General features: G+C 36.2%; 7 protein-coding genes and 2 long non-coding RNA genes across 21 annotated transcripts; 3 read left to right on the top strand and 6 right to left on the bottom strand.

Annotated features, from left to right (window-relative positions):
• Positions 1–425: 425 nt before the first annotated feature.
• On the bottom strand, positions 426–974 carry LOC121252369. Its single transcript, XR_005938210.1, has 2 exons — positions 923–974; positions 426–820 (listed from the first exon to the last, which is right to left on the bottom strand). It is a non-coding gene; the product is annotated as an uncharacterized LOC121252369 (long non-coding RNA).
• A 3976-nt stretch (positions 975–4950) lies between these two features.
• On the top strand, positions 4951–8230 carry LOC121252194 (protein MAINTENANCE OF MERISTEMS-like). 3 transcript variants are annotated; one of them, XM_041151717.1, is made up of 10 exons: positions 4951–5155; positions 5663–5795; positions 5908–5965; positions 6073–6207; positions 6283–6478; positions 6581–6885; positions 7007–7150; positions 7219–7347; positions 7419–7460; positions 7584–8230. In XM_041151717.1, the coding sequence occupies exons 4-10, from the start codon at positions 6106–6108 to the stop codon at positions 8205–8207; spliced, it is 1542 nt and encodes a 513-aa protein (XP_041007651.1). In that variant the 5' UTR covers positions 4951–5155; positions 5663–5795; positions 5908–5965; positions 6073–6105; the 3' UTR covers positions 8208–8230. The 3 variants fall into 3 exon arrangements, with proteins under 3 accessions (XP_041007651.1, XP_041007650.1, XP_041007653.1); XM_041151716.1 differs by having other exon boundaries at positions 4952–5155; positions 6283–6885; XM_041151719.1 differs by having other exon boundaries at positions 4952–5155; positions 6283–6885; positions 7670–7723.
• Positions 8231–11699: 3469 nt separating this feature from the next.
• On the top strand, positions 11700–13005 carry LOC121252343 (heavy metal-associated isoprenylated plant protein 21). The gene is made up of 3 exons (XM_041151953.1): positions 11700–11819; positions 11964–12039; positions 12707–13005. The coding sequence occupies exons 1-3, from the start codon at positions 11748–11750 to the stop codon at positions 13003–13005; spliced, it is 447 nt and encodes a 148-aa protein (XP_041007887.1). The 5' UTR covers positions 11700–11747.
• Positions 13006–24792: 11787 nt separating this feature from the next.
• Positions 24793–26914, top strand: LOC121252286 (heavy metal-associated isoprenylated plant protein 37-like). The gene is made up of 3 exons (XM_041151854.1): positions 24793–25073; positions 25209–25284; positions 25980–26914. Exons 1-3 carry the CDS (start codon positions 25038–25040, stop codon positions 26678–26680), a joined length of 813 nt encoding a protein of 270 aa, XP_041007788.1. The 5' UTR covers positions 24793–25037; the 3' UTR covers positions 26681–26914.
• A 218-nt stretch (positions 26915–27132) lies between these two features.
• Positions 27133–29596, bottom strand: LOC121252270. Of its 2 annotated transcripts, XM_041151830.1 has the most exons (4): positions 29373–29558; positions 29135–29211; positions 28287–28359; positions 27133–28080 (listed from the first exon to the last, which is right to left on the bottom strand). In XM_041151830.1, the coding sequence occupies exons 2-4, from the start codon at positions 29195–29197 to the stop codon at positions 27290–27292; spliced, it is 927 nt and encodes a 308-aa protein (XP_041007764.1). In that variant the 5' UTR covers positions 29198–29211; positions 29373–29558; the 3' UTR covers positions 27133–27289. The 2 variants fall into 2 exon arrangements, with proteins under 2 accessions (XP_041007764.1, XP_041007763.1); XM_041151829.1 differs by lacking the exon at positions 28287–28359 and having other exon boundaries at positions 29373–29596.
• Positions 29597–30636: 1040 nt separating this feature from the next.
• Positions 30637–44330, bottom strand: LOC121252244 (protein AAR2 homolog). 3 transcript variants are annotated; one of them, XM_041151791.1, is made up of 13 exons: positions 44066–44330; positions 43528–43610; positions 42948–43005; positions 41646–41705; positions 40268–40397; positions 39695–39921; positions 39501–39593; positions 33814–33885; positions 33422–33454; positions 32630–32770; positions 32377–32433; positions 31000–31095; positions 30637–30924 (listed from the first exon to the last, which is right to left on the bottom strand). In XM_041151791.1, exons 1-13 carry the CDS (start codon positions 44159–44161, stop codon positions 30880–30882), a joined length of 1191 nt encoding a protein of 396 aa, XP_041007725.1. In that variant the 5' UTR covers positions 44162–44330; the 3' UTR covers positions 30637–30879. The 3 variants fall into 3 exon arrangements, with proteins under 3 accessions (XP_041007725.1, XP_041007722.1, XP_041007723.1); XM_041151788.1 differs by having other exon boundaries at positions 33814–33897; positions 44066–44318; XM_041151789.1 differs by having other exon boundaries at positions 30637–30949; positions 33814–33897; positions 44066–44318.
• LOC121252358 lies at positions 34095–34746 on the bottom strand. The gene is made up of 2 exons (XR_005938198.1): positions 34273–34746; positions 34095–34214 (listed from the first exon to the last, which is right to left on the bottom strand). It is a non-coding gene; the product is annotated as an uncharacterized LOC121252358 (long non-coding RNA).
• A 2599-nt stretch (positions 44331–46929) lies between the features above and the next one.
• Positions 46930–48012, bottom strand: LOC121252137 (ubiquitin fusion degradation protein 1 homolog). The gene has a single exon (XM_041151619.1). It carries the CDS (start codon positions 47878–47880, stop codon positions 46930–46932), a length of 951 nt encoding a protein of 316 aa, XP_041007553.1. The 5' UTR covers positions 47881–48012.
• Positions 48013–48402: 390 nt separating this feature from the next.
• Positions 48403–60246, bottom strand: LOC121252272 (pyridoxal kinase-like). 8 transcript variants are annotated; one of them, XR_005938193.1, is made up of 14 exons: positions 60130–60246; positions 59945–60038; positions 59766–59859; positions 59515–59619; positions 59220–59303; positions 58566–58639; positions 57888–57952; positions 57246–57309; positions 53165–53230; positions 52481–52537; positions 50512–50556; positions 50366–50419; positions 49819–49910; positions 48512–48649 (listed from the first exon to the last, which is right to left on the bottom strand). XR_005938193.1 is itself a non-coding variant. In XM_041151832.1 (13 exons), the coding sequence occupies exons 2-13, from the start codon at positions 60020–60022 to the stop codon at positions 48509–48511; spliced, it is 927 nt and encodes a 308-aa protein (XP_041007766.1). In that variant the 5' UTR covers positions 60023–60038; positions 60130–60246; the 3' UTR covers positions 48403–48508. The 8 variants fall into 8 exon arrangements, 6 of the variants coding, with proteins under 6 accessions (XP_041007766.1, XP_041007769.1, XP_041007767.1 ...); XR_005938192.1 differs by having other exon boundaries at positions 49819–49915; XM_041151832.1 differs by lacking the exon at positions 49819–49910 and having other exon boundaries at positions 48403–48649.
• Between the last annotated feature and the right edge of the window lie 702 nt (positions 60247–60948).

The following is a 60948-nucleotide window of genomic DNA, read 5'->3' on the forward strand; positions in this document are numbered from 1 at the left end:
ATGTTTACTAAGCTTGAGTGTTGATGGAATTTGGGTTGTTTGTAGGTTTGTTGGAATTTGTGTGTGTTAGGGGTGATTTTGTAGGAATTTGCGTGTTGGTGTTGGTATATTGGAGTATGTGATGTATTAGTGGTGAAAGTGTACGTTTTGTATATGTGGCATAGTATTTGAGGCCACGCTTTGCACATTTTGTATCCAAGTACGCTATATATGTAAATTTGAGTTTCTATCCAAGTACTCAATTTATGTGGTTTTGATTGAATGTGAATGTTTGATTGGTTATGGGTTGAGCTTATACTGTGTTTGATATTGCCTCTTATGTCCACATGGAAAAAAGTAACTCAATAAACCTGTAGTTTAGTCCTGTCAAATATTTTATATATATTCATTATAAAATAAAGTCTTAGGAATGAAGATTTTATACAAATCAGAATAACGTCTCAAATACATAATTTGAAAGTCTCGACTTACAAACGCTAAGTTTCTATAAAATACAAATACAAACTCGTCAACGCAGTGACAGTATCAAATATAAGTAAATAACTATGGCTATTAGCCAAAGTACAAGAAATAGTTTGCGTGCATGTAGCATGTCGGCTTCTTGACTGCGAAACTGGGCGTGATCATTATGGAGTGCCAACTCCCTCTTCTCGAACTCTGCTTCTCTTTTTTTAAGTTCTTCATCTTGCCTTAATACTTCTACTTCTCTCTTTTTAAGTTCTTCCTCTTTCTTTAATACTTCTGCTTCTCTCTTTACAAGGGCTTCCTCTTTGTATTCACTACTATCAGACCACTTGAAAAAGTTGCACTGTGGTAACCCCTGATTATAAATAAATAATCAAGGCAACTTGAGGTCAAAATTTTTGTCATTATTACAGTAATATGAAAACATAAACTTGCAACTACTATTAATTGCGAGTACCTCTTTGTTGTAGAGTGGACACCCAAAGAAAGGTCGCCCCGGATTTTTTTGAGTATTTGATATTCTAAGTACAGCTTCATTCCCACAGCTGCACATTGGGACGTTTCTCGATGTACGATTAAGCAACGATGTTGAAGCAACTGATGACGACATTCTAAATCTGAAAGAGATGTGAGACATAACGTCAGTTATCAGCATATTCACTCTGCACTAAATTTCTATAAACCTTGACCATTTTCTAGAGGTTACCCACTTTTGAGACTTCATATGTGTTTTACATGAAAATATACTATTATGTAGCATTATACTGATATGAATCAGTTATTGGATTTTGAACATGTTCTCTTAACTCATATGATAACATGAACACCACATCAACTTAACTAGGCCTTGGAGACTTAGCCCCATGTTTAACTAAGAGGTGTTTCTAGTGCTATCTTTTTAAAAAAAAAAATCAGAGAGACAAGAATCTTTCACACCTCAACTGCCAAAATGAATTGCCAAGCCTTCATACCTCAAGATCAACAAATGACGTTTTCCAGGAAAGCAAGAAGAGAAAAGTACTGGAGCTGTCAACAAGCAGTGAGGATGAAGAGGAAAAACAAGAGGAAGGCATTCATATTGTGTCTTTAAGGCTTTTTCTCTATTTTTGCTAATAATCTGCAAAAAAAAAAAAAAAAAAAAAATGGTTATACATGAAAGTAAGGTTTATATTCAAGATGGTAAATTGCTCAAACATAAAAAAAAAAAAGCTAAAAGAACTGAATGACCCAAGATTTTGCTCCCAAGCTAAAGGTATTAATTAAATGAAATTTGTCAGAAACCTAATTCCATTACTGAATGATAATTAAAATACAACCCAAAGGTACATTTCAAAGAAAAATTAAATTTGAGGACCCAAGATTTTGTTCTCGTTCCTATACATTTCTCTTCCTAAAAATTGGATATTGTACAGTATCCAATTCTCTTAACTCCCCATGGCAAATGAATCACTCACTACTAAACAACCCAATGAGTTATAAGTGAACAAGAGTCCAACAAACATCCCAAGAATTAATTTACAAGTTGCAGAAACAGCCCATAAGAACAGGTTATACCATAAGCCAACCACAAGAGAATAGAGACAACGTAGAAAAATGCAAATTAACTGTAAATAATCAAAACACATGTAAATTAAGAACAACCCATTATTCGAAAGCCAGCAAAATTCACAGAGCAGCGTAAGAAGCAACAAAAACTAATACATATTGAAGATTCAAGAGCCAGAAACTCAGAATTGCAGCACTTGAAAGTTAGAAAATACCTAAGAAGAGAAAAAATCGAAACCAATAGGGGTGGATTAATTTAGAGATTTTTGCACAAGTGGAGTTAGGGCACATCAAGAGTATGAATGAGGGGGAGAGAGGCGTGACTGTGCTTGCCTTGAGGAGTTTCTCAGGCGGCGATATGTGGTAGAAGTTGGAGTCTAGACGGCAGCAAAGGTGACTGTAACATGAGAGAGGTAAAGATGGCGTCAGAAAAATTTAATTTTACAAAGAGAGAGAGTTGAGGTGGGAGGCACATGAGAGACTCACCTGAGACAATGCCACCGAACGGTGGTGGTGGGCAGAGATGGTGGGGGGTCGAGATGGAGGAGGGGGAGAACGTGGGTTGGGGGTCGAAATGGGGAAGGGGGTTTCTGATTTTTGAATGGGAGGGGACGTGACTTTTGAATGGAAGGGGACTGCTTTTGGTTTGGTTTTATTAAAAATATCTGCTGCTTGGATTGGTGTTGACTTGATCTTAACTCTCAATGAATGTTGGGAAACTATATATGCAAGAAATGAGCTGTGTTATTTATAAGATCATGTCAATCCAATCAAGTAAAGGCCAGGAATGCATGCATGCTAATAATTCCTTTATATATTCATCATCGATCATGGCATGATGATCATGATCAAGGAATGCGTTTCGTATAAAATAATCTCCTTACATCAAAAGCATGATCAATTCTTATCCTAAATCAATTCTTCATGTGGAAGGGTAGATTGTGGAAGAAGCAACCCATATTTTTAATAATTCATGCAAAGTGAAGATGTGCATACCGAGTATGTGTGATTCCAGGGCATTTATTAAATAAAAAAGGAAGATATATCTCATATTAGGGCTTTGGAGACACTCAATTCAATTCTTTGTATTTGGTCTTTCTATTATTATTTCCATTATATATGAAAAAGAAGAATGAAATGGATAGTCAAGGAAAATACAGGGTGATGGTTGATGGAATGCCCATCCTACTTTTGTTACTACATGATGTACATATACATTGACAAGTAATTTTTCTTTCTGTTTCCTATAATATGATGTTCATGCCTGTATGTAAGACGTGGAATGCAAACTAATTAATGGAACCAACCATTTAGGAAACCCAATCTCCCTTGAATCAAACTAATCAGGAACCCACTTCAATCCAAAATAAATAGCTATTCATACCAATCTACGCCTGCCTTGTTGCTAGCAGAAGTACAGGCTCAATAATCTCCTTATATCCAAAATAAATAGCTAACAGCAAAACAACAATTACAACTTCTACTATAAAAAACACATACAATCTACTATAAAATACATACAATGATTCAGGGCTAACAGCGAAACAACAATTAGAACTTATAAAGCACCACGAAATCATAAGGAGAAACGAAAGTAACCTCGGATGGAGCCGTTTGGTGGATCGCTAGAGCGCGAATCTTCCTCGGCGTCGCACAGGTGCGTTAGGGTTAGGTTTATCTTTGGGAGTGAGATCGGGTAGGGACTCGTTAGGGGAAGAAAGGGGAAACGAAGAGGAGATTCGATGAGTATGGGAAACGAAAGGAAGAGGGATTCGAAATCGCCCTGGGAGAGCAAAGAGTTCGTAAGAGGGAGGGAGGGAGACGGATCGTAGAAGAAATCCAAAACGCCGCGTTTTGGTTCACGCAGGCAGCCATAAGAGTGGAAACAAAACACACCGTTTTGTTTCCACGTAGGATGTCGTCCGCGGGGAGGCCTAACTCGTGCCTGCGTTTAGACATTTTCTTAATTATGGCCCTTTTGGGGACGACGAGCTGAAATGAAGTGGATAAAGACGTGGGTTGGGCTTCTGACTTTAACATGGGCCCGGAGTTATGAATCAGTATATTTGAGTCAATGTTGGGCCCAGAGCGTACCATTCTTAACTCCGACCATTGCACTTGATTTACGAGCGGCCAATTTTAATTAGGAAAAATCTTCCGGGAAGTGAGTTCGCATATTAAATCGTGTATCGATACTGACATATAAGATATCTATCTAATAAAATGTACGAATTGAAGACAGAAATAATTTTCATGAGACAGAAAACTTTTTCTTCTTTTGAAATTTTTTTTTCAATAAAAATAGTCATGTCAACTTTGATATACAGTTTGGTGAGCCAAATCGCTTGTATCTAACAAAGCTCGATCGATTAATGCTAAAGGATCAGACCAACTTACTTCTCGATGTTGAGTATATTTGTAAATAATAGTAAAATAATTAAAATTAAATTTTTTTATTAAATTATAGAAAATGAAAGAGAAAAAATTAGAATAAAAAGATTACGAAGTTAAAAAATTAATATTATTGTTATATTAAAATTTGAAAAAATGTGTTTTGTTTGGTAGTTTGAAAAATTTTTAATAATTAAATGAGAAAGTTAAAAATTTAAAATTGAAAAGTTATAGTATTTGAGTAATGTTTATAAATAAAATATATAATAATATTTGAGAATAATTAAGATACGTTGTGTTGCGAAACAAGGTCTAAGTCTCCACTTAGTTGCTGGTATAAAAGGGTTATGCTATTGGTAAAATTTAAAGTGTAACGTTTGGATAATATTATTAAGGAGATGATTTTTATCGTACAAAAATCATAAAAAAAGCATAATCTTATGGCTCCGGAGTCCGCTCTCACACTCTCTATAATCGTTAAAGCTCTTAAAAAAATGATTGTTATAAGGTATTTTATTTTTATTATAATAACATTTGATTTATTATCGTTATTATTATTTTCTAGAAAATTATCACTCAACGCAGCGCGAGCGATTGTGCAGAAGACCAGGCTCAATAGCAAAAGCCATTTTCTTACTTCTGCTCGACTTCAATTTGCAATCGATTCCCATTGAGATCCACCGAGTCCTTTGCCCTTTCAGAAACCCTCACCCTAATTCTGCTTTAGCTGCAAGTTCTCGTTCTCGGCGAAATGGTTTTGCTTCTCAAACCCTATGCAATTTTTATTTCTTCTGCTTTCTCGATAGTTTGCTTAAATTCAGCATCTTATAACTCTAACAGTGAAAGCTCAATGTGTTACATCTGTCTGAATTGATTTGGTCGTACATCTGTCTGATTTGTTCAATGCTTGAAACTGAGTGGGCTTTTTTGTACTAATCTAAATACCTAAAAGGCATGATATTTCTACTGAAAGCTCTCTAAATTCTTGAATTATCTTTGTAAACATCATTAACCACTTGAAGCTGCTTGATGTGTGTCGTATGACCAACGTCGGCATAGTCTTTATTGAGGAATTAATTGTATAATGTTTTTCACCTAAGGGAAATATGAAATTCTAGGTACCTACGGAGTTTTGTTCTGAAGATATTTATTTTTTATTAATTGTTTGTGTTTTATTTACTCTGCTTTTTGGAAGAGAAAACGTTCTTGTTGCATATTCCTTTTGTTAACCTACGACATTTCTTTTGTTACAAACTTCTAGGTACCCAATGAAGGGATGTTGCAACAGAAAAGAGAAAGGCTGAAGACTATATTGTCACAAAAGAAAAGAGGACGAAGAAGAAAAAGAAGCCAGTTGCTACTCCTCGTCCTACATGCTCATGGGTGTACTTTAGGTAATGCTTAGTTTCCTTACAGTAGGATCTGCTATGTCTAAGCATATTCCTTTTTGGGTTATTTTTTACAAGCATTTTTACCAGAAAAATGATGTCTAAATCGATGTTGCAGCCGGGAGTTTATCAAGGAGTATAGTGCTTCCCATCCCGAGTCCTCTGGTCTTAAAGCTGTGAGCCTTTTGATTGAATTTCAAAATTGATTTGCAAATAGCAATGTGATGTTTTTTATTTGTATCCATCAGAAAATCATTGATTGTAACCACTTTTTTTCTTTTAGGCCACAAAGGCTGCATCGGATGCTTGGAAGTGTATGAGCTTTGAAGAGAAAGCAAAATACACTAATCATGCTCGTGAAGTGTGGGATAACTACTTGAGTACAACTCCTGCTCGCACCCCCAAGCCAAGGAAACAGGTAATGTATATTTATTGGTGACAGTTTTTCATCTATGAGTTTGCATCTGTTGAATTTTATGGCTTTATAATGCAGACTAAACTAGTCACAAGATGTTCTCCGGGACGTTTATTCAATGTATTACAGCGCCTCACACCTGAGCAGAAGACTGCAGTGAAGAGCATGGGATTTGGCAGCCTCCTCGACCTAAGATGTAGGACACTCCGCCGTAGTTTGTGCCTATGGTTATTGGAGAGGTTCAATACTACAAGACGAAGCTTGGAGATTTGTGGTGAGTGGATTCCTTTATCTCCAAAAGATGTAGAGGTTGTGATGGGATTAGTAGCTAGTGGAAAAGATGTAGTGAACTCAGGGCCAGATGATTTAATCGCAGACTTACGTTGTAGTTACAATGCTACAAATCGTGGGATTTCAGTACGACTTCTAGAGGAGCGACTGGCAGCTCCAGAAGCAGGAGAGGATTTTAAGAGGTCATTTGTCCTCTATGCCTTGGGCACTCTTTTGTCCCCAACAGCGAGGTTGGATGTTAGCCCATCATTCCTCCATTTTTTGACAAATATGGATGCTGTCCATCAGTACAACTGGGGAAAATTCTTGCTTGACCGGCTAGTTCGAGAAGTATCTCGCTTTCGTCAAGGGAAGCAACGGGCAGTTGGTGGTTGTCTTTTGTTTCTCCAGGTAAACTAGATTTTTATCAGCAATTGCTTTATTTTGTACTTTATAATGTACTCGTAAAAAAAATTACTTTATAATGTATTGCCGTATTGGTAATTCTTTCTAAAATTATATTTGTTTTCAGCTCTTTTACTATGAGAGCATCTCTGTTGATGGACCAGGTCCTTTTGCCACTGCAGTTGTTCCATGCTTGTCTTCATGGGGTGAGGAGGAGATTACTGAGAGAGAAAAACGAGAAAGAGAGCTAGGTGGTTATGGTTTAGGAGAGGTACATTTAAGTTTGCAACGTTTGACAGTATAGCATGTAGCATTTGTCATGATAACTGCCTTTTGCAGGTGATCTGCAAGGAACGTTGTCTTGGTATGGAGCCGTCAGAGTGCAGGGATCAATTGGATGGCCCACCAGTACACAGCATAACCACCACGGTTGTGCGTGGCCCTACTTTTGGCCAGGAGGGGAATCAGGTAGTAGTCATGGAATTGAGATTCTTGAGACATTGTTTTTTATTGTTTATTTGTGTTTTGTCTATTTGTAGGCTGACAAAGCAAAAATGAACGGGCAGATTACTATGCGTGAGGTAGCCTTTTTCTTTGTTGGTCTTTCTTGAATTTACTTCCAATGCATTCTTTCATGTTCTTTTTTTTTTTTTTTTCCCTAAAAAAATAATTTAAGAATGAGCTTGATCGGTAGAATTCTACAGGAAGATATGCCAATTCTTATCAGGAGTAAAGATGTAGTCTGTGGGGACATTGAGGTGGTTGTTGATTCAGTCAGAATGGCTTGCAGGAACAGTGAGTATGGGTGCAATGAAACAGTGGATTACATTAACAACTTCCATGAAGAAACATGCACTTACGCTCCATGTTCATGCCCGCTGCCAGATTGCGACTTTATTGGTTCATCTGATCAGTTGTCACTACACTTCAGCAGTAAACATTGGGATTCTGGAAGGCGCTTCAGGTATAATGTGCCGTTGGCCGTCTCCTTAAGGATGAAGGAGCAATTCCTTGTTCTCCAAGCAGAAGAGGATGGTGTTCTTTTTCTCCTCAACAGGAGTGTTGAAAGTATTGGGAACGCGGTCATGTTAACCTGTGTTGGGCCAAGCTCTTCAAAGGCAAGGTTCTTGTATGATCTTGTATCGGTAAGAGGAAGCAGCAGCACTTTGAGATTAAAGTCAGTGACGGAGAATTTTCCTGGACGGTTAGAAGGTTTTCCGCCATTGGATTTTCTTCTAATTCCATTTCGTTATGTTAGTTTTTCTGGGCATATCAACTTGGACGTCTGTATATGGAATTCTACAGATATTGATGCTGACTGTCCTTAATTATTATATTACTTGCAATAAAATACGATACCTCTCTCTCTCTCTCTCTCTCTCCAGTTTTTTCATTCAATTTTCTTTTTTACAATTTTAAAAGAGAGATACAATATGTAGACTGTTCGTGAGAAAGATTTAGGGCTAGTTTGGGTAACCACTAATATTTATTATTTTATTATTATTTTTTACTTACTTTTATTCATATTTTTTATTATTTAATATTCTATCATATTACTATTTATAGAACATTTGAGATCACCGTACTATCAAAACGCATGCTTAATGTTGTAAATTCTACAATTTGTCAGAGAGAATTTGTAGAAAGTATTTGCAACGCAAATATGAGAGGATATTAGTTGGTCTTTTTTAATTTTTATGACAGCTTGGCTACACGGATTAAACAAATAGAAATACAAAGAAAAGAAAAATCTCACCCAAATAGAAGAAAGCAGAGCGGAAAACTAGACAAACAGTGAACAAAACAGAATGTAGTCCCAGGCTAGGTTTACCGGCGGTAGAGTTGGGCTTATCTCACATGCTCAAACTGTTAGCCAGGCTTTAAGGTGATATGAACCCAATTAAGCCAACCTGCATCGTAGCCCTTTTCGGTCTTGCTCTCTTCTGGAACAGAACATTCACATGAAACTATGCAAGTAGCAGAAAACCCCCTTACCGTACACACACACACACACACACACACACACACACATATATCATGTAGAACTCCAGTAAATGCTGTAGAATTAAGTTGGACGCTCAACCACAAATCCCCAGAAAGAAACATAGCAACTTGCTTTCTGATCACTGATGAATGCCTCTTTAAGATGCAGATTGTTTCTTGAAGATGAATATCTATCAGAAGTACTACTTCATATATAGTTAATTCTTGTTAATGTCACATGCTGCATGCGTTCATTAATCGATGAAAGCAAGCTGTCAGTTATGGTCTAGATCATCATAAGTAGACATGATTTCCGCGTTTATCGCAGATCAGAAGATTTAGTCATGATGTGATATTTGCAGCTAGCTCATGCATGCAGATGGTGATCATGGTGATGATTGTGCTTTGGAATGGCTTCCAAGTAATTGAGCCTTTTATACGCGGGTACTAAAGTTTTCATCAGTCCGTGACTTGTCTTCGGTTGGAAATCATGCAGTATGCATGAAGGTTAGCTTTCTCCAAGGTGATGATCATGTTCTTCATTACGGGCTTATGATCTTCACACATGCATGCAGTTTATGATCAATGTCGGCTTATGGAGACTACTTGAAAATATCAGACTGACAAATCTTGAAGATAACATGCATTACGGCCTTGGGATTAGAAATTATGAGAAAAGTGAAACTCAGTCTCGAGAAAATAGTTGATATTCTTGCTGAAGTCCAGATAACATTACCTGTAAAGTTGGGCATAAAACCCTTTCATTGTGGAGAAATAACATAGATATATTGAGACAAAAAAGAAAAGAAAAGAAAAGAAAAACCCTACAAAGGGGCTGAAATCGATCGGTACTCGGCGAGAATATCACACATCATCTTCGTTTTTTTTTCCTTGTTATATATCTAGTTCTTTGGAGATTAATGGAGAAAAATCATGTGAAGCAAAACATATAGTACTACTACTGCATAATCTCAGCTCCCTTTGAGCATGATCTACATATCTTCTCTGCTTCGAGTTTTCTATCACAATTTTATCTTTGATGTTTAATGTTTTATCTAATTGATGGTATAGATTTTAAAGGGATTGTGACGGCCATAAACCAAGTTCTATTGACAGCAACAAGGGGAAAAAAAAAAGGTTTTGCAGCATATAGCAACAAAGAAGTCTGAAAACTTGAGTCATAGCTCGTGATTTTAGGAGATTCTCTTTTGGGAATTTAAAGGGAACATCGCTGAAAAAGTATTAATTAGTTCCAACTTTCTAGAGATAGGGACTGATCACAGTCATATAATCTTGTTAGACGATTCAATTAATAACAGTACTAGCAACTGTAATGTAAACCCGTGGCATGCATGCCAGAAGAAAGTAGAAAAAAGAATTATAAATTAAAGATAAATAATAAAGTTTTACAGATCGACTAAATCGTAATGATGATATTGTATATTCCCCCTCTTCGCGATTTAGAAAAGAGTAATAGAAAAAAATCTGAATTGATTGAGAATCTGATCATCAAGTATTATATTAACAAAGGTCTTTAAAATGTTAAGAATATAATATAAATAATTAAATATATATATATTTTTTATAGTTTAAACTAATTTTGAAATAAGTAGTTATTTCAAATTGTATCAAAGTAGAAGTCATGAATTCGAATTCTGATTTTACACTTTATCCCATTTAATTAGATATTACTTATGTTGGGCTTATTCATTGAGAGGAAATCTAGTCCACATATGAGGAAATATGTTAATAATATAATACAAATAGTATTTAAATCTACCTCAATCTACACTTTATCCTATCTAATTAAATATTCCGTGTGCTGTGTGGTGTGCTCATTCATTAAAGGAGAATCCAATTTATACGTGAATGAGAGTGTTAAGAATATAATATAAATAATTAAATCTATATTTTTTTATTAATTTAAACTGTTAGGATAAATGATGATTTCACAAGAGATACACGATCGATGATGGTGAAGTATGAGTAGTTCCAACAAACACTCTATTAATAGAGTTAGCAACGGCACAAGATTAAAAGAAGTAAAAACTATATTTGGGACCAATAAATTGACTCTCTCCCAGTCACATATACCATCCCATAATTTCTTGTCAAACTGAGTACTAGTCTTTTGAATTGAGTTTTGATTCATACAACTCGATCAGCAGCGGATTGTACTGTCATTATCGGAGATCGTGACGAGTTGAGAAGCGCTGCACTTTACTGTTCTAGACTAGTCGATGAAGCTGCATGGGACTCATTTGATCTTCCTGATCATCGATCTGAATCTGTTGCTCGAGAAACAATAAAGCATAAAGGTTAATTAATTTCTAGCATGTAGTGAAGTATTTTGTAAATGTGAATGAAATAATAATGAATAGTAATGAAATATTATGAAAATATGCGAGAACAAGTGATTTGAGTCGCGGTTCTTGACTCGCTACTGTAATATACTAATATCCAAAGTCCCGCACCAATATATCGCATAATCACAGGCTAGCAGTAGTATTATAGGTTGAAATGGGTAAATACGTACTGCATATATGCTTTCTGTTTGAATTAGTATCATGAGTTAGAACAACTGTTGAGGGCCTGATTATTTGACAGTAGTTATGAGTACAAAAACGCAATGAACTCAAATTAAAGTGGTGTTGCCTTTCATTATTTCTAGCCACATTGTTTATAGAACAATACCGGACCCATGCATTTTGTAGACACGCTGTTCTGCACGATATCGTCTTTTTTAAATACAACAAGGCACTACTTCTTATCTTATATATACTATATAGTCTTCCCAGGGCATCACATATTTGCATACCGTCTCTCTCTCTCTCTCTCTCTCTCTCTCTCTCATTTGCTTTCTTCTCAAGCAAAAGAGAAAGAAAATGGGTGCTCTTGATTACCTCTCCAACTTTTGCACTGTCACCAGCACAAGGAGCAAGCGCAAACCAATGCAGGTACTGATCACTAGCACCATCCGATTAACCTTTTCATATTTGGATACTTGACTCTGGTTACAGTCTGTCAAATGAAGATGAGTCCATTTTCTTCTGTGGTCTTTTTTTAATTAAGTTGAAGGTGATATATGTCTTCTTTTGCAGACCGTTGAAATTAAAGTCAAAATGGATTGTGATGGCTGTGAGAGGAGAGTTAAAAATGCAGTTACTTCCATGAAAGGTTTCTCTTGTTTCCTTCAATTCAGTTGCATATCAGATAAGCAGCCCTGAAACAAGAGTTATAGTATCATATATATAAGAAAAGATCATAAACGCATGTTTTAGGCTGAGATCCACATACATATATACATAAAAGACGGAAACATGAATATCTGTCGTGACCCTTGAGCTAGAAATGCAATCATGATCATCGTCTTTCAACTTTTGAAACTTTTTGTTGATGTTCTTCTTTTGATCCGCTCGGACAGCTGACAGTTAAGTCTTTAAAAACCAAGGGCTTGGCTTCCATCCGTTATAAAATATTAAAAACTGCACTAAACATCCGTTTATGTATACCCGGCCCTAAGATCATCATGCGTACGTTGCAAGTGAAAGTCCAAGATTAGTAGATAAACAGTCACTGCATTATTCGACACGTTTTTATTTATTCACAACAAATTAAAAATGCAGTTCTTACAATCAAAATTACCACGTATATCTTGATCTTGGACTAAAGTTTTTGGATGTTTAAAGAATAGGTTGATTCGTGCTGTTCTCTGCCTTTCTGATCTTTCTTATATATACATGATCATAGACCTGCAGGTTAATTTTCATAGGGACTAACCACTACTCATATATATATATAGCTACTTAATTATAAATTCCTCTCCATTAATTTGCATTTTCAGGTGTAAAATCTGTGGAGGTGAACCGAAAGCAACACCGGGTAACAGTCAGTGGCTATGTGGAACCAAATAAGGTGTTGAAGAGAGTAAAGAGTACTGGCAAGAGAGCTGAATTTTGGCCTTACATTCCCCAACATCTAGTATACTATCCTTATGCATCTGGAGCCTATGACAAAAGGGCACCATCCGGCTACGTCAGAAACGTTGTGCAAGCTGCTTTACCGGCTTCGAATGGCGCGCCTGAGGAGAACATTGTCTCATTATTCAGTGATGATAATGTGAATGCATGTTCCATCATGTAATTAGGATCAACTTCACAAGTCATGACTCGAGACAATTAAATTATAAATTAAGTGGTTCTAGCTTGATCTTGATCTAGGCATGCAAGATCCAGCTTTAATTTTAATTTCTATTCTCTCGAGCTTAAGCGCGCAGCTAGCAGTACTGATTGATCAGACAAACGATCGATCTAAGTATGCATGTATGTAACTATATATATATATAGTCATAATTTATGACTACATTAATTATGTGTTACTTAATCATGTGTTACTTCATTAGTTTGTCGAAGTAGAATATATTTTAAAGTGGAAAATAATATATAGTAAGAACATGATGATCATTTATTAATTAGAAAGATCTTCATCATCAAAGGAAAACTCCTACCTTTAATTAGATTCATTAATGGCGCCGCTCCCATTATGCGTGACAAATCCATTCTTTTACAACGAAGTGGGGCTAGAATACAGGCCATGCGCATGGCTAGATCAGCCTATCCCAAGCATGTTATTATAAGGTTATTATATGTCCGCTTTGATCATCTTAACCGGCCTCCAAACGCAGTCGATCTGTCTAAGATTCTCGTTGCCTACCACACTAGATCAGATAAAATATATACTTATATATATAATTATATTACTGTACGCGTTATTTCCAACTGGATGGCATTCAGATAATGTGATATTAATTGATATGATCATACATATAGTGGAATATATTTTAAAAGCTACATTCATTCTTAAATCAGTTTAATATTAATTAGCTGGGGGACTAGTACTACTGATATATCCAGCTTTAATTTAATTGGAATCTTAATTAACATATGCGGAGAGCTGAAGTTGCTTGATTATTAATTAAGCAGATCATCAAAATTTAGAGATCAATACGATCCTGAGATCATATATACCTTCAGATGCAAGAAGGGACAGATCAAAATAATGTTCGGATCGAGTTATGATATTAATCCTGTATGGAAACGGGAATTATTATCTACTCTATATATATATATATATATATATATATATATATATAATTAATGGTTAATTCCCTAGCTCTAGCTCAATGTTTGAACCATTTGTAGCTGACAATCTAGTACCGGATGTTAATTACGCTAATTATTCATATGTATTATAAAATATCCATCCAATAAATTGTTGATCACCCGCAAGTTCAGGCCCTGCTGATCATCATCTAATATAACATATATATATATATATATATATATACACAGAACCTCTGATCGATCATGATATTTCAACAGCATATCCCTAAGTTTTGGCTTTAATGTTAATGGAATGACGTACGTAATACTCAATTTCAAACTGAATGTGGCTATGATCGATCATATGCCTACTTTAATATTGATCTTATCCCAAGATCGATGTTATATATATATATATATATGTATATGTATGTATGTATAGCTTATCAACTGCGCGCGTAAAACGACAATTATAAGAAACATTAACTTTTTATAATGTGTCTAATTAAAGTTTTTATACTATCGATGATCTTTGGCTGTACTCTTAATTTATTACCCATCATACCAATTAAACGCCGCCAAGATGAAATATTTAAACAATAAAGTGAATCATCAATATCTTCGGCCAATCTTTGCCCCCATGTCTCCGCTATATAAGCATGACTGCAAACTAATGGAGTAGACAGATTCATTAATTTATCCACTTAAGGCCAAAAGAAGGAGAATGATTACCGGGAGCACCAACCTTTGGCTAATTATACTAATTATAAAAAAGCAATCTTCTACTAAATGAGTGGCCTTCTCTTTGGTGCTTTGGATTTCATTAGATCAAAAGATGAATCCACTACTAAAACATTCAATGTTTTTGTTGGACTTAGCTACGTTGGAATATTGAAATGAGTTGAGTTATGAATAGTAATATTTTATGGATCCGGCCATTGAGATGGGTTTAACATTTTTAAGTTGAGATGATCAGTTTAACTTTTTTTTTTATGAGAAATTGAAAAAGTAACGAAGCCAATCAATGATTAGTTTGAGATGTGTTATATATTTTATACCCTTGGGATTCTAAAGTGATCATCTAATCCAGAAAGTTATATATTTTGATTTGTTTAATGTCACCGATTTAATGTTAGGGAATAATTGCTAGCTGAAAGCATTTTTGACAGATCTTTTATATGCTTGGCTCGCGAGCATGATAACATCTGTCAAATGCTCGGCATTAGTCCGCACTCGATCCGCTGCAGGAACAGCTAGCTGCAGGGAGACCTGTTGATCATGTGCTTCTCCGAGGCATACTCATGTATAGACGACGTAAAACATCTGCACGCCTCTGTGCACGAAAGAAAGTTGCATGAAAGGGGTATGATATATGCTATGACATGCAATAAAGTATTGTTTCACGAAGAAAGAAGTTCTGCTCGTGAAACACTAACAAGTTTTTCCAGTACTAGAGGAAGACTTACAAGATAAAGATGTTTTGCTGAATTCTCTTCTGGTGTACGTACTCAAGAATCATGAAAATGTTCAAACGGCTGACATTGGGTTTGCATCTTGATCGTTTTTTCCTCACACTAGACGGCTTTTGCTGTTTCTAATATTGGAGGAATATTTGACTCAAGTAGTGAATTATAACAAAAATTCATACTTTCTTTAAAATGTTAGACTTTCTAATGATAAGCGTATTAATGGATATTACTATATAACCATTGATGTTTTTTGCAAGCTTAAGGGGCTCTTTAATTCATATATATATATATATATATATATTATATTCGTGTGTGTTTGGAGGTCATGTCGAAGTCTCTCCTATAAAGATGATGCTTTAGATATAATTTTCGAATCTCTAAAGCCTAACCTCCCCATGCTTTGGGCAAACGCACTTTTCCCCATTTTCCCAAGGTGTCTCTTCCATATTTATCCGTCTTTCGGGCCACCAGGTGGACAATGTCATAAAAAGTAAGCAGCGCTACCCCAAAAACTAATTCGAAAGAAGGCCTTTATTTCGAAGAAATCATTGCCCTTCCCTTTTATTTCCACTATTTTTTTTTTTTTTTTGTAAAGCAAAGAACTTTGGTAGATCATCCAGCTGATATGTACTCATTTGTATAACTATGAAGAAGAAATGAAATTTGACAATATGGTGACATTTTTGTGAGGGTATTTATCCTACAAGTTGGTGATGGACAAAGAGAATTGAGTGAGTTGATTTGTGCACTAATAACCCATATTTATGGATCATCATGCACTGGTTGGCAAATGACACAACTATTGGTAACTCAATAGTTGGCAAATGACACAACTTTTTGACTAAATCAAAAGGTTGTGTCCTTTAACACTTTACAAGTCACAACCTTTTGACTAAATCAAAAGGTTGTGTCTCTTGACACTTTCTTAACCATCACCTCCATGGGAATCATCACCATGAAGAGGGTGTCATTCCAAGGGGTACACCGTTTGATGATCACACTTCTTGGAATTACATCTCCCACTTGATCACACAAAACAATGATGATCCAATTGAGTATTTTAACTTAGTACCAATATGAGCTTTCTATTACTCAACTCTCATCTGCATACTCTTGCAGATCGGCGTTAGAGTATAACAAGTCTCTACGTGCACACGTTTTTGTCATTATCTTATATGACTGCACCATTTATCATATGTGGTCTCACTGATCACATATTAGGGGTGACTTCATTTCACTAAAACATAAAAAACATAAAAATATAGTGAACGACATCAATTCTCTCTGATTGGATCAATAATCCATATCCCTGTCACAATTGATGACTTCAACCGAATACATAACACATGTATCGACTTGCATTGAATTTTCGTTAAATACTTCCTCTAAAGGCTATTCCTGAAGTTTTTCCTAATCACCTTATTAACGATTTTGTAAATGATTAACTGTTTACTTGGGTTATGAAATCACATTTCACTAAAACTTTAGTGAATGACACCGAATTTTCGTTAAGTACTTCCTCTCCTAAGTCTCTCCTTAATCATCTTATCAGCGACTTTACCATGATCAACCTTTTATTTGGTTAATCAACCTGCACTGAAATTTTATCAAGTACTCACCCTAAGGTCATTACTGAGGTTTTTCTTAATCACCTTATCAGTGACTTTATAAATGATCAAAATTTTCATTTGGATATCATCATAACTCCAATTTTCTAAGCACCCCTAGAATTTCCTACGTTATGCATGTCAACCATGAGATTGCTTCACGAGATTGTTTCACCTAGGTTTCTCTCAATCTCATTCTAGTTACATGTTCTCTGAATTTCTTCAAAGATAAACTGTTGGTCATCGGATCTGCTATCATCTCGGTCGAGAAAATAAAATTAACATTGACCTCACCTCTTTCTACTATATCTAAAATAATGCACATCAATGTATTTTTCCTTGGAACTCTGTGTTTCACTTTTAATCAATGAGATGACAGACTGATTATCACAAAATACATTGATTGGTTCTATGGACGTACTCAAATTCAAGCTTTCAACAAAGCGTTTTATCCGCACCGCATTACTCATTGTAGTACTACAAGTAATATACTTTGCTTTCATAGTAGACTTAGCAACATAACCTTATTTCTTACTTAACCAAGAAACTGTTGTTCCACCAAATAGAAATATATATCCAGTTATAGATTTTTTATCATCTACAATACTTCCAAAATCAGCATCACTATAGCCGATTAATTCTAGATCACTGTTCTAAAAACACAATTTCAAATTTTTGATACCTTGTAAATATCTTAATATACACTTCACTGCTTGTCAATGTTCTTTACCTGGATTGGATTGAAATATGCTTACCAATCCTACTGCATGACAAATATCTGGTCTGGAGGCTTCCCACAGTTTGAGCATAGGGAACTTTATGCATTTCACTTATTTCCTTCTCATCTTTTGAGCATATACTTCTATTTAAAGTATGACCTTTGCAAACATGCATACTTAAAAATTTACAATTTTCCATACCAAATCATCTAAACACTTTTTCTAGATATTTTTTTGATTTAAATACAATAGATTTGAATTTCTATCTCTAGAAATTTATATACTAAGAACATGAGCGGCTTCATCTATGTCTTTCATTTCAAATTTAAATTTCAAGAATTATTTTGTTTCATGCATCATATTTAGACAATTACCTGCCAGTAATATATCATTAACATATAATGATAATAATGTTAATTTATTATCATTTTTCCATATGTATACAAAATAATCTAGTGGACTCATTTTCTATCTCATTTCCAAAATGGCTAAGTAAAATTTTAAGTATCACTGTCTTGAAGATTGCTTAAGTTTATACAGTGACTTCCTCAACCTGTAAACTTTCTCTTCATGTCCTTTAATCTGAAATCCTTCTGGTTGAATCATAAATATATTCTCTTTTAATTCACCATTGAGAAAAACTGTTTTTATATCTAACTGATATAATTCCAAATTCATTTTGGTAACAATAGACATGATGATCCTTACAGATGTGAACTTTGTCATAGGCAAATACGTATCCACAAAGTTTACACCCGATTGTTGAGTATATCCTTTGGTCACTAACCTTACTTCGTATATTTCCAAACTACCATCAACCTTAAATTTTCTTATGAGAACCAAATTACAACCAATAGTTTTTCTATCTTTTGGAAGATCTATTAACTCCCAAACGTTGTTTTTGTTTATTGATTCTATTTCATCTTTCATGACTTTTAACCATTTATCTGAATCAATACTATTGATTGCCTTAGAAAAATTTTTAGGATAATTTTCTAAATTTTTCAAACTGATATGTAGTGCATAATGATTTTGAAATAATATTGATGGCCATTTGGTTCTTTTACTCCCACTGTCTCCAATATCAATACCTGAAGATTGATTTTCATCTGACTTTCTTTTATTTTTTATTATTCTGTATTTGAATAATATCATAATTTTCATTGTCAAACTTTATGGAGATGTGTTGATTCTCTAAATCATTTAATAAATCTATCTAATCAACAGAAGTAATAAGGTTCATGTTTTCCAAGAAAACGACATCCTTACTTTCTACCAATCCTCTTTCAGAATAATAAAATCTGTAACCACTTCTGTTTTCTACATATCCAATAAACCTGCATTATCAGGTTTTACTTTTTAATTTACCCTTAGTGACCTTGGGATAAACACTTGTGCCTTACAACTCCATACTTTGAGTTTGCTTAAGTCTGGTTTATGTCCTGTCCATAACTCGTAAGGTGTAAGAAGTTTCGCTTTAGTTTCAACTTTATTTAATATATATATAACAGTCGATAATGCCTCACCCCAAAAATATGTTGGTAGATTAGTATATGTCATCATTGATCGCACCATATCCAATAGAGTTTTATTTCTCCTTTCTGCAATGTCATTCTGTTGAGATTTATATGGTATAGTATAAATGTGTCTTATACCATTCAATTTGTAGAAATTATTCAAAACTTCAAATTCTCATTCTTTATCACTATTCAAACTTTTAATGGGTATACCCAACTGGGTTTCTACTTCTAATTTAAATTCTTTAAATTTCTCAATTATCTCAGATTTATGCTTGACTAAGTAGATGTGCCCATATATTGAATAATCATCAAAAGTAATAAAGTACTAAATTTCTTTATGAGTTTTAGTTTTAAAAGGTCTACAAATATCAGAATGTATAATTTCTAGTAAATCTGTGGATTTCTAACTTTTTGAAAAAGTTTACTACTCATTTTTCATTTGATATATGGTTCACATATATCAAAATTATTTGATTTTATTTGTGGTATTAATCCACTTTTACACATTTTGATTATTTTATTTTTATTTATATGACCTAATCTTAAATGCCATAAATATGTACAATCTGTAGACACATTCAAATAATCAGAAATAGGTACTTTATTACTATCAACATTCAGTATATATATATATATATATATCGTGATCTTTCACGCCTTTCACTGACACATTACTCTTACTTATTATATGATTCCAGACTTAAACTCAACTGTGTAGCCTTTCTGATCTAGTACAGACACTGATACTAAATTCTTACAAATACTGGGTACATATAATATATCACTAAGTAAAATAACGGAACCATTTACTTTAAATTTACATGTATTTTGCCCCAAGACATCACAATATGTATTGTTGCCCATATACACTTTGTGCTCTCATGTTTGTTTATCTTCAAGTTTGACAAACATATCTTTGTTCCTACATACATGTCTTGTTACTGCAGAGTCAACCTATCATGAATCTAGCGCTGGTTCCATTAGCATTACTTCTGAGATTGTCATCATAGTTTTTTTTTTTTTTTTTTTGTGCTTTTCCCTTATTAGGATATTGTGATTTGTAATGCCCATTATTTCCACACTTAAAACAGTTTCCAGTAAATAGTTTATTCTGTTTATTTTTCAACCATTTATTTTTCTTAAATTATTTTGGCTTCATCTTGTTCTGTGTAAAACACATGTCCTAAGCCATCAATAAATTGGATGATTCACTATCTTTATTCATCATGTTCATCATTTCTTCTTCAAGTACTAAAAGTATTGGAAGCGATATCATTGTTATTTTATTTTTACTGTGTGTTAAAGAAGTAACAATGTGATTCCAAGATGAAGGACGAATATTTAGTATGGTTGTAATTTCTATTTTATCAGTGAGAGGATGACCAACATCATCTAATTCTTTTGTAATTAACTCTATTTGAAGTATATGATCGCCAATATCATCATTCTCTTTCATACAAGTCTGGTTATATTTATCAAATAATAACTGTATATAAATATCCGACCTTAAACCATACTTTACTTCAACTGTATCCATAATTTCTTTAGCAGTTTCATAGTCTTCAAATAGAATAATAACGTGATCATTCATACAATGCAAAATTAAAACTTTTGTCCATGCATTGTGTTCTATCCATTTATCTTCACTGGAAACGCTACTCCCACTTTCATCTACGCCTTTTTCTACAACTTTTGATGGTTTTGGTGTTGTTAATGTATATAAGATTTTTTCATGGGTTAGAAAAAAAGTTATATGACTTTTTCAAGCCCGAAAATTCCTTCCATTCAGTTTTTCTATCCCCGAGGGATCAATACTTTTCTTCGGTGGCATGAATAATAAACCTTAAAAAATTAACAACAAGAAAAATGTAGAAATAATAAATGCATACTATTTAATAAAATAGTTCAACTATGAAAAATTACAATTATTATAAATTTAATAATAATAATAACTCTTAGATTTAATCCAAGGTGATAGTCTCGAAATTCTTTTTTTTTTTATATATTTTAAATAAGGAGAATAATGAAAGTGATGCCGCATTCGAGAATACCTACGACCTTTCCTTAATGTCTCACATCTTTCAAATAATTTCTAAGGATAATTTTGACTAACATGTGTTTTGTAATATTTTGGCACAAAATTTGGAGCATAACGGCTTTTGAACGGATCAAATCGAGTTTGAAATGATTTCAAATGGCCCCAAAAAGCAAATTTATCACGAACCGGTTTAGAAAACCGAGTAAACTGATTCAGACGGTTCAAACCGAGTTCAGGAGAAAACCGGCAGTTGGCAGCTCGATCAACGGCTCCGTTCATGACTTGACTCAGAGAACGGCTTGCAGCACGGCTTGATGGCTCGGCTTCAAATTTTCTTCTTCAGAAGTGGCCAAAACGATGTTTTGCCAAGATGAATTTGAAAGTTTTTTACTGTTAGACGAAACATTTTGTCCACTTTCTTCTTCCTCGCACCTAGTCTCTGTAAATGACTGGTTTTCACTTCTATTTAGTGATTTTGAAGACAGTGACCAAGGATTCGACGTGTCCCTGACACTTTCAAATCCCAACGGCAGTGAGGGGTTCCAACAACCGGCCGAAATAGTGACAGTATGTGAAAATGGACTACATAATTCACTGTTTTTTTGTGTAAAATAATGTCAATAATTTTCTTCAAAATAACAACTTACAAGATTTTAAAGATTTTCAATGTACTCTAGACCCCATCGTAATTTGAAGAAGTTTCTCTCTTGGATTTTCAAACAAACAAAGATGATTATAATATGCAAATGTACCACCTGCCTATTTATCGTCTTCACAATGCGCGATAAAATTCTCTCTGATATGACCTGGCTTTTGATACCATTGTAAAATTATGAAGAAAAAATAAAATTTGACAATATGGTACACTCCTATGAATATATTTATCCCACAAGTTGGTGATGGACAAAGAGAATTGAGTGAGTTGATTTGTGCACCAATGACCCCTATTTATAGGTCATCATGCACTGGTTGGCAAATGACACAACCTTAAGAAGTGACATAATCTTTTGACTAAATCAAAAGGTTATGTCTCTTGACACTTCTTTAACCATCACCCTCATGGGAACTATCACCATGAAGAATGCATCATTCCAAGGGGTACACCGTTTAATGATCACACTCCTTAGAATTACAAATTTAAGAGTCGATAATATATAAAAGATATCTTTCACTTGTGGGTGGACCATGCATGCCATACCAATCTATGATCACTACAAGAAAATTGTTTATTTTTGTCAGCTATTTCCTGCGAAAATAATTATTTTCTGTCAAAATAAGTCTATTTTCATTGCAACTTGTCATTATATTACAAATAATCTGTCACAATTACTCATTTTTCTTGCAGTGGATTCTGATTTGCTTCCTCCTTGTTTTGCATTTATAATTCACGTAGTACTTATAGTTGGTTATAAAGATAATAACTATTTGAAGCCAGCTCGTTTGTAACGGATCCCTAAGGATATGAAGTACTACTTCAAATATATTTTTTACAGTATTAATGCAGGAGAAGTACTCCTTCGGTGATTCAGTTCCTGCATTATTTTGGTCTCTATGTTTTCACCATGCCTAACTTGGGATTAAACGAAAACGAAAATGATTTATACACAATATTTTTCACAACACATATCACAATAATGTGTTAAATAAGGGGTAATTTTATAAAATACTTTATAAAAATAATATTACTTTACAAAAAGAAAAATGCTTAAGACAATCGCCTGCCTCAAGCGCCGTGCAAACGGCTGCTGAGTGGGCAAAAAACAAAACGCATCGTTTTGTTTTTTTGTCATTTGTCCCGTTGCAAGACCCTTCATTCTCCTCAAGACATCCTAAGACCTCTCTCTCCTCCATCACAAATCACGCTGCAAGACCTCTCTCTCCTCAGACCCACGCTGCAAGACGGCAAGACCCTTCCCTCTCCTCCATCCCAAGACCATCACGCTGCAAGACCTTCCCTCTCTCTGCACAAACCGTACAGACTCGGGAGCTCGCATAGGTCTGACATCGCCTGGTAGTTTAAGGCCCACGCGGATCCGTCCCAGTAATATCCTTTGAGGTTCCCGTCCAGTTCTAACCGAAGTTGAAGGAATCCATTGATGGGTCTGTGGAAGCTGTTGAAGAGTTGTATGTCCACTGGTTTGCTTCCATTTTGATACATGCCCAGATATTCGCCTGTGTTTACTTGGGCGTAAATCGGTCCTTGCCCTTCTACTACCTCTGCTTTGGCTTCCATCATTGTGTGTTTGCAGTATATCTAATCAGAGTTCGATCCAAAGTTCGCATATAAGCACCAAAAGTCGTAACCTAAGCGCATCGAGTAAAACCCATTCGATGAAATCAAACACAAATAATCTGTAATGGGAGTTTCTCCTCCATCACAGAAACATGAATTTCATTTACACAAGAATTTACATTTTTACGGCATAAACACAAGAATATATTTTTCGTTTCTGTGTTTTAGTTTTTTTTTAAATAATAAATAAAAACTAACGTGGCATTATTATATTTGCCATTTACATCCCGTTTGCACGAGGTGACTGTACGTAAAAGTTCTGTTACAAAAATATCCTTATCTTATAATATTATTGTGAAAATGTATTGTGTGTATCAATATGGATCAGGTGCAAGGTGTTATCAATTTTGGTAATTTGAAAGCAGAATATAGCAGGTTTGGTAGTTTGGGGGTGCAGGTGCAAATTAAACTCCTAATATTTTGAGGATGCAAAATACGTATATTTATATTCTTAATCTAAAAGCTGTGTCAACTTAAAAGCTAGCGATGATATTGATTTAAAAATAAGTACATGAGCTTCTTGTGAAATAAGTTAAGCTAAACGCTGGTGAAATGCAGGCATATTTATTTAAGAGTAATACTATATATAATTGTAAAGTATGTAAGTGTTGTGCAATCGTTTTAAAAAAGAGCAGGATTTATTATTAAAAAAATATTTTTTTTTTGTGAATTTTATATTTATTTATTTTTTTAAAGTAATTATGTAACGTTTGTTCACTCACGACTGTAACTGTCATTTATCTTTATCTAAAGATATCTAATTTTGAACAAGAGATCTAGCAATTTAATATCCCTCGAAACTATATATTTGGTCAATGGAAACTAATTTACATACAATATTTTTATAATATTTTACACAATTATATTTTAAATGTATAAAAATAATATTATTTTATAATATTACTGTATAATATATTATATAATATGTTGTGTATACACACAAGTGCAGCATATTAAAGACCAAAAAGTGCAGCACATTGGACAAGTGCAGATGAATGTCTGTCTTTAGTGGTGACAACTGACAAGAAAAGGAAGCAATCAAATGGGAATGAATTTCGCAAATGGACAGTAGGACTTGGTTCCTGAACCTAAACCATGCGACCATCACGAGAAAATGGTGTACGGTATTTGGTTGGCAGAATGAAATCTTCAGTGCATGACTAAATCCAGCAGACACATGGACTATGCCTGTCAAAAGAGTTAAGCCTCTGAGACTTTGAGCCTTGTCAAATCACAATTCACACCTTCCAAACTCTCTCTCTTTCTAGCAGAAATCTTGTGTGGGGGCCCTTCTCTGACTTAGCCTGCAGTGTTGGACTTCCCAACTATTTTGATCTACCCGATTGTCTTTCACAAGTAGATAAAGAAGAAAATAGGCAAGATACAGTTTCAGATATCTCCATTTCAAGCAACAAGCACAGTTGAAAATGTCAACAAATGAGTTTGAGTTCTTAAAGATTGAGGTCCTACCACTAGCCATTTTCTGTCATTTTTTCTCTCGAGCATCTTTTTATTTCCTCTTTTTAGCTTTACTATTATTTCTCATTAACTTTTATTTCCCTTTTGTGTTGAGTTTGATTCGTTCTTTCCTTTCACAGAAATACATTCTGAAAGTGCATATGAATTGCCAAGGGTGCATGCAGAAAGTGAGGAAACTCCTCCGGAAAATTGAAGGTACTAAAACTTGAATATTCACAAAGTTTCTTTACGTTATTAATAATCTCCTTTTCTATTGGAGATTGCTTCATTTTTGTGGCATTATCACGCGTTTCTTACTGATTGAACTACATGAGAATGAGCAAAGAGTATTTATGGGACATTCAGGAAAAGTATAAAATGGTTAGACATACACTCAAACAAGCATATAATATATATATATATATATATATGTTCATGCGAGCATTCAGTAATCCTTACAAGCTGTAGACCAAATCAAAATATTAATTTTCACTGTTGCATCTGTGGTGCTGATAATGATGATATTGATCTATCTTGGGCTGTGTCCTTTGGAGAGTCGATAATCTCTCCTTTCATTTGATGTTTGGACTATCTCCAAGTGAACAGGTGATGATGCTTTCACTCGGCTATTTATTCCTTTAATTCTTTAGATCTCTTTCTTCCTGGTTTTCAGTTTTTATTGTGTAAAAGTAATAATTGTGTTAGTCATCCTTTCTGAACACAAATAAATAAATAAACAAGCAACGAAAGGAAAATAAATAAGTATATCTAGTTTGAATTTTTTGGGATTCTCTTAACTTTTCTCTTTGTTTTCCCTCCTATCCTCTTTCTTGGTCTCCCTCTTCTGATTATTTTCTTTTATTTTTTCTTGTTTTACTTGCTTATTTATTTACATTTGGCACTGGATTCAGGTGTTTATCAAGTAAGCATAGATGCAGAAGAGCAGAAAGTCACTGTAACAGGTAGTGCGGATTCTGCTACATTGATCAATGAGCTGGTCAGATCTGGTAAACATGCAGAGCTTTGGTTTCCAAGTTCCCAAAAGATGCAAGCCAAATTAACCGATGATGACAATAACCAGAGCCAAACCCAATATCTGACTAATGACCTAAATGCCTACAAAGATCATTACCTCCTCCCCAACTTCTTAGGCAGAGAAGATGTTGAGTGGGCATCTGATTGGAATTTTAATCACAGTAGGGGGACCGAGGCAGTGATAGATGGTGAATTCGATCAAAATTTGATAGCAGCAATGCAAAATGTAGGTATGGGTGAGGATGGAGTCACAATTGGCAATCATGACAAAGTGGAAAACAGCATGTCACCAGTAAGCAGCCTCGCAGCTTTTCATCGCAATGGTGCTGGTTTTGTTGGCTTAGGAGGTCATGAATTTGGCCATGGGTATCAAGATATTTCTACAGGGATTAAGACTTATGTGTACGACCATCCATCGTCGATGATGATGACCAATGGACAGGGGTACCCCGACATCTATCCACCAACAGCGATGATGAACATCAACCTACAAGACAGAAACACCATCGACAATAAGATGATAAATGACAATGTGTACATGAATCAACCCTGGATGGCAAATCATAATCTTCAATAGTTCCCATTTGTCGCAACTCTTTCCACCACTTTTGTTCCAGTAGTCTCTAGAAGTAACCTGAATTTATGATTGAGTACTTTACGAGCTCTATAACTCGTAGTACTTGATGTCACCAGTGATACTGTTATCAGAATGTTTTCTACCTGATCTTTTACATTTCTTGAGCGAAAACTATGGACTGTTATCTTTGGCATTAGATAGAATGAACCAACTTTAGTCACTGTTCAAATCCATTACATTAGATGGAATGAATAAACTTTTGGCATAGTTAAAATCCATAGGATTTTTTTGCAGACGGTAGAATATGGTGTATAATCCAAATTCTTTTGAGATCAATGCCTTTTTTGCTCAACTTAGAAGGAAATTTGTTGAGTTCCATTTGAATGGTCTTCCGTAATGCAAGTTGTTACCGTATAACAATCACAAAACAGATATAACAAAATAACAAATCGTTTAGCCATTAACGCATGGAGTGAACAATTATCCTTTTGAAGGCCAATCTTCTGAACTATAGTAATTCAATGAGTATTGATTTAAACGTTAGAAACACAATTCTAAGAGCATGCAACAGTGCAACACACGTACTTACAGAAAGGAAACAATTACAGCTTAACGCTTCTGTGCTTTCCTCCGTCTAGATTGTGTCTTCTGCCACTTCTTTCTTGAAACTAATTTATTCTTTGGCTTCAGCTTTAACTCGGGCGAGAACTTATAATTTGGATCCCTCATTCGTGCTTGAATGTCCTTGAAAAACTGCATATTCAATTTCTTCGGCCCTCCCTGTCTAAGTTCCGCATACTCTGGTCCCGAAACAATATTTTCAAATGCTCCAATAAGAATGTCTAAATCACTCATGACCTCCCACACATTGGTGTAACGCCCATCTGGCCCTTTCTTCAATTTTTTCAAGGCATTCTCAACTGCAATTTTCCTAGCTTGCTTTCCTGGAGACAACTCTTCCAGTCCATCTTCAGCTTTCAATACTTCGGAAAGTGTTCGATATTTAGGCATTTCTTCAAACTCAAACAATTTATCTATATACTTGTCACTACTTTCATTTGGGTGGGCTTCTGTGGGAATATCATTATCATCATCGCCCTCACTACCAGTCCAAAGTGTCTTCTCCTCATCACTTCCAGACCACACACTTCTTAATTCATCACTGTCATCAGCATCAATTAGGTCAGAGTGTTCTTTTGCCTGTTGTCTCACTCTCCGAATTTCGTCTTCAAGACGACTTTTGGGATCTTTTTCATCATCGTTTTCATCTTCACTTCCTGTCCATAGGCTAGTATCTTCTTCCATCTCTTTCTTCCAAGATTTTCTGAATTCCTCATCGCCTGGTTTTCCATTGCCAAAAAGAGCATAATGTTTGCGCCCGCGAGCATATGATCGCGATCCTGCAAAAGAACAATGGCAGAAAATACTAAACTAAATCTTTGTTTGAACAGTGAATCAGAATCAAAGAAAATGACAGAAATCCCTTCATGTAATTTGTTGCCAAGAACACTATACTGCATCTGTATTATTGGGCATGGTGCATCTACTTTATAGATAAGAATCATATCTTTAATCTCTGCTTCTCTCTCTACCAATCTTCAAATACCTGACCAGGACTGGCAATATATACTTTTCTGGATTAGAATCAAAGAATTAGTTGAGTTGTTCATAATAGCAACCTGGATATATGTTTACGAATTAGGTCCAACCATCAAAAAGATAAAATGAAGTTCCACCATTTGTAAGCAATTAACATTTAACGGTGCATTACCTTTCAAAGACATATCTTATCTACTGGCACTTAAAGAAGTTAAACTATTAGGCTCTTAACAAACTACGAACTCAGAGGTCCAAAAGACAAAACTGGAGACCACTTGTCACAACCACTCAAGCCAAGTTAGTTCATGATGTATATTTATTCCAAGACCTACTCTACTAGGCAACTTAATCAGCCATTGGGCATGGTTTTTCACGAAACCTTAAAACCTTAACAATGATAGACACTTAAATGATAACAGAAGCCAAAACCCACAGGGTTGCACACAATGAGAGGTTGGTCCTAAAGCCTCGTGTATTTACATGTTAAAGTTACATTACAATTGTTGAACGGGCAACTTTAAAAACAACCAACAAAATGTTATCATATCAGGACTTTGTACAAATAGACGAACTACGTGACATAGCATCACAAGCTTTCAGTAATGAATTCACCAACGACCATAACCTCTTAACGAATCTTTCGCAAAAAATTGTAACCCCAAGGTGTTGGCCTATAACAACGGTATTACTCCGCCAGGTTTATTAATAAATTGGAGTCTTCTTTATATATATATATATATATATATATATATATATATATATTGCACAACGACAACTATGAGAATCATAAAAAACCGTGACACCATAAAAGCAAGAAGCCACGAAATGAGAAAACTTTTAAATGCAAAAGCGAACCTTGAAAATTTGGGCAAAACCCAAAATTAATGTGATATGTTGAACCACTTCCAGCTGAATCATAGATAGTCTTTAATCTGAAACAGAGAACGAAATGGGTTTTCTCAGATTTCATCCAGAAACCATGCTAACAAAGATAATAACCAGTATATACAATGGAGCTGAAAGAGGAAAAAAATTCTACTTTAGCGCACACGCGGGCAGACATATACAGGACAAAAGAGAAGAAAAATCCAACCTTGGAGAAGATGAAGGTTGAAAATGGGGTTTTGAGACTTTGCAAAGAGATGGAAGAAGGGAAAGGCGGGAACAGAGTCTGCGGGCCATCACTTGCAGAGCAGAGGATTGTTATACGTTTTTTAAGTGTTGACTTGTGATAATGGACTATTGGACCGTTCGGCATAGAGGACTCGGAGTCGGAGCAAGGTTGTGCCGATTTCTTGAAGATTCGAGTCCGACCCACAAATATGTAATACGGCACGATGAGCTTCCCAAAAAATTTCTAATCATATTTTTATAATGAAATAATTTATGTTGATACCTTTTCGGTCGGGTGGGCATTGAAGGGGTCCCGTGGATGTATGACTTGATAAATGAATAAAAGTTATTTTTTTTTAAGTTAGTGTGTAAAACACAATATCTATATTGTTTAAATGATAAAATTTGAATTATAATATTTAAATTTTAAATATATCTTTCCAAATCAAATTATATTATGTAAACGCTTATTATATGTGTTATTCACACCTACTTATAAATAGAATATTTTAATGAATAAATTATTAAAAAAAAAAATTAGAGATAAAGATATAATATGATTTGGCATGTTAGAGAAAGAAAATTCACTGTAAATACGTAAAGGATTAGCTCTCAAATCTAATTTTGACTTTATTTTAAGGAAAATGGGTGAAGAGAGAGGAAGAAGACCACGACTCTATAGAAGGAGAAGAAGCAATCCGAACAATATGCCATTACCTACTTTTATCTTCACTTTTCTCATATTGAGTTTATCTTGTTTCATCAATACCTTTAAAAGGCTTTTTATTATTATTATTATTATTATTTTTTTAGATACATGGAAGGTGGGGATTCGATCCTTAGTTCTCTTAGTAAGAAACCAAGATATTGTCAATTGATTCAAAAGATCTTGACTGAGGCTTTCATTGTTATGTAACCCAAGATTAGGTTTTGTCTTTTAACAATATGTATCTACATCATACACTTCTTTACTCTTACAATAGATCAAGACTTACAAATTATGCTTGATTGATTGTTTTTTTAAATACCTTTAGCTGGATCAAGAAAGGCGGTTTCAATTTGCTTTCTTCGGTGGAAAGTTGAGATAAAAATTCATCTATTAAATTGGTGACATAAGCAGTCCCAAATTCTGCCACTATTCTGGGGGGTGCATACTGAAATACCTCATAGTATTTGTTAAATCTGCCTTTTGATTTCTGGGCAACCATTTCAACCTTTGAGATACTCCATATCACCCAATAAAGGGTCCTGAAATTCGATACCAATTCATAATAAAGCCTGAAATTTGTTGCAAAGTATTCACAACACAATCACAGGAAAACGGTTTTCCATCAGTGTACTGTATAATTGATTTACATGCATAAGTTTGCCTTCTTCTGCGCAGTGATGAACTTGTCAAGGAAGCAAAACGATATTAAATTGACCGAGATGGCCACGACTACATGTATTTACATGATCCTCGTCTCAGATGTCCACGTTGCTGAAGTCTAGTTATAACTAGGGTCATCGCACATCTCAACCACGGGAGCAAACTGCATGATGTTGAACAATAAACAACTAATGAGAATGAGGATTGTTATAGTTCAGCATTTGATAAATGGACTCACCTCATCATCTTCTTCGAAGTACATTCCATCAACTGCACCGTTTGGCTTGAACTCCCACCCGAGATTGTTCTCAAGCAGCTCCTGTAGTTTCCTCGTCTGCAAGAGTAGAAAGATTTTATGGAAACTATAGAATTTTGACCTCAGAATGATCAGTCAGTATAACTCAACTACATGGAAACCTAAGAGACACTCAAGACCAAAAAACAAAACGGATTGAACTGGAAACTCAACATCCTGTGTGAGTGGAGTTGTGTTTACCAATCAGAAAAGGAATCTAAACAACATCCTTATTTTTATATCAGAAAATCCGTACTTATTGTCAACCTGTATGACACAACCACCTAAGATTTTCTCGAGTATGAAAGATCTCCGACCAACAATAAATTCCAACAAGTACTTCTCATACCAACAAATTTAGAAACCGCTTATGCATATAACTAACACATACTTCAGTTTATCATAGTTCCAAAAATGTATCAAGATATATATTCCTACGTATAGCATTCACTGAAAAAAAAAACATCTTGAAAGGGGCAAAAATCAAGATTCCAAAACCAATTACACAAGTTCATGACTTGTGTTGGAACAAGATAGATTTTTGGGTAATAGTGAATAAGCACTGCTCAAAAGAAAAAAAAAAGGCCACAAGAACTTTCACTACCAACCAGCCAATATCCTACCAGAATATATCACAAAAAAGCAATGAGATGCTAACATGACAAAAATGCCGGAAACTCCATGAAATACTGTTTTTAGAAGTTAAATTCCAGCAGCTGAAACCCTAACACCAGATTTCCAAAAGTAGAATTGTAATTTTTTGCAGGGACTATACGGTATTATTCAGTAGACTTCACGAAATGCTGCAAAGCAAACTTATTGTTCATGTAAAAGAAGCCAGCAATATTAACCTTACTCGTCAAGGACAAATCTTGTTCAAGAACCTAACATAACATAGTAATGGCTTTAAGGTATAACAATTTATTGCTGCAGCTTATGACAATTGTGACCCATCTCCTGAAAAATATTTTCATAATGCTTGTGAATAATGTAGACGTGATGCACATAATTCTGATTAGATATAGAATGGTTTATTTTGTTTATCATAAGTAGAAATGGCATAGGGTTTTAAGTATAAAGCAAATGGCTTCAAATATGTCTATATCCACATGGAAAAAGTTCAAGTAACAAAATGGCTAAAAGGAAAGCATCTGAAGAGAAATGAAAGCATGGCAAGTTCCCCACCCCACCCCCCCCCCCCCCCCCCCCCCCCCCCCCCCCCCCCCCCCCCCCCCCCCAAAAAAAAAAAAAAAACCTCCTAAAAGACAGAAAGGGTAAAAGACAGCATTCAACATGAAAGGGCAGGGTTAGCGCTCATACCCATGACAGAAGATGTCCATCAACGGACGAGGCATCGTGCATCAATGAAAAGAAGTCCTGCAATCCCCATTAGAAGATAAATTGTAGTGAACTTAACTTTGTATATAATTTTCAATAGAGAAGCCTTGAAATGTGGCATGCCAATAAACAGGATTATCAAATTCATGGCAATACAATTTTGCAAAAAACGCCTATTCAGAATGACCTTGCAGTCGTGCATCCAAATAATGACTTAATATTGTCAGAGACCTACCTTGCAAAGGCGGTACAAAAAACTGTCAGCAGAAAGCCATGAATCATCCAACAGTGCTGATGTCCCTGACACTGCACCACTGGTATCTCTGTTATCTTTCTGAAGGCCATATTTCAGTTGATAGTAGATGACCCTAATGAACTGCGAGAATTCTAGCAGATGTCAGAGTTCATCATGAAAAAGAATAGCACAGAAACCAAGATTGAAAATTGAGTGTTGATTTGTAATTAGATAGAAAAGGCACATGAAACCTAGATTTAGTAAATCATATAAATTTATAACTTTTTGTACAAGTTGACTACATACATTTCACATTGAGTACTAAACCAATGAATCTGATTTCAATCCTTATTGCATGCAATAATGAAGCCGAAAAAGGACCAAATAATTGTTAAGAGTTTTTTTACTACAACAACACTTCATAAAAGTAACTAAAATAAATTGACAAGTAGAAAAGTAACTAAAAAATATTTCATATACGATAAAAGATACATCAAAATGCAAACTACTTAGGTTTTTCCACATATCACCAAGACCAGACTGTAAAAACAATGTTATCCTTTTGCATTTAGTGGATCAATGAGCATGGATGGATGCACAAAGCTTAACAAGCAAAATGGTCTCGCGTAGAGCACTATCCAAACCAAGTTGGTAATGGCGTAGCTAAATTGAAATTACTTCCCATTTTAGATAGAATTTAACAATTACATACCAGACTACAACAATTGTGCATGCTAAAAAACACAGCAATCAATATCCCTTTTAGAAAACAGGTTAAAATTTGAGCATTACCTTTGTGAATAAGCGAGTCCTTGTGTGAAAGGGCTGCCAAAAGAAACTTAAAGCTTTAAACATATATCACAATAGAAATTTCAACGACCTATCCAAAGAAAAGCTTTAAGCTAGTACCATGTTGTTCTATCCAATTACTGCAGTCAACAGACTAAATTTATTGATAAGATATTTTTATTAGAAAAGACGGGTGTTACGGAATACATAAGGCATATACAAGTGATTGACAATTTAAACAAGACAACTTTGATGCTTAATATGGATGTGAAGATTCATGCAAAAGGTCCCCATATGAAAAGTTTAACGAAGACAAATTTCAAGCTTAATCAGAACAGTGTCTGAAGAAAGAAAATTCAATTTCTAAAGAATATAAGAGTCAAATTGATACTTACAGCTTCAGTACATCCAAATAAAAGGCTAACCAAAGATTTCCACTGTAGAAATGCTTCAAGTGATTGTCCCATCTGCATAGTTTTCTGATTTCATTAAAGTTTTTTTTTTTTTGGATCAGTAAATAAGAAATTTTATTGATAATAGGCGAAGTCAAGTACACGGGATATATACAAGAGCCACACCTAGGCATGTCTGTCTAGGGATACAAGAAAATCATGTGCATTCATGCCATTAAAGTTTATTACAATCGACCAACATAATAAAGTGTGCAGAAAAAAGGTTTTAAGCTCATCCATTGTCCGTTCACGATCCTCAAAGCTCCGACTGTTCCTCTCCATCCATATGCACCACCATAGGTAGGTTGGTATCATCTTCCACATAGCTGCAATTTGAGAATTACCTCGGATGCCTTGCCAACTGGCATACCAACTTCCACATAGCTGCAATTTGAGAATTACCTCGGATGCCTTGCCAACTGGCCAAAAAGTCAACCCTTCTTGGCATTACCCAAATGAGCCCCACCCTTGCAAAGATATCATTCCATAAACTCATGGCTCCGTCACAATACAATAATAGGTGATCCACAGACTCGCCACTTTTCTTACACATGTAACACCAATCCAACACAATAAAGCGGCATTTCCTTAGATTATCTAAGGTAAGAATCTTCCCTAACGAAGCTGTCCACACAAAAAAAAAAAAAAAAAAAAAAAGGAACTTTTAGGGGGTCCTTAGTCTGCCATATGTTCTTTCATGGAAAGCTTCTTGTAGAGTGTGTCATAAGAGACTTATAGTACAGCTGTACAGTAAATTTCCCCTAATTGGATGGTGACCATATCATCTTATCCGCTCCTCCAAACACTCTACAATTGTGTATGAGATTGAAGAAATCTATAAATGTGTCAATTTCCCAATCTTGGGTAGCTCTAAGGAAAAATGATGTTCGATTGGGGTGATCCACTAGAGAGATCCATAAGCTTTGCTACTGAGGCCGTCTTTCTTTGTGCAAGGTTGTATAGTATCGGGTAGGCTTCTTTAAGAATTCGATCTCCACACCATAAGTCATCCCAGAATTTAATTCTAGAATCATCCCCAACTACAAGGCGTGTTGATCAATGGAGGTTGGTCCAGCCTCTTCTTATGTTTTTCCAAAGCCCCACCCCATGTGGTCCACTCACTTCATTCGAACTCCATCCTCCCCACAATTCACCATATTTTAAATCTATGGTCACCCTCCATAAAGCTCCCCTTTCTTCGTGGTATCTCCATAACCATTTACCCAATAAAGCCTTGATGAAGACCAACAAATTCCGAATTCTCAATCCGCCTTCGCGTATAGGGGTACAAACCATAGCCCAATTCACCAAATGAAACTTGAATTCTTCGGCTATTCCCCCCCATAGGAAATCTCTTTGCAATTTCTCTATCCGGTGCACCACCTTGCATGGTATTGGAAATAAGGATAAGAAGTAAGTAGGCAGATTGGAGAGGATACTTTTGATCAACGTAACTCTACCACCTTTGGACAAATAGAGCCTCTTCCAACTTGCTAGTTTGCACTCCATTTTTTCCAATACCTCATCCCAAACAGATTGCAACTTAAAGAAGACACCCAATGGAAGACCGAGATACTTCATTGGTAGAGTGGAGACTTTGCATCCCAAGATATTAGCCAATCTCAAAACACTTGGAACATTTCCAACCGGCACTAGTTCTAACTTAGTAAGATTCACTTTCAAGCCTGATGTCGCTTCAAAGCAGAGTAGAAGAGCCCACAAAGCTTGGATGTGGTTATGATTAGCCCCACATAATACAAGCATGCCATCTGCAAATAAAAGGTGGGTCATCTCAAGTGTGCCGATTCTTACATCCCCAACAATAAAGCCAGATAGAAATCCCCTTTCCACGAGACCTGCAATCATTTTACTAAAAGCTTCCATTATGAAAACAAATAGTAATGGAGATAAGGGGTCACCTTGCCTCACACCCCTCGAACTTCCAAAGAAACCCATTGAGGTCCCGTTTACCATAATAGAGAAACAGACAGTGGAGATGCAAAATTGGATCCAAGAACGCCATTTCACCCAATTCCACACCTTTCAAATATGTGTAGCAAAAAATTCCAGTTTACCCGATCACATGCCTTCTCCATGTGAAGTTTGCATAATAATCTTGGTTCACCCGACTAGATGTGACTTTCCAAACATTCATTGGCAATGAGCACCGAATCAAGAATTTGCTGACGTCGTATGAATGCATTTTGGGGCTTGGATATGAGTTTTTCCAATACCCTACTCAATCTATTAGCCAATACCTTTGCAAGGATTTTGTACATATTGCTCACCAAGCTCATAGGACAAAAATCCTTAATCTCCACCGCTCCTGGCTTCTTTGGAATCAAAGCATTAGGCTTTTTTCAAACTTACCTCGTTCGTGAAACTCATAGCTCATGATGTCATCTTTAACTACCTCCCAACATACCTTAAAGAAGGCCATAGTAAACCCGTTCGGGCCTAGAACTTTGTCACCTGCCATACTTCTCACCACCTTATGGATCTCCACCTCCTCAAAAGGCCTCTCTAGCCAACTTGCTTCTTGTTGGCCGATTGACTCAAAAGCAAGACCATCCAGACGTGGTCTCCAAGAAAACTGCTCCGAAAGTAATTGTGCATAGTAATTGGTAGTGTACAAAATAAGGACTCAATAAGGACTCAATGATATTGAGTCTTCTATGTGAATTTGCCATTTGATGGAAGAATTTGGTGCATTTAACCCCTTCTTTTAACCATAAAGCCCTTGATTTTTGTCTCCATGAAGTATCTTCCATTAAAGCCAACCTTTCAATATCCAAGATGAGATGCTTTTTGTGAGCCTTTTCTTCTTCTAAAAGCTCCATCTCCTCCTCCACTTCCTCCAAGCCCTGTAGTTCGCCAAGTAAGGACTGTTTACGGTGTTCCACATTCCCAAAAATCTGCTCATTCCACTTCTTCAAGTCCACTTTGAGAGCCTTTAGCTCACTCAACGAAGCCTTCTAATTTCAGCCGCATGTTCTCAAATTTAAAATATCTTTTACCTCCCTGGATGCCACCACAATCAATGAGAATGGGGAAGTGATTCGAATATAATCTTGGAAGCCATTTTTGGATTAGGTCTGAAAAGTGTGCTTTCCAATCGGGTGAAATAAGGAATCTATCAAGTCTTGACCAAGCTGGTGTTCTCTATTACTGGACCATGTGAATGTGCCACCCACTAGAGGAATGTCCAGAAGTTCTTGCTCACAAATAAATTCAGAAAAATCCGTCATTGCTGAGCTAGAGCTAGGACCCCCAACTCGTTCGCTTGGGAAGCGAGTGACGTTAAAATCTCCCCCAATGCACCAAGGAAGGCTCCATAAGCTACAAAGACCAGCCAATTCATCCACAAGCCTCTTCTCGTTGTATTAGAGTTGGGTCCATAAACACCGACAAAGGACAATTGATAACCATCTTCCACATTCTAGAAAGAAGTAGCCACCGTATATTCCCCCACACAATCCTCCATCTTTTCCACCACCCTTTTATCCCATATAACCAAGATGCCTCCCGAAGCCCCCTTAGACGGCAAATACAACCATCCATCCCACATGGCAACAGTTCCACAAACTTCGTATGGTGTTTTGGGAGATGACTTCCAATTTTGTCTATTGCAAACATACAACATCAACTTTCCATCTGCGAAGCTGATTTCCTACTTTGGTGCGCTTCCCTAGTTCATTCAACTCGGTGATTTTACCCTACCCTTCGTTCCACCACGACTCACACTTCCTTCGTAATTGACCGAACATGTAAGTCACTTTAATTCCCTTTCCCTTTTCTTGGATGAGTGGCTCTTCATGGCTGAATTAGGCTGCCCATCTTCGATGGCAGCAAGGCCAAGAATTGATCTTCATAACCAGTACACGGCAGTCCAATGCACAATTGAATCTCTTTGGCTTTATGTAGGACCCAATTTGATGCAAGTGTTTGTTCTTGCAACAGGGGCATTGAATTCAAAGGAGTTGGCTCATCCCAGTGGAAATCGGCACCATTATTCCTGCTTATTGATGTGTTCAGAGACTCCCCTTGTTTTCAAAGGCTCCGGGTTTGAATAAAACCAAGGTGCCAGGACTGTTCTCAACACCTGATCTCTCATAACTGTTCTCCATTTGCATCTCAGTGTCCATTTGCGGTTCCCGTGCAAGCACAACATCCCCTTCCTTTGTCCGGGAGTCCCTGTAACATTCGAAAGGAACAATCTCGGCGTCAATCTCCACCGGCGGCGTCACCTCCTATAGGTCGTCAACCATCAATCCACCCACCAAATCTCCTACTCCCAGCGGTGGGTTCTGGGATGTCACCAGCTCCTCCTAGCCCTTTTCCGTTACCGACAAGCTTCTCATACCTCCGAAACAGACTGCCTCGGCTACAAAATTTATCGCCAGTGTCATCTTCGACATCCCATCGGCTGGGGATTCACCCACCAGTTTGCTCTCCCGTCAGCGAGTTTTGTGTGGTCACCGGTTGGTGTGTGGAAGAGGATGGCATATCCTTGCCGATAGCAGGGGCTGGGTTGGGCTGTGTAGCCCTCCAGGTTTAGCCCGCCAACTTTTGGGTTGAGCTAGGGCTTTCCCTTTCTCGGCCCAAGAATAACGCCTCTCCTGGCCCCCTTTAAATTTGTTCAGCCCGCTTTTGCCCAAACCTGAGGATGTTGGGCTCAAGCCCAAGCCCAGTCGTTTATCCACCCTCTGAATCATAAAATTTACTAAATTTTTTAACTGTAGCAAATCTTTTTTAAGGGAAAGATCTTTATCCCTCAGTGTATCCTCTCTCGGTCAAAGAGCTACCTTCCATTTCAGTGTTATTTCTGCAGGTTTGATTAATCAGCGCATGTCTCCTTCCGTCTCTCTCAACGGCTGTCACATTTGCTTTCAAAATCCCAGAATTGCTCTCCACCCTGGGTACCGCTGCTGTTGTACCTCCCCAAGCTTCGTGTTTGCCTGTAATTAGCCTAGATGACTGAACAACCTCTGCATAAGACTTAGGCATTGTGTTGACAGTTTTGAGTTTTGCACCAGTTCACCGTGGGTTGATTTTTGAGACCTTGACAGCCCAACCTTTCTCCCTTTCCCCCAGCTGTTGTAAACTTCCCACAGTGCAGATACCATTTTGTTCCACCCTTTTCCCTCCATGTCTTCCGATATGAAGATGAAATTCCGTTGGCCACCATTGCCATATTCCACCTGCGCCATATATCTACCCTGAGCATTGGAGCATCTCTGGGCAATGTAACTTTTGTTACTATCCCGATAGGTTGCAAAGAACTTCTTCTTAACATCGGCCAAGCATGCCTCAAGGGCTCTAATGAACCAGTTCACTGTGGAATTCTCTAGGACTAGTGCTTTTGTAACCTTCCAACTTCTCTCTGTTATGAGAATCCATCGGCTATCTTCCTCAATTAATGCAAAAACTTTAGATTCTATAAGAATCTATTTCAATAAAACCATGATAATCTCATAGTTAAGCACTAGAGATCATCATCAATGAGAAAGTGTACAGAGAGAAAAGTCTCTCAAAAAAACCATATTAACATCAGTGAGACAACTTAGCGCTTTTTATTAAAGTTGACAATAGAATAACATGAAAGATGTGTCATATAGGTTTGCACATACCAAAAATGCAATAAATGCAAATTGTAGCTCTCCAAGAAGTACGTCTTCAGAACCTCCATAATCTTTTATCAATAAGGTTTCCAAGAGTTGTGTCTGCACCAATCAATGGAATTTAAAATCCATATCAGCAAATGCTGAATGGTGAAAAAATCCGTTTAGTCCTATCATTCTTTAAAAGAGGTATGAGTTCTTACCTTGTCAAGATTTAAGGAAGTAAGCTCTTGCCCTTGAAGTCCTTTATGTTTGATAAAACGGGGAATAGATGTGTAATAACATCTTCTACTGTTGACATTCTTGTCAACAGATGTTGAGAACTTACTAATCTCCAACTGATCATCTAGTGTTTTCTCCATCATCGTTTTAGGAATGTTGTTAACCATCCCAGGTTCACATGCAACAGAAATTTCTCCTCCAATGGGTTCTGTTCATGAAATGAATAATTTAGAATGAGAAAGTTGGGCAGAATTGCAAATCAGAAGAGGCATACCATAGTTTCAAAGTCAACAAAGAATCAATATCATTGGACATTGTCCCCCAGTCCTCGCCAACAGCAATCCAAGGAGAAGGGTAAAAGAGAAATAACAATCCAAACTAAAGAGAACTGAAATTTTCTGCAATCGTATCGTAGTCAGCAAGTGGCTACAATAGCATAAACAATGATGTTTGTGAGTGGCGCAAGCTCTTCTTTAGGGCATTCCATATGTTTTCTCCTAAATTGAACCTCAAATTTCTTGCAGCCATTACAACGGTAGTTACATAGAGCTTACCAAATCGTTCAATAATGCTCTTTGAGATGTAATTTGACAACTGCTTCCAGTCTCCATTCTGGCTCAGATTGTAAGGACCAAGTTGTCTGTCAAACTCCAAACTTTTGACTGCTTGACAATAGCTCTCTTCCTTAAAAGATTAAAATTGAGAAATAAAAGAGAGAGGTAGAGAGAGAGAGAGAGAGGGGGGGGGGAGGGGGAATAGACAAACAAAAAAAATTTAGTGTCTAACTCATAATATTAGTGCCAACACAAATTCACATCGATGGGATTTATATTATGAGACCCAGATGACATTTCAGGTTTCGAATCAGATAGCTTGAATTTCGTACTATAAAAACTCAAGACAAATATTTTTTCCTCTCTTCACAATCCTTTTTTTAAAGCTCTAGAATCTTTTACAAAAGAATAGGCGCTTAACGGATTTTCTTTCTTCTTACCACATCAGAAATGCATCCCGTAAGCACTTAGCTAGAAGAATCTTAAGAGATTTCCCCACAAAATTTTGCAGCTAAGTTCTGTACCAAAAAAAAATAATAATAATAGGGGACAAGTTTCCCTTCCTCTTTTTTGAGGCTAAAAGTCCCAGCCCATGGGTCTAAGATACATAAGTAATCACTCTGTTTCCATATTTGTATTATTTGGATGATGTAGAATGAAGTACTCTTAATACCGAAATGATACGACAAGTTCTGGAAACCAAATCTGATGCAGGATCCTGCTTGGACTAGAACCTAATCACTAGGATTCAAGAACTTCATTCTGGCACAAGAGTAGTAACAGAACAGGTCCAGAACTGTAGAAAGCTAGATATGTAGGCTATAATTGTACTGAGAAATTAGTTCTCTGTGGCTGGGAAGCTCTGGGTAAAGACTAGGTTGTAAGTAACAAGACAATAAAAGAGGGAAAAAGGAAAACCAAGCATCACACTAGGGTCCTTGAGAATACACCCAAGAGGGATGCATTGCACACCCAAAGACCAGAGTGGCTATTATACTTCTTATAAATTTCCATACCCAAAATAGTATGTTAACAGTGCTTCACACAGAAGAGGGAGAGGCACTAAAGTACTTCACATGTAAGCTAGATCGGATTACCAAATGGCGAAGTAAACTAAGCAACTAGACTTCCTTTAATTTTCACATTACGAAATTACCTCCCTCTGATCTACAAAAGGACAGAAAGGCCTCTAAGCTTTGTATATTTTTTTCTACCACTAATCAAGCTCCCACGACAGTCCTTTGACTCATGCCAAATCAGAACTAGTTTTTCTTTTGAAAAAAAAAAAATAATTGCAGGGGTCTTCTTGCTGCCTATCATATGCATTAGAACAAAAGAAATGGAAACAATCAAATGCAGAACTAAAACATTTGCATACCTCTTCTTCTGATACTTTGACTAATCGCTCCTCTTGTTGATCCCACCTACGAACAAGTACCTGTTGAAGCCATATATATAAGGTCATTCCTACACCACCACTTTAAGATATTTTGGAAATAACTTGCTGCTAATTTGAATTCTTCTCCAAATATCTTGACATGACAAATGGCTTGACTAAGTGGCCTTTGATGACATTTAACCAACTGCTCTTCAGTTTTCATCGATGCATTGCATTTAAGGACGGTTTCCTTTATCTATTATTTTCATAGTTGAGAAAAGGCCACCACACAATGATCATATTGTATGCAATGGAAGAACACCAGCAAGTAACTGCAATGACCCAGGAAGTGCTTTCCACAGTCTGTGATATAACGCCAAAAATACGCCATGTTGAAGCTTCCCTAGAATCAGTTATAAAGCACAGTTTTGCCTAGTAAGCGACCAATATGGGGCTGGAAATATGTTTTACTACCTGTATAACCTATCCACTCTGTAGTTATTTATATTCCCAATGCGGATGTCAAAAATTCCCCTTAAATTCCTATCGTCCTCGTCTGAGCCATGTCATGCAGTGCTCCAATATCACATGGTTGGCCTTAATAGGTGACTCTGATAGTATGCATAACACAACCCAATAAAGGCGCCAACCATATTTGCACTATAACCTCAAAAAGACTAGTCAATTTGAAGCTTTCCTGGAATCCCTTATAAAGCCCAGTTTCACCTAGTAAGTAGCCAATGTGGAATTTAGCATGCATGACTACCTTTATAAATAACCCACTCCGTGGATTATTCATATTCCCAATGTGGGACTGGAGTGTTACAGAAACTAAACTACAAAAAGAGGTAGGCCTGAACGCCCATTTTGACAATATTCCTACAAAATCATGTTGACCTCTTGATTTCTCATAAATAAGAATAGTTCTAGGGGAAACAAGGGGTTGGGGTCAGGTCTGGTGTATTTTGGGTTGTCTTTCCACAGGCTTTTTGGGTCATTAGGGGCTTTTTGGGTCATTTTGGACAAGGTGTTTTCTTGTATACATTCAGTGTACTTGGTTTCTCCTTTTGATATATATAATTTTGTACTCATCAAAAAAAAAAAAAATTCTCATAAATAAGAAAAGTTTATTAGTAATTGAAAAGTCATTATCCAAGTGCACAAGGTGTATATACATTAGTTATCTAATTATGGAAAGTAAAAAGATGATAAAAATCCTGGATGCTAAAGATAGAAAAATATAGGCGGATTGCCATCAAATGATGAAGTAAATTGAAACGGAAGGCCTTGAGCATTCCATACCTCAGAGGGGCAAGTGTCAACAAAGAAGCCAATTATTGGTGAGAACTCCTTGCCATCTCTACATGTACCAAGTATTGTGAGATTAATTACTGATGAAAAAGGCATAAACAAAGCAGATGACACTAGATACTGAATGTTGAAAGGCAGAAGGGACACATAGTCTCATTTTACTCAAGTGTAATGAGTTGTTAGTCTGCCAACATCAGAAATGGAAGATAGAAGGATAAGAAAATGCTAAAGCCTCAATTTAGACTTTAAAATCAAATTAATATCTATAAAATATATATTTGAAAAATAGGATAGAGGGTGAAGCTGTTGATCTAAGATCCACCCGGTGCTTGTGTGATATATTTATGTATTTACATTATTAGGTATGAACCCAAGCGCTGAAAATTGTTAGAAGACTGACATAATGATTTAGAGACATGGTAATTAGAGCATAATATTTAATGGACAACATTGAAAAACAAGAACATTATGGTATAGCTGACTCCTGCCTGAGCAGGCCCATAAAAAGGAATCAAAAGAAAACAAGGCAGATAGAGAAAACTGTAAGATATTTAATCAGCAATAAAGTAACCTGCTTGATGAACTATAATACACAAAATGAGGACCTGGAGGAATCATCTTAATACCCTTAAAAGAAGGCCCTACAGAAAACGTCTGCGAGAGAGAATCAATATGTTAGTCGTCCTAGAAAATTTACTAGGTTTTTAATGGGCTACAAATATACGACAAAGCATAAAACAGATTCAAATTATCCCCACTTGGAGAAAGAAAAAATCATCGAACTTTGCAAATACAATAACACACTCGCACATTACATTTAATATAACAGAGAATGGCTTCGACATTTACCATTTATTAATAAGATATTACAACACTCCCACCCCCTCTTCTCATTAAACAGAATGCAGGAAAATATGTACATGGCGAATCCACCTGAGCTTTAAAGCAAAAGGAATAACAAAATTTCACTCCTAACATCAGTCTCATTTCATTTCTCAAGTGAATGGTGAATGTGTAATAAAAGAGGAAAAGTTATATTCAGAATTTCAGGTATTTGACTTCCTTTTTTTACGCTTTCTCAAGGAACAAGCAGAGAACTTGAATGTTACCTGAGTATCGACGCCGATGAGGGTGTATTGAGGAACATCCAGGAGAAGAAGAGTAGTGCCGTGTTTCACGAGCTCCAGAGCTGCATCAGCATCCATGCCTGCAAATTGAAGAAAACAGGGTTCCTATTTTTCCAATATTGATTGGAGTTTGATTTGAATTTTCCGGTTTTTGTTTAGTGTTGTCGGGACTTTGGAGACTTGGAGAGACCTCCAATAGTCCAGAAGCCTCTTGTAACTTTGTAAAGCTTGTTCACGCGAGGCAAAAAGGTTAATTTGTCATTTGCCGCCTGAAGTTTAATCTAATTATGTGGAGTCCCCGTGGTTTCCCATATTAGTACAATCCTCCTTTTGCTGAACTTCATATATTTTTTTGTCGTATAATTATTTGTATCAGCATGTAGTCGCAGCATACAGTATATGCTGAGTTAAAAAAAAAAAAAAAAAAAAAATTTATGTGCAGTGTCCTTATTATTATTTTTTTTGAATCCACACCCATGGCCAAGGCCCAAAACTATCATTAACAGTCATTTAAATCAGATGTTTATTTTTTTAATAACTTTGTCTCATTGATTTAAATCTAATCATTAAAATCAATAAAGAGAAAATCTAGGGACCCGTTGGGCTTATAACTTACAAATAACATCCCTCCAATACTCCAATAGTTGGTTGCCACGTAAACTTCACAACTTAATGATGGTGTGACTGTGCTTCACCTGATTCCTCGCCATCTACTTCGCCCCTCTTCTTTGTCACTTCCAGTCCCGCTTAGAATTTATAAACTTGTTGCTGTGTGTAAAATTGAAGACTTGTATATTTATTTGTCTTGAGAAATATTATGAATAGATAGACCTATTTAAAGAACAAAAGAGCACTGCATAAGTTGGGCACACCAATAAACAGGTGGTGTGCGTTAGTGCTTCTAGACCCAGCGTAAGATCGTCACAACAAAAAATACTCCTTTATACAATTCACAACAAAATGAAAGCAAAATTAAAGAGAAGATATTCTAGAGGATTCTGTTGACAACGATAATTGGAGATCTTGTTGTGATGTTGAGTTGGAGTCTTGCGCAGAGGAGGCCTTGCGTGGAGCTGACTTGGAGGTAATGGCAATTGTAGTGCTTTCACTCTGGATTGACGGTGTCGATTGAATATTGCCATGCTAACATATAAGATGAAGTTGTGCTACAGAGGGAGTTCAATATTTGGAAGAAAAAGTAAACAAAAAGGTATAAGAAAAATGTAGCGAGTAATCCATTGCCCAAAAAAAAGAGAGAAAAGAGCCATTGTATGCACGATTGTTTTAGTCAATTTTGAAGAAACGTTGGATTTGAGATCTCTCAATGTGTTTGTACGTAAAATGTAAATTGGAGAGCCAGTTCAATATTTGAAATAAGTCATAAGAAATCATATAGCACTCGATGGATTGTTACTAGAATGAAAAAAAACATGAGAGAATTGCATGATTTTTCGATGCAAGAGTTCCAAGTCTCGCAGCAAGCAGTGATTGTGAAAGGTGGATTTCGGTTGAAACTTGTCGACGTTGGACTGGGAGGTGGTGGTGGAACGAGAACAACTATTGGGCGACGGAGCAAAAAGATGGAAGAGATGAACTTTGAATCATGATGGTGAGGGCAGCTTCGATGAAAGCGATGGTGAGTTTGATATTGAATCAAGACAGAAGGGAGGGGCTCTGGTGACCTAGGTTTGTGATTAGCTGTGGGTGCATCTATTCTCTATTTGGTATGATATATGATGGGGCAACTTATAATAGGAGGGCTGCTTTTATAATAAAAACAATCGGACTGCTCCAAAGCGGCCCTCATCAATAAAAATAGAAATTACTGTTAACATTGATTTAACAGATAATGTAAATTATAAAAAAAATAATGATCATTGTAAATTAATAATTAGGTAATTCATTCTTCAATAGATAATTACTCGCACCATGGCGGCATGGCCCATGGTTATTAAAATATTTTTGGACTTGTCACAGATCATGTAAATTTGGGTTGGGATCCAATAGATGTGGCCTCGTGTATACAAAAGTAAGAAATTATAATTAACAGATTGTAATTATTATTATCATTATCATTAGTACTATTATTGATTAAAAGGTTTAATAATTAATTGTCCAATTCAATGGAAAAGTTTATCATTAGTGGCTAATTAATTACATGTCATGACCGATTCAAATTTTCTAAAAGCTTGTGAATATTCTCCAACTTCAATTTAAAGGTTTGAGAAATGATTCTTTGTTCCACCATATAAAGAAAAGTAGAGATACACGCTTCACAGAGTTGAGTCAATACATAATATTACGTTATTTTTTTTTAAAAGTAACGCAATATTTTAACTAATCACATCAGTAGAATGTATAAAAAATATACAAAAATAACTGTACGTAGCAGAACTTTTATCCTCAATCCACATTCATTAATCTCAGATAAGCACGCTGTTTTTCAAACGACTTTTGCCATGAATTACCCGAATTTTGATAAACACAAAAATTTATCGAGTATCTAATATTTATCCAGAAATCTAGTACTTTTAAAACTCACGGCCTCATATTTTCGTGATCTCTTGTTTTAAACTTTAAATTCAAACAATAATATAAAGATCTTGACAACAAGAACTCATGGAACAAATTAAGCATAGAATTAATGGCATCCATTATCACGTGTAAATCCACGACTAAAAATCAGTACTGCATGATGCAAATTCATTCACCAAACCAGAATAAAAAAAGAAAGAAATCAGGCATGCAATATCAAATGTCTATTTTGCTTGCAATCTCTCCTTCAATTTGTCGACCGTCTAAGCTTACAAAATTCTAGAAATTAAAGGGACAACTGAAAGGTAATATCAGTCTCTCAACCTATAACTCTTACCCGTGAAGGGTTGGAACTTTTCTTCTTCTTTCTTCAATGCCACATTCTCTGAAGATTGCTGTTTGGATTCCATTGGAGCCGCATCGGAACCAAGAATAAGCTTCCCCGGCTTCCTTACCGAGTTGGACCGAATAGCCTTGCTTTTTCCCTGATCAGCTGCACCTAGAGAAAGTTGTTTCAACTTGGAAGAGTAGTCTGATTGGGAACCTGACTCCATTGAAGCCTTCCCATCCAAGCGCCTTCCCACTCCAGAAAAAGCTTCACACGTCTTCACTACATCATTATCCTCCACAACAGCCTGATCTTTCTCCTGAAGTTCTTCAGTAGCCATGCCATTCACCAGTCTTTCTGGTTCTTGGTAATCGAGAGGAGGGGCAAAGTCGACCTCACAATCTGTGTCAAAGATACTGACAGCCTCAGACGGCCTAGTTTCGAGCACATCTATGTAAAACTTCTTGTCGTTATACATGATCATGATGGTGTCGTCCTTTGTGAGGCAGAAAAAGTTCCTGAGCGTCCTTTCCAAGACGGCTCTAGGGTTGGAAAGGTCCAAGAAATCCTTACTATGGGGTTGCAACTTCACGTAGGTTGCTTTCTGCAAACTAACGCTTTTTATTATCAGCAAGTCTCCTTCCCGTAGTTGCATGTGCTCCATCATCCAGTTCGGCAAGAAAGCCAAACCCTCGTCGGCAACGAACTCTTGAACCCCACAATGCGTAGCTCGCCCAGTGTCGGGGTTGAGCAACTCGAACAACATGGGAAAATCGAAAACGCTATACGCAAGATGATCCAGAGCCGAGGCAGGCATGATGATTTTGTCGCCGCATTCGAGGTGCGACTTCTCACAAAACGAGAGAGGAAAGCATCGGTAAGCTTGCTCAAAGTGATCATACTGATCATCTCCAAGTTCAGCAGATTGATCCATGAGATCGAGGATGAGCAGTACCGAATGATGAAAGTACACTGCGGTGGGGATTGATTTAATAATGGGGGAGGGGATGATTAATAGCACGTACGTTTGTTAGCCGGGGCGATCGAGATTGAGTTGTTTAAACGTGTTTGGAAAAGAACACGGAAACCTATTTGGCAACGGAAGTATATATACATATCCCAATCTTTTCGGCCAATAATATTAGGAATCTTATCAGGTCTTTCACAAGGTTTTCAGCTTATGGGTGGACATATTATTTAGAAAAAAAAAAAAATAACAATAAAAAACACGAAAATAAAAAACAAAGGATAAAAGCTAAATAAATGAACAAAAATACTAAAAAATTAGAAGTATTTTTGTGATATGACTTTCTGACTCCGAAAGAGCCCTCAGACGCGCGACGTCTCAAATGTCTTTCTAGTCAAAGTAAAACGTTTTTTATCAGTTCCTCGACAATTAAAACATTCCGCCATAGCAGTAATCCCTTTAGTTTATGGGGGAGAAAAAAAGAGCGAATGATCGAAACCAAAGCACATATTTTATTTTTATAAACTAATTATGCAGCCACAGGCATGATCTGGGTACAATGTTATTCAAATACGGTGCCGTAAATATCACCCATTTATTTGTATTTTTCAGCTCTCAATTTAACTTGTGGATTCCGAATGTCATCCTGGCTTTGAATCAAACGAATCTCCAAACTGCTTGACTGGGGATCATGTCCTGCACTTCTATAATCATTCATTGTCCTCTGCAGTAGTGCCTGCACGGATAGGAAAAACTCCAACGATGATCTATTAATCATATTATTCAACAATGAGGATCCAAATATTTCAAAATGCAACGGCAAATTAGCGTAGTTTAATTTTTTTTAATAAGTAACAGCAACCCATAGTTTTCTAATCTCAAAATTAGCAGATCCTCTAACAATTATTTTTCTTTTCCTTCGATTGGGGGGGGGGGGGGGGGGGGGGGGGGGGTTCACACGTTTGTAATAGTGACATTTGTAACAGTGACAATAGGAGCTAAAGCCATGGTGGGCTTAGGTTGGGTAATAAAGTTTAATAGTTGGGCTCAGTCCGTGTGTTAAGTGCTGGCCTGTGGCCATCTCTTTCATTTGCATGTGATTGATGAAAACTAATACAAAGCATTTCTATCTTCTTCTTCCTTCCCTATGTGTTTTTTCTAGGAGGTTCTCACCCTCGAAGTGAAAGAAGATAGAAATGCTTTGTATTAGTTTTCTACTTGCCATTACAAGAGGGGCGTTCTCTTCATATATATACTAACATACCTCATCTAACTCATTGGCCAATGATCAACCCGCTAAAACAAACGGAAGATAACATAAGCCTAACATGTCTATCAAAGTAAGAAGTGGGCCATGGCCCAATCAACAATAACATGCAAATGAAAAAGATGGCCACAGGGCAACACTTAACCCACGGGTTTGAGCCCAACTATTAAACTCTTATTACCCAACCTAATCCCACTATGGCTTTGGCCCCTATTGTCACTGTTACAAATGTGTGACATTTGGCGGGGGGAGGGGGCACGTACAAAAGTTTCCCTTCATGAAGAAGTCTTAAGGTCTGGTTTGGTTACACAAAATTAAACTATCTCATTTTATATAATCACTACAACTTTCACAAACTTTCATACAAAATATAATAAATAATTCAACTTTTTCAAATTCTAAAAAAAAAATTATATTAAAATAATATTTTATTTAATTTTCAATAAAACATCTCATCTCATCTCATCTGAACTGCGTAACCAAATGAGGCCTAAAAGAACAAATCTCTTGCATGAGTTTATTTTCATGACATGTGGATTTATTTCGAAATTATGATGGTGACCACCAGAGAGAAAATATGAAAACATGGCCACAATTGTCCCAATTAAAAAACTATATAGCCAAGAGAAAATAAATACCAAAGAGAAGTTCTCTCCCTTCCCTAGCTCTTCCTTATTGCCTCCATACTCTCCATGGACCATAAAAAGGAAATCAAGCTTCATGAAAGCATCTGGACTTGAATACATCCCAAAGGAGCACAATCAGAAAACTTGAAGCTATCAAATCCATCAGGACTTCATACCATTAGCCCATAACTATCATCCTCTTTCAAATCAATTCTAGATCCTTTTTCCTGAATGATAATGCAACTTCATGCATATTCACAAAGCACTACATAAGTAATTGTGCTCTTTTTATTTTTGCTTGGCTAAAAGGAAAAAAAAAATGCATTCAATAAATAGGATAATATTTAATAATGAGATAACAGTTAAGACCTAAACAAATAGCTCGAAGTGTCATATAGAATGTGCCATCCAACTTGATGCATGTGTACATTTGACTGTCCAAATTGAAGTCACTTGGGACGGGCAAGGCACAGATGAGTTTTTATCCTTCTAGCAGCACTTCTAAGTCATTATGAAAGCAAGTTCTAGTAATGAACTGAAAAAACAGCAAAAGTAGTACCTGCAAGCTTGATACCGCAAGCTCTGCTGCCTTGTCAAGGTTGTCAGGATATTTCTAGAAAGCTCAAAGAACAATTGTTAGCAGAAAATAAAATATTATTGGAAATAGTATTTATCTTCAGATGGAATAACAGTTCAGGGCATTACATTGCTCCAACCAAGTAGAAGAGCAGTTGTAAGATCTCCCGTTCCCTGCAAGCATGTGCACATATAGCTTCAAAGTAGAGCCTCTTGGAAGGACATAGTTGTTCGATAAGGAAATAAAATTGAATGCACAAATATGGATGCAAGGGAGAAGTCTAATATGATTGGAAAGTCAAATTCATATAACATGAAAACAAGTTCCTAACGTCATTGCAATTCCAGATCCCATTATGTATGTAACATGCGCTTTGTTGTGTAAACAACGACGATGGCAAACAAGTGAAAGCAAACACAAGCAACACAAAATTAACGTGATTGGTAACGTGCCTACGTCCACAGAGCTGTAGAGGATTTATTATACTGAGGAATCACAAGACACACTTTGGGGCTAAATCTCACTATTCAGAATACTTAGGGCGTACTAAATTGTTCATTAAGTATATATTTATAGTAGGCCTGCAACCCGGCCTAACAAAATCGGGTTTGTGCCCGACCCAACCCGGCTTATTTAAGGCGCCAACCCGGACAAAATGAAATCGGGTCGAGCCCGTATGACCTAACATTTACCAAATAAAGCCCACAGTTTCCCAGCCCAACCTTCAACAAAAGCTTACGATTATTTGATTCATTTGAGGTAGATTAAGCACGTTGGCAGTGGTTCCTCGTTCTGTAATAATCCGAAGGCGAGGCTCAATCAGCTTCCACGTGATGTCAAGGTTGGTTGGCTTTTGATTGCTTTTTTCTTTGTTTGGTTACTGGAAAATAATTATTGGAAAGCATACAAAAATGATGGGAATGAAAATTTCTATCTTTTACCTTTCTAATAATTTCTGACTCATTGGAATTGGATTCGGTGAGAAATTTGTTGCATTGATGGTTGTAGTGAAAAGAAATTTGCTTTATTCTTGATGAAGGCAAGTGGAGGTGAGAAATTTGGGTGTGGCTGAACTGGCTGGAAACCGGTTTCTCCGATGGTTTTTCCCCAGATGCAACTAGTAACTAAACAAATGGAGATGGGACAGGAGCATATAGACGAAAGAAGGGAAGTTTTAGTGGGAGGGTCTCACATTTCTGTTTCGTTTCACTAAAAAACTGTGAATTGTTAGTAAGGCACCCTGTATTTTCATTTGTCATCTTCCAGAGGTATTTAACTGAGAGTTTGTTTGTATTTGTAAAATGCTTGCTTTGTCAAAGGTAACTGGCACCTGGCATTTTGGGTGCACAATACTCCCTCAAGAGGATAAGATTCCTGCTGTTATCTCCCGTCTGACAGACTTCCATAAAGGATTCATGGATGAGTTTTGTGACTGAAGGATTCATGGATGAGTTTGGGCGGCTAGGGTTTGAGTTTGAGAAGAGAGTTTCTTTTTATACGGACGGGTTGACACCTAAGACAAAAACCCGTTCCTAGTCGGGTTGGAGACCCGATCAAATAGCAATTTGAAAAAGTCAGGTTGGATCCGTCCATTTTAATCGGACCATCTGGTTTATCGGGCCTTTTGCACAGCCCTAATTTATAGTATCACATGACGGAAACTCTAATTTTCACTTTTTTGCTTTATTCGCTCTAGCGGGATCTCTGTCCAATGCTCGCTCGAGCTAACTGTCAAGTGAGACTCGAGCAAACTCTCTGCCTAAGCTCGAGCCATCGGTTACGCGAACGTTAAGCGAACTTTCTGCCTGGTGCTTTTTCTGACCGCAAACAGTTCCAAAAAATTTTCCCTGGGGTGTTGCCATGGGACCCCCATGAGGCTTGGCCATGTTCGCTTCACCTCCTTGAAAATTCGCCAAAAAAACCATAACGCATCCTGGCCGGGTCGGGTCGGGTCGGGTCATCGAATTTTCCCAATTCTTGTTGTCATGGTAAAAGCTTCACACTAAAGAACAACTTCGAGGTACAATAAAGCTTGGTACTACAGTAGAATCATGAAATCTTTGTAGATGAAAGGAATTATGGTGATAATTTACATACCGTGAAATATGCAGGAATTTTGGGAATGACGATCTTAAATTGCTCAGGAGATTGATCCTGTCATGCTCACGAGTTCAGTAAAAGCATATATACTATCACAGATCAATCAGCACATCTAGTTTCTACCTGTATGAAAATCTATTCAAAATGCGAGAGAAAATTTTTAAATAGACAAGACAGGCAGACAAACTGAACACTAAATTAGAGACACATTTGCTATGATCTTATAATTTAAGATATCACATCAAATCTATCATGGAAACTGACTCTTAACAAGAATTAGTAAAGATTAACTAACTTCTTGGAAGGGGTTAACTCACAAATGAAGTATTGAGAGAGAGAGAGAGAGAGAGCAGTAGAAATTTCTGGACAAATACCTAATAATTTGACAGGAAGCCATATATCTCAACAATCAGCTCCCAAATAGAATATTATAGAATAGGATTTGAAGAAATAACCACAATGCAATTCCAAGTACGGAAGTTCTAATTTCATATGATCTAATTGCTTCAGGTACTTTTGTGTACCAATAGACTACTTTCTACTACAACATTTGAAGACACTAAGAGGGACTCATCACATGTTATAAAAGTTTCAGTTCATACATCAGATTCCAAAACGACCAAGTTTAAGGCAAAGCTAACATCTCAATCTCAAGCATCTATAATGCAAATGCTTACCTACCTTTTCCTTCTGATGACTGCCAATAAGGAGAAGATTGCCTTCTATATTTATGCTTGTAATCACAACCTGTGATGATCAGAATATGTACATCACACTTTAAAATTCACAGAGAGAGAGAGAGAGAGAGATGTTAAATTACATGTAAATGAAGTTCATGCACAAGTTGCTTGCATAAATAAATTGTTCAAATGGTATTTGAAGGAATGGAAGCTTAAGTTACACTATATGATGCGCTGTGTTTGCATAGCATAACTGACATGAAAGGTAATTAATACCTACAATTAAAACATTGGAGAATATATCAACCTAGAATCTGGACTTGTAACATATATATCCCAGGATTCCAAGAAGTCCAACCACAGCACTTATGTAATGGATCCATTTGACTTCATGATACCATACTCGGTTGATTTCTATGAGTTTGATGAAGAGCAAATTTCATGATCAACAAATGCAACCAGCTACATCTAAAGAAGTATAGTAGGCGTTCAGGATTGCATAAATTAATTCCTAAGAAGTAAAAGGATGCAGCTGAATGGGCATTACACATTCAATAAGGCTGCTAGTATCATAATGTAAATAACAAAATGGCTCCTCATCAAGTCGTTTGGCCACCAAATGGAAGTACGTATTGACAGCAAGAAGCAATTAAGCCAGTTCAGCTGTGATTCTTTTGTAAAAACTAGTTTACTTCATCAGAGCAAACTAGTGCACTTGATGCCCGTCTAAGCTGGAGTGCTATAGAATATCTATATCTATATATATATATATATATATATTCATTTAACTGCAGCATGCTTTATATTTCAGCAGTCAAGACTAAATTGGTCATTTACTTTTTGCAAAGATCCATGTGCATCCGAAAGCAGGCTTGTTTAGGGGCTAAAACTGATCCATACAGGGATCAGTATTGTGCCGATTTCTATTGCATATTGCAGCCATAAATATGGCAACCCCATTGATTTTGACGAACTTATACTACAGTGTCACCACATGTTCAATATGTTTTGATAAGTAAATAAACTTTAATTAGAAAGCACGAAAGAGTGAAGCAACCTAGAACAACATATATACAAGTTATTCCAATGTCACTACTCCAGGATAACAATAGACAATGGCAGTTTATAACTGTAACAACCCGACCCAAAAATTTGGATGTTTTCATATTAGTATTATTATTATTATTTTATAATATTATAGAGTTTTGTTTGAATTTTTAAATATCATTTCTTCCTATCCCAACCCGTTAGCAACAACCTCACACTCATCCTTATCCCTTAAATTGATAAATTCGAATCCTATTAGGAGACGAACTCGTATGGGAAAACCCTACCATAGTTTTTCCTCTATAAAAGCTCACGAAGCCTCTTATTAAATACACCACAAACCAGATCCACGCACCCAGCCACTACACAGCACCCTCACCGACAGTTCCTCCACGTCGAGACCCCACAGAAAACTGCCATGCATCACGCTGCCATGCACATGCCCCTCATGCACGAAAGCAGTCCTGTTTTGCACCCATCGAACAGAGCATCGTCAGCAACAACCATGAAAGGCCACAACTCGACGACGGAGCCATCGCAGCGACTCCACTACGCAGACCATGCATGACCGCGAGAACCACCAGGGCACGCCGCCAGCCACCACAGAAGACATCGGCAGTGGCTCTTTGGCCGTATACTTCTACTGCCGTCACCAACCACTTCAAGGGACATCGGAGCACCACCCACGGTGACAGAAGCTGCCGGCCGTCCTAGTCCCGTCGCACCCACTCCCTTCCGGGTAGCCTACCGCCGTCCGCCACCCTCGCCTCACTCTTTTCCTCTCGGTAAACATCTCTCACTCTCCCTCTCTCTCTCTCGGTTGCACTGCCGCTTGGTTCACTTCCTTCGGCATCGCACCACCTCAGACAAGCCCCCAGTCGCGCCGCCGTGACCCCCGCCAGCAACCCAGAACCGCCGCACGTCAGCCTCTCTCTCGGTGAGTCCTCTGCCTCGCACGCGTCTTCCGTTGCCTCTGTTTCTCTACATAACGTATTAGTTGCTTTTTAGGTTTATTTTCACTCAGTGCAAGTGTTTAAAGGAGATTACTTTTATACCCTTTGTAACCCCTTCCCATAGTATCTTCAGTGTTTTTAAGTACGATTACATTTATAACTTATTGTTTAAGTGTATGTTAATTTATGAATATTAATATGTCATTGTATTGAAATTGAGTCAAATTTTATTAAATAAAGATATTAGTCATAAGCTCTTTGTGTATAAGAAAGTGTTTAAAGAATTTAAAATGTGTTCTAAAGTATATTATGGAGCCTATTATATGTTATACTTTAAAAAGAAATTAAGGAATTTTAAACTATATTAGTTATTATTAATTTTACAATTAAATTTCAGTAGTAAATAGTAAGTGTTTAAATCTTTTATTTTAAATACTTTAAATCTATGGTGTGAAGTGAATCTTTAATGTTATTATAATAGATTTTGATATTTTTATGCTATTAGAGTTGTAAATTTAAGAATAAAGAAATATGTTAAGAATATTTAAATGATATTATTATTTATTCGATTTCTTGTTTAATTATGTTAATTATAAGAAAGGAAACCTATTTTAAGAATTTAAGTTTTTATGACTTATCTTTAATAGAATTGATTATATCTCAAGTATTATACTAAGTTATATTTTGAAAGTAAGAATATGCTATTAGTATTGTAAATAATTTAAGATATCAGTATTCATTGTTTTAGTGATAAACAGAATATTTATTTGATTATGTTCTACGATGTGAATTTTTTTAATTAAGTAAAAACTTAGTTAAGAATTTAAGTTTTATGAATTATTTTAAAATAGCTCGAGTATTTCCACTATATTATAGATTAGTATTTTAGTAATTTTAAATATTATGATTTATTGATTAAAGGGTTAAACAAAAGATTTGTTTGACTGCCTATTAGATTGTGAAATTGATTTAGTAGGATATTGGTACATATTGTTTCCAAACCAATTTAGTGATAGTTATTATTTCATATAGGTCTCAAGTTACGAAGTATTATTCAAGAAGACACGCAGCGAGGTAAGTAAATTTGATCATAAATTAGGATCATCACAGTTAGCTTATATGTATGTATCATCCAAGCCAGTTCATTGATAGCCACTATTTATGAATCGCTCATGTCATATGCAAGCATGTCATCTAGCATAGCATACGACCATGTCATTCCGCATCATGTTTAAATTCAGAATTTATGTTTATGTATGTAGTATGTCATGCATCTCATGTGTATAAGATACGTAAGCCATCTTAAATTCAAGTGTAAGATAATATCAGATCAGTTAATAAGATGGCCATTCAGATGCATGGTACCAATGCAGTTCAGTTTCAGGGTGGTGTGCAAGCCACGAACTCAGTCGTGGTCCACCATAGTATGCTAGAATACTATCAGCAGTTCCCCTTGCTGCAGCGGGATGTGGGGCTGGTGCACAACCTTGCACACAGGGTTAAGTGTGTTGGCCAGTCAGATAAATCAGTTAAATCAGTCAGATCAGTCAGTTAATTCAGTTAAAACAGTCATACATAGCATAAGCATCAGTATGAACAGTCATGAATTTTTTTAAGCTCAGCATGAAAGTTGTTATGAAAATCTTATGTTTATTACGTTTACATTGTGATAGATTTCTTACTGAGTCATCGACTCATTTTAGTTTGTTTTCATGTTTTTAACCACCCAGGTGAAGATGATGATTACGAGCAGGCAGGCCAGGAGTAGAAGGAGCATTTATTTTTAGTTCAGACTTTCTAAAATAAAACATGTTTTTTATGACATGAATTTATTCAGTTTATTTCATTAATGTTTTGGAAGACAGTTTTATTAGACGTTTTTCCGCTTAATAAATTTCAGTTTTTCAATTATGAAATTATGAGATCTATTGCCGGGTTTATTTTATGAAAAACACGTGACACACCTAGCCTACGGGAAGGGGGTGTTACAATAACCAAGAAGAAAAAACGAAGCTTGCATATTCAATGATGCATAAACACCTCAGGAATTTAAGGGTACAATAGATGATGATATAACAAAACCTTTGATGGTCCTGCAGCATGAAGAATGTTACAAGCTTCCTGGCCATCTCTTTCGGAGCCAATCCTGTGACAAGTGTATACTTAACAATAATATTTGAGATAATGTCCCTATAAAGAGAGTAACAGCTTGAAAGTTTAACACTTCATACTCCAATTTCTGAACATTTACTCTTCTTTTTTTCTTTATTTTTATATAAGTTAGATTTAGTCCTTATTTTGTATATACTTAACTATTTTTAACAGCATAACTTAATTTCAAACATTTTTCCAAAAATCAAACACAAGTGGAGAAACAAAAAAAAAAATGATCAACTATACCTAGACAAATCCAGAGTGAAAAAAAAAAGACAAATGGAGAAACAAAAAAGAAAAATTGATTCTCCACTTGTGTTTCTTTTTTGTTTCTCCACTTGCGTTTTTCTTTTCACTCTGGATTTGTCTAGGTATGGTTGATCAATTTTTCTTTTTTGTTTACGCATCAAGAGACCATGGGAGTATTATAGGCAAAACGCACAAGTGGAGAAACAACAAGGAAAAATTGTTCAACTATAACTAGACATATCCAGAGTTAAAAGGCTCAGCCCAATCAGGTTAGCTTCACCAGCCTAAGTGATCACTATGCCTAGACATATCAATAAGTACCTGAAACCAGTCAACTGTTCAGCCTCAAACTGGTTGGGAGTTAACATTGAAGCCACTGGGACAACCTAATCATAACAAGCATTACCAAAAACGTAAACATCGTAACAATTTCCAGTCTCCCTAATGATCTTTACAATAAGAAACATTTACATAAACGGGCAACCATTCAAGATTAAATGACTACTCCACTTGTCTAATATGTAGGAGCTGACTGATCCAAATGTCAAACAGACGGGTTGGAATAATGGTCCAGCATAACCTTTATCTCCAGCAGGAATCAAGAAGATCCAAATATTTCAAATTCACAGTCATCATGTCTATGCCCTCGGCAGAATTCAAATTTCTCGTTTCCTTTTTGAGACGTCCCAAAAAATGTCATTTTTCTAAAAGTCGAAGTACTTAGTTCTTTTGTAGTATGGTATCATAAAATTTTTTTAAGAAAGCAAACAAGACTCTTATTAACAGTCGTGCCACCTATTATATAAAGTATGGGAGAGTTTAGGAAGACCATTTAACTTGAATTACCTGAAGTGCACTTACGGAAAACTCTTTGCTGAGAGCTTGTGCACTCCCGGGGTTAGTAGAGACTTTGTTCTCGGACACCCAGTGCCAATAAAAAAAGTTTAGGAAAATCATTTAAGGACACCAAACCACAAACACTTAAATCAGATTGCTCACCTTTTCACGATATACTGATACTAGTTCTGAAGGGACATAGAGCTTTCCATCATCACCCATCACTGGATCACAGACTAGACAAGAAAAGCCAAGGTTTACTGAGATATGGAAAGGCATTTTTCCTCTTGAAAACAAAATATGCTGTCTAGTAGGTAATGCATAATTTCCATGCTATTGTATATATGTTACACATAAGCCTCAATATAATAAATTGACACGGCATATATTATCAGCCGGAGTCAATAGTATCCTCTTTGAATCTTCTTTTTATGTCTATCATCCCTTTTGATTTTTGGCTTTCGGCAGCTGCTGCTGCTGCATCAACCACGAAAGCCAATAGCAGTGTCTCATCTGAACAATTTTGTGCCAGAAGCAGAACCAAGTCCCATATCATATTTGACTGCATAAATTTTGGTTTCCATACTGCATAGTGAATACAATCTCTCAAAACGTTCTATGCACAACTGCTATATAGCTGGGGACTTACACGATTAAAGAAGGTATTTTCAATAATAAATTTGCTCAACAATTCAAAAGCCTTACAAACCAGTTATATCTAGTCCCCAGTTTATCTGGATTAAAAATTTTTCAAAGTAACAGGAAAATAGGAAAAGAGTAATTGTCTTTGATACAGCAAAAAGTCAATCTTCTTACCATATGTCAATTTCGGGTTTATAGAACGAAGCTTACTGACAACTTCCAATACAGTTGTCAAAAAAGAAACTGAACCAATATAACCTGCAAATAAACTGATCAGACCTTTTTTTTTTTATATAAATAATGCACAAATTTTATTAAAAGTGCGGATTGACACAACTCAAGCACAAAAAGAAGTATACAATAGGATACACCCATCTAGCAAGAAGAAGAAAAAGAGCAAAATTCCTTAAACTCTAAAAGATTGGAGGCTTGGCACAAAAGACGAATACAGAAGCTAAACTTGGCATACCTGTTAATAAATGAGTATAGTATAATAAATTATTCGCTTCAAGGCCTTCTATCAAATCACATAGCTGTTGTCCATTCAAAACTTGGCCCTTAAAAGTTGGGTATCCTGCACCGTTTAATGGTAAATTAGACCATGGTCACACATTTGCTATACAATGCCTGGACCTATAATGATTGATAGATGACATCGCACCATATATCAGGCCTCAAACTTTCTGAGACTGTTTGAATGAAGTAATAGTAGCAGCTTGCCTGTATGGTTTGAGAATTGCACCGAATTAATTGGATCCACATCATAGCCCAATAACTGGAGAGGGAAGACAGCTGATTTATTTCCAACATATCCCTGAAGAGATAGTAAGGAGGCAGCCAAACAGAGGGTAAATATAAAAAAGAAAAAAATAAGAAGGAAAAAAGAAATCCAGCAATACCTGAACTGTGTGAGACTGAATACTGAGAACTCGGCCGGTCTCGGAGGGCAGAGCCAAAGAAAGGATCGGAGGTACCATTGCTAGATTTCTCGAGCTCCTCGACCTTCAATTCAGTCAAGATTAATAAAAAACAATCGGGAAAGAAAATCAAAGACTATAGGATTTTCCCCGGAATAGAATTTTACCGGAAGTGTGACTTTCTCGGAGAATTCCCAACTGAGGACTGCCTATGAGCCGAGACTGTAACAGCATACAGGGTCGGGGTTTCAAGGCTAGCGGATTCTTGTATTTATGAAGAGAAACACTACTTTACCTCCCATTTGTCCCGCTCCATTTGACCGCTTGCACCAAATTTTTTTGCAATTGAATTGTGCCAACTTTTAGGGAATGAAGCTTTGTGCGTGTCTGAGCCGAATCCGATTGCTCCACTGATCACGCGGAGGTGTCGACGATACCGGTTTCCACTCGGGAGTCGGGCTCAAATGAAAAATCTGCCATCAGCTGAAAAACAAAAAGGAAAGATTTATAAATTAAAAAGCAATGTTATATATAATGCGCAAGTTTCATCTAATTATTTTAAAAAAGTGTAGAATTTATTATTAAAGATTTTTTTTTATATAAATCTTATATTTATTTTTTTTAAAAAAAAATTATACAATATTTAGACACTTTATAACTGCAAATCTCATTTATCTAAATTAAATATACTTTTCCTTTTTATTTTCAAAGTGATTTAATATACTCTTCATTGATATAATTTGTATTTTCATTCCAAAATTATTAGAAGGTGACATATGATACAATTTTAACATTCTGATTTCAATTACAGATTTATTTTTATTTTTTTTATAATTTAACAATGAGTAATGTCAGATATAATTTTAAAATGTACAAATTTCTCATACTATTTTTGAAAAGGAATATGGTCCACCAAAAAATAATAATTTTTTAATGTGAGTTCCATATTCACTCACATTTTTAAGAATATTAAGATTTACACACTT

The sequence above is a fragment of the Juglans microcarpa x Juglans regia genome, chromosome 2S (genome assembly GCF_004785595.1).
Source record: "Juglans microcarpa x Juglans regia isolate MS1-56 chromosome 2S, Jm3101_v1.0, whole genome shotgun sequence".
Lineage (NCBI taxonomy): Eukaryota > Viridiplantae > Streptophyta > Magnoliopsida > Fagales > Juglandaceae > Juglans > Juglans microcarpa x Juglans regia.

What these genes read in the sequence shown, in the direction of transcription:
- LOC121252194 (XM_041151716.1), top strand. Translation starts at nt 6,106, where the DNA reads ATGAGCTTTGAAGAGAAAGCAAAATACACTAATCATGCTCGTGAAGTG. An exon ending in GTGGTTATGGTTTAGGAGAG is followed by an intron (nt 7,151 to 7,218) that starts GTACATTTAAGT and finishes TGCCTTTTGCAG; the next exon opens with GTGATCTGCAAGGAACGTTG. An exon ending in GGCAGATTACTATGCGTGAG is followed by an intron (nt 7,461 to 7,583) that starts GTAGCCTTTTTC and finishes AGAATTCTACAG; the next exon opens with GAAGATATGCCAATTCTTAT.
- LOC121252343 (XM_041151953.1), top strand. Translation starts at nt 11,748, where the DNA reads ATGGGTGCTCTTGATTACCTCTCCAACTTTTGCACTGTCACCAGCACA. An exon ending in GCAAGCGCAAACCAATGCAG is followed by an intron (nt 11,820 to 11,963) that starts GTACTGATCACT and finishes CTTCTTTTGCAG; the next exon opens with ACCGTTGAAATTAAAGTCAA. An exon ending in TGCAGTTACTTCCATGAAAG is followed by an intron (nt 12,040 to 12,706) that starts GTTTCTCTTGTT and finishes TTGCATTTTCAG; the next exon opens with GTGTAAAATCTGTGGAGGTG.
- LOC121252286 (XM_041151854.1), top strand. Translation starts at nt 25,038, where the DNA reads ATGTCAACAAATGAGTTTGAGTTCTTAAAGATTGAG. An exon ending in TTGAGTTCTTAAAGATTGAG is followed by an intron (nt 25,074 to 25,208) that starts GTCCTACCACTA and finishes TTCCTTTCACAG; the next exon opens with AAATACATTCTGAAAGTGCA. An exon ending in ACTCCTCCGGAAAATTGAAG is followed by an intron (nt 25,285 to 25,979) that starts GTACTAAAACTT and finishes CACTGGATTCAG; the next exon opens with GTGTTTATCAAGTAAGCATA.
- LOC121252270 (XM_041151829.1), bottom strand. Translation starts at nt 29,461, where the DNA reads ATGGCCCGCAGACTCTGTTCCCGCCTTTCCCTTCTTCCATCTCTTTGC. An exon ending in CAACCTTCATCTTCTCCAAG is followed by an intron (nt 29,212 to 29,372) that starts GTTGGATTTTTC and finishes TCTCTGTTTCAG; the next exon opens with ATTAAAGACTATCTATGATT. An exon ending in GTTTTGCCCAAATTTTCAAG is followed by an intron (nt 28,081 to 29,134) that starts GTTCGCTTTTGC and finishes GTTCTTTTGCAG; the next exon opens with GATCGCGATCATATGCTCGC.
- LOC121252244 (XM_041151788.1), bottom strand. Translation starts at nt 44,161, where the DNA reads ATGGATGCTGATGCAGCTCTGGAGCTCGTGAAACACGGCACTACTCTT. An exon ending in TTGACACTTGCCCCTCTGAG is followed by an intron (nt 41,706 to 42,947) that starts GTATGGAATGCT and finishes TGGCTTCAACAG; the next exon opens with GTACTTGTTCGTAGGTGGGA. An exon ending in TTTTGTACCGCCTTTGCAAG is followed by an intron (nt 32,434 to 32,629) that starts GTAGGTCTCTGA and finishes TGGGGATTGCAG; the next exon opens with GACTTCTTTTCATTGATGCA.
- LOC121252137 (XM_041151619.1), bottom strand. Translation starts at nt 47,880, where the DNA reads ATGGATCAATCTGCTGAACTTGGAGATGATCAGTATGATCACTTTGAG.
- LOC121252272 (XM_041151832.1), bottom strand. Translation starts at nt 60,022, where the DNA reads ATGGTACCTCCGATCCTTTCTTTGGCTCTGCCCTCCGAGACCGGCCGA. An exon ending in AAACCCGAAATTGACATATG is followed by an intron (nt 58,640 to 59,219) that starts GTAAGAAGATTG and finishes TTTCTTGTCTAG; the next exon opens with TCTGTGATCCAGTGATGGGT. An exon ending in TTGCGGTATCAAGCTTGCAG is followed by an intron (nt 48,650 to 50,365) that starts GTACTACTTTTG and finishes CTATCCGTGCAG; the next exon opens with GCACTACTGCAGAGGACAAT.